At 39.5% G+C, this 55,423-nt stretch overlaps 2 protein-coding genes across 2 annotated transcripts; both read right to left on the bottom strand.

Moving 5' to 3' along the window:
• Window positions 1-9,379: 9,379 nt before the first annotated feature.
• Window positions 9,380-32,383, bottom strand: sncaip (synuclein, alpha interacting protein). The gene is made up of 12 exons (XM_087849414.1): window positions 32,244-32,383; window positions 24,703-24,790; window positions 23,287-23,359; window positions 22,655-23,208; window positions 20,693-20,861; window positions 20,339-20,610; window positions 20,058-20,237; window positions 18,761-18,874; window positions 17,271-17,396; window positions 16,414-16,583; window positions 15,707-15,796; window positions 9,380-14,988 (listed from the first exon to the last, which is right to left on the bottom strand). Exons 2-12 carry the CDS (start codon window positions 24,757-24,759, stop codon window positions 13,998-14,000), a joined length of 2,796 nt encoding a protein of 931 aa, XP_087705540.1. The 5' UTR covers window positions 24,760-24,790; window positions 32,244-32,383; the 3' UTR covers window positions 9,380-13,997.
• A 4,165-nt stretch (window positions 32,384-36,548) lies between these two features.
• Window positions 36,549-45,561, bottom strand: lox (lysyl oxidase). Its single transcript, XM_006797674.2, has 7 exons — window positions 44,990-45,561; window positions 44,274-44,382; window positions 42,031-42,162; window positions 41,730-41,886; window positions 40,714-40,809; window positions 40,439-40,554; window positions 36,549-37,604 (listed from the first exon to the last, which is right to left on the bottom strand). The coding sequence occupies exons 1-7, from the start codon at window positions 45,489-45,491 to the stop codon at window positions 37,598-37,600; spliced, it is 1,119 nt and encodes a 372-aa protein (XP_006797737.1). The 5' UTR covers window positions 45,492-45,561; the 3' UTR covers window positions 36,549-37,597.
• Window positions 45,562-55,423: the final 9,862 nt, after the last annotated feature.

Genomic DNA, 55,423 nt, shown 5'->3' with positions numbered 1-55,423 from the left:
ACATAAATAAACAGTAATAAATTAAGAAATTACTATTTTCACTAGTATCACTATTTTAAATGGTCCCTTTGTGGGTCTGCAGTTCATAGTCATAACTCCAGAGGCTCCTATTAAAGATGGGCTGTATCAGTTTAAAACTACTTTTATCTCTGCAGGCTGGTTTTAGAGTGTGCGTGTTTTTGTTTCGGTGTTATAGATCGCGCGAGTGTCTCCACGGTGCAGAGGTATTAGTGATGGTCTGCTGTGTCTCCAGTGAATCCTGTGACAACTCTAATTTTGGTGTGATTTACAGACCGCTGGACAAACAAGCATCATTACCGCAGCCTGTAAACTCGGACCCGACCGACTGCTCCCAAACTGTGGTCTGGGGACTCTCGAGGGTCCCTAAGAGGCTCCCGGAGGACCTATCAGCAAAATGAGAGAGTTTTATTTGACTATTATTTCATTCAGGAGGAGATAACGGAATGAGTGAGAATGAGCGATCAGAGGTTTGGGTCTGAGTACATGACGGACTGAAGTTTTTACAGTGTGAGAGTCCACGCTGTGATCCACGGCGAGTATTTAAAGGAAAACTGAGCCATAAAGCACACTACTAAAAACCAGCTGCTGGAGGGTTGTTTTTTTTTTTTGGATCCATTTTACAGCAAAAAAAAAAAAAAAATCATTTGTATCAAGTCAAGCTTTTCTATAATTGAGCCCTTAGAGTGTTATTTTCTTAAAAGAGGTGAACTTGTTTTGAGGAAAGCTTATTGTTGTTGACTCCAGTGTAGCTAACCAACATTATTTTATGTTACTTTTTGAAACAACTGATTTAAGTCTTGATAGAACGACATCATGATTTTTGTTGCAGCGTTGGGATGATGAAAGGTTTAGTCACATGATTCGAATCACACGAATGAACAGCAGGCTCTTGAAGTTCATGTTTTACTCTCACAACATGCCACATAAAGTAAAATAAATGATACAGACATTCGTTTTCATATCTTAGTGAGGACACCTCACTGACAATGCTTTCCCTAGCTGCTTACCCTAACCCTAACCATCAAACACGAATGCCTAATCCTAACCCTCAGCCTAAACCTAACATAACCTAATTGTAACCCTGACACTAAAACCACATTTTGAACCTCAAAAATACCTTCAAAAAAGTGGCTGTTGGTCCCCACAGGTATAGTAGCATCCCAATTCTCTTTCCTTGCAAAGACGTCTAAACATGTACACACACACACCCTGCTACTACTATTATGACTGGATCAGTTGTGGGTCAATGACACCCATGAATGTCCAAGGAGACAAACCCCCACTAGGGGTTAAACATCTGGAACTGTCCACATTCTGTTTTTAGAACCAAAGAAGCATCTCAGATGAGAGTCATGACTGTCTGAGAGGTGAAACGTCATCATGAACCTAAAGAAGAACAGTTGACTCTTTTCTGTCAAGATCTCTAGAAAACAAAGGAACTATCAATACAGCCAGCTGACCCAACATTAATAAAGCATTATACAAGCGCTTACCTCCTAGGAGTAACAGAAAACAAATGGCAGCTCGCCTCCACTTACTCTTTCTAGACCCAGATCAAAGCAAAGTTTAAAACAATCAGTTGTGTGGCTGGTTGGATAAAGAGCTACAAATAAACCTCCATAGATTGGACCCTTCTTGTCTCATTGAAGCCAATCATTTATATGCTGTAGTCCTGAAATGCCAGTGCCAGCCTGGCTCCTGCACAGTCCAGTCGGCATGCCTTCGCCCCATGCACTGCAGACGTCATCATGATAGGAAACAGCAGTTATGTAAAATGAAACAATAGGACAGCCATAACTCTTCTGTTTATGTTAATTATACGCTCTACTAGGATCCATGCAGTCAAATGCTGGAAAAATCGAATGAATGGAGGTTCACAGTGCCATTAGATAATGAGGCAAATCATACTATAAAAGCAAGCCAAGATATTCCCAAGGCAAATAAATGGCAAGAGATTTCACAGTAGAGCTTAAGTTTCAGTGACTGAAGACAAAACTGAAAGCACACATCAAATCAACCAGCTGCTGAAGGTCCTGCAGTAAAGGTAGTAAAAAATAAATAAATAAATCATTTAAAAAACAAACAAACAAAAAAAACAGAGTCATGTCCAAATACTTAGAGACTCAACTGACTGTTGAAAATGCTTGGATCATGTAAATTCATTATCCTAATCTTAATAATGAAAAATTAGTATGGAGGTTCATATTTTGAGTTTCCATCGCGTTTTTATTCTAGAAACATCAGGGAAAAGTGCATTTTTAGTAGTGCACATACAATTTTAAAGCTCTGAGATTTTTATCACACAGTTCTCGTGTGTGTGCGCGCGCGCACGCGATGCTGATGTGACATTTGAGATTCTGTCTTCAGAGAACAGAAATACTCGGATGCTCTCTCGTGTTAAAACAGATAAATGTTAACGAGATGTTCCCTCTGTGGCTATTTCACGTCTGTGTGCGGAGGGAAAAGCAGCTGTTTATTAAAGAACCTCTCAGCTGAAAGCTTCCACAACATTTTAGAAATTGGGAGGAAAATCAATCATCTCTTTGGGTGTAACACTCGCGTGTTTCTGACATTTTACAGAACATCATCAACGATCGCCTCGTCGTCTCCGGGGTCACAAACTATTTGTGCACAGGGAAGGAAACTGAGCCCACTGTCAATTATAGAGGCAAAAAAAAAAAAAGATTAAAATAAGACACCGGTTTACTGCAGGTTATTCGGGATACTTGTTCCCAGCGAGCCGGTTCTCCGGGGACAAACAGTCTGCAGGCCGAACAAACACTTTAACAAGGTGCCGCTGCTGTTTTCATGCTCAGAATCAACAAAATCGACTGCGTGAGAGAGGAGGTAAATGCCAAACGGCTGCTGAAGAGCGAAACTGCTGCTGGGGGTCAGTTTGCTTCTGCAGCGGCTTAAACTCTGCAATGCTGCCCCCAGCTGGCCTGCAGGGGGACTGCATGTCAGCTGACCCGAGCCTCGGTTCACTCGTTTTCCAGATAAAATATAAGATTAAAAAACGATGAGTAATATACAAAAGAAAAAAAATATAAATGAAATACAATCAAAGATGTGTTGGAGTTAAAAATTGAAATTGAAATTTAAATAATAACTTGCCCGCTATTTTTTCTTCCTGGTAGTTTCTTTTGTTTTATAATCACTGGAAAATATCTGAACTGGTTCAGAGGCTTTCAGCACTTCATCACATTCATCCTTAAACATTAGCCACTGACACCAGTAAACATTATTTATGTGTTGATATCAGTCAAAAAGGCTGATATCCGTGAACATCAGCAGTGATAACTACAATTAGAATTTCAAGACTGAAAAAAAAGTCATCATTTTTAAGAAAGACTTAAATATAGGAACAGAAAAAGGTCTACAACCACCTGTTTTGGTTTCCTTAACCTTTTAAACTCAGATTGTTTAATTTTTATATTAAATTGCATTAAAACAATGTAACAGATCCCATGATTAATAAAAAGCACATAAAAATGCAAACAGTGAGGCAAAAAAAATACTGATAGACCTGCAAGAATCATTTTCTCCTGTCATTTTGTGATGAAGACTTCTGTCTTTTCTTTCTTTGAGCTCTTGTAGCTTCCTCAGTTTAAAGCCTTGTTGTAATTTAGCTATAACATATGGCAGCTCTCAGCTGGGAGTCCTGTTATCTCTCTGAATGATGATGTTTTTTTTGCATCTGCCAATATCAAAGCTGAATCATAAATGCTGCGCTCACAATATAAACCCTGAACTTCACTAACAGGCTGAACTATCACACTGTAGATCACATGTCCAAAGACATAAAGGTGACAGTAAAATGATTTGAGGAACATAAATAAGTGAAACGCAATAAAACTAAGCAGGTCACTATTTACATTTTTTTAAAAGTGAATTTAATCTTTTTAATTTTTACATTAGGTACACAGATTTGTTTCTGGTTGCAGCAGCTTGTACCAAGCTGACTGATCCACCACACACCAGACCTTGTGTATGCCATCAATATTATCATATTCTAATAACACTGCTCAGATGAAACAACGTGTTATTAAAAGGCAAAATATAAGTAAAGGCTCTGTCTGTGTCCGTGCAGACCTAGAACAACGAAAGTTTGACCTGAACTAAATGCACCTGTTGTTGAACCACTTCCTGTCACACCAAGCTTCAGGCTCATCTCTGGTTTTGGTCCTGTCATTCATCTGTCTGTGCATTTCATGTGTTTCAGTGTGATGCATTAAGACTGAAACATGTTTTTCTGCCCTACATGCTAAGATTCATTTGGTTGCTCGTTCCACTTTTAGATAAAAGCCTGAAGCAACTCTAATGGGCGTCATAACAGTGTAAGATCACACTTAATACAAAACACATGGATGGAAAGCACAGAGTGCATATACAAGATAGCATTGTGAGTCATTGGTTTGGCATTTTGGACGCTTCCATGTTGGATTTTGTGCAACCATATGTGGATGAGAGTTAATCAGCTAATGCTAACAAGCTTACTTAGCAAACTGCTACCATAAACAAGTGCATTAACCACATTTCTAGTAATCAGTGAAGAAAAATAAATAAAATAGTAGCATTTACCTCACTAAAAGTAAATCATAAACTTTTTAAAATCTTTTTACTGCTTGAAAAGGCATATTTTATGTCAGCATAATGTGATTAAAATGCTTGAAAAAGCAGCAAGAGCACAAATTCTGTCTGTGTTAGATTGTTGTACCAGGAGCTAAGCACGCTTTGTAATGCTGTGCTAATGCTGTGAAGATTAACTCCCTTTTGAGGCTATTATTGGAACTCATGCTGGCTTAATCTTTCAACTCCTAAAGTTGCCAGTTGATGAAAAGGCATTTGAGTTGTTTGAGGTTGGATGGTGAATGGACGGCTATAGTCCTGACAGGGGTGAAGTGTCAACCAGCCTCTAAAAAGCCTTATAAGGACACGCAGATAAAGACAAGGGGAAAAAAAGGACCTGAGAACACCGGGGAACACTTGAGCTCCATATATTGATGGAAAACCTTTGAAGAAAAGGCAACAAACATGAGCTAAATATACACATATGAATGACTTTGTTGTGGTCATGAGAAAAGATCCAACTGCAAACAGAAAAGTAGCTCAGAATTCCTGGGAGTGTGAAAAACTAACCAAAATAAATACCACACAATAAAGGCAGAGGGAAAAAACTCAAAAATGGGAAAATATGACAAATCCAAGCGAAAAGAACCAGCTTCAGAAAACACTGCATTAAAAAAAGAATTGAGTGCATGCACAGTGACTAAATATGCACGAGGAGGGTAACACGTATGAACAGGTGAACTAAATCAGGTATAACAGAGGGTGGGAAAAGAACAAAGGGGGGGAAATCAAATCCAAGCAACAGAAAGGCACAAAAGGGTCTAGCCTTCAAAGTAAAACAGGAAGTAAACTGAAAGAAGGCCCAAGCCCAGCGAGACAGACAGCACAGTGAAAAAAAGGAAAACACAAGAAGAACCCAAGAATCAATAAATCTTCTCTCTGCCTTTTATCCACACATGTAAAATCAGCTGTCAGAAACCCTGGCGGTGATTTTGGATCCTAATCTCATCTCACCCAGCTGTGCTTCGACCACCTCATGAATATTGTAAGAATCCTTTCAAAATTAAGTTTTAATGACACTCAGGCCATCATTCATGCTTTCACGTCCTCTCATTTAGATTACTCTAATGGCTATAAATCAGAAAACATTCAATCGACTTAAGATCGTACAAAATGCTGCAGCAAGGCTTATTACAAGAGCCAAGACACCAGTTTTAATGCCTTTACACTGGCCGGTCATAATCGATTTTAAGATTTCACTTATGACTCTTAAAGCCTTTTAATAGTCTTGTCTCAGGATATATACTAGAACTGCTTCTCCTGTACCAACCAATTCACAGCCTCAGATCCTCAGGCAGAAACCTGTTAACTGGTCTCACATCACACTTAAGGACAAAAGATGATCGAGTCTGATTGTCTGATTTCCAATTTCCTCTTTTAGTCATTGTTTCTGTGAAGCACTTTGTAATGCAGGTTGTGAAATGTGCCACACAGATGGACCTTATTATTATATTATATAACACGAAGCAACGGAAAAACTAAGGCTAACAGCAACATTAGTCATATCTATAATGCAATATAAAAAACATGACAGCAGATCTCCTGCTCAGCACCTTTTGGGTTAACTGGGTCCTGTCTAGGCCACTTTCAGGCTTATGCAGAACTCTTTGTCACAAATCTGCACTTTTTGATATCAACAGTTTCACATTTGTTAAGGATTGAAGGACACTGAAAATCTGAAGACAGCTTGAGGCCAAGTTTGGCTGTTGGTGAGGCTACAAAGCGACATGATGCTCTGTTGTGTTCTCATTTAAGCTAAAATGCAAATGCTGAGTTTGATCTGCATGTAAATGACGCCTCGTGTCCGTCTGAAGGCCGCTGTGGAAGACGAATGGTGTTTATCAGCCAGTCTGGAATCAGCGCTTGGCGCCTTGCACAGGACGCCATCTAATTACCTTTTTTCTTAAAGGTTGTATTTATTAGAATCCATCATCGCTGTCGTTACATCAATTAATGCCGTTGATGGGCTGAGGAATTGTCACCCTCTGCCCTCGTCTTCCTCACCCTCACCCCCTCGCATTCCCTCCATCCTTCACAGGCAGAAGAACCTCCTCTCTTCTCTTTGGCATTAAAGGCCTGTCATCCCAGCATGCCACGGGGCCCCCGACCATAGCCCAGCGGTGTCAATTAAATTTGATTGACTGAGTAAAAGAAGCACACAAATAAGCCAAAACAACAGACACAAAAATCTATACATGACTCCTGCAGCCCCCCACCCTCTCCGGCCCTCCGCCCCGGCTGTCAAATCAAGCGCTTGTCTCGTCTGTTTTCGTGGCGTGTGCCGTGGACGTCCACCGCAAGACAACTGCTACTCTGTGTGTGTGCGTATGTGTGTGAAGGCGTCAGTGTTGGCCAAATGCACCGCCTGTCCCGCCCACCCCTTAACCCCCCCCCCCCACCCCCCTCTCACCCAAACACCCCCAGCCCCTCCCCTTCCATCCACACGGAGTGATCCAATTAGTGGTTCTGGAACCTCGTCCACACTGCACAGTGGAGGCCCCTGGGTATTGACTCAAACTGTTGTCCAATAAATGAGGTCTAATTTATCAGTTTAACTTCATCCCCCCACCCCACTCCAACCCCTCGAAGAAAAGGAGCGAAGAGAAAGAGTAGGGGGGGGAAAAAAGGAAAACAAATAGCTTTCATTTTTTGTTGCATGAACAGGCGAGGAGCGTTTGGGAAAAAAATCCCAATAAATCCTGCATTCCTCACATATCACGCCCTCTCATCTCTCCTTGTTGTTTTGCTAATTGTCAGCCGGTGAGCTCATGTTTCATATTCACTGCGATGATTGAGGGACGCTATTAGAGCAAACCCCATTAGGCTCCGTGGGGAAGCGGCTGACCCTGCGTGGGAACCATCAAAGACCAATTTGCTACCCAAACACCATAAATCCTGCCCTGTTAAGTGACTGTTTTTGATGCTGCTGAAGCGCGCAGAAATAAATATACGCTTTGTTATGTATTGTCCATTAAATTACCAGTGAGCACAATTCACACATGACATCCATCTTGGTCAGCCGTGGTCAAAAGTGGGGTCCTGGGACCTGCAGAGGACCTCTGATGGTGCTGGAGGACGGCTCAGTGACGGCTTCATTTATTGTTCGGGAAGAAGAAGAAGGCTGCAAAAGTTGGGAAGTTTTATTTGTCAGATTAACAGAGACCATCAAAATAAGGCTGAACAAAGTTTATTCTCCAGAATCTTAAAGTCAGGACTTCTCAGCAAAGCTCTGAAGTACAATCATGTCAATCGTGTCACAGAGTGTCCTCCCCTGCAGGACATACCCAAAGCATCTCAGAGTTCTACCCTGAGCCCCTTTCAAATGACCAAACTCTTCAGCCTATTTCTAAGGTTTGAGTCCAGGTTCCCCTAAATAGAATCAGAGTTCCAAAAAAGTTGGGATATAAAATGTAAAAACAGAATGCAATGATTTGCAAATCTCAAACAGGTATATTATTTTCAGAATAAAACATGGTAAACATATCAAATGCTTAAACAGAGAAAAAACAAACAGACTTGAGACAAAAAAATAAGTTCGATTTGATGGAAGTACCACATCACAAAACTCATGTTTACCAGTGCTTTCTGACTTCAACACTTTTAACAACAGTCAGTAAATGTCTGGAGCAAATATCCCTCTAAAACCTGTGTATACCTTTCAGCATTGCCTTTCAGATGTGCAAACAGCTAACTCTATAGGCACTAATGTGCCTCCATACCATCAGAGATACAGGCGTTTGAACTGAGAGTGTTGAGAACAAGCCAGATGGTCTTTCTCCTTTTTGTCTTGAGGATACGGCAACCGTGTTTTCCAAAAACAATTTCAGATTTCAATCCACCTGATCACAGAACAGTTTGCTGGTTGTTCTCACATTTTAAATGAGCTTTGGCCCAGAGTAGAAGCAGCGTTTTCACATTTTCACTGAAGGGCACAGCAAACTGTGTCCACAGACAATCATTTCTAGAAGCTTTCCTGAGCCCATGGAACGACTTCATGACAGAACCACGCTCATTTTTAATGCAGCGCCTCCAATATAGTTTTGGTCCCGTCCCTTGCACACGGTGAATTCCAGATTGGTGAAACTCTTCCTGTCTAAGACGCTCTTTTTATTCCCAATCACCTTACTAACCTGTTGCCAATTAACCTAAGTAGAAATAAAACGTTCCTTCAGCTGTTTTGTTTTAGCACCACTTACCTTTCCAGGCATTTGTTGCCCTATTTCAACTTTTTAAAGATGTGTTGCTGCCATCAAATCCAAAATGAGCTAATATTTTTCATGAAACAGTAAAATGTGTCAGTTTGAACATCTGATATGTTTTCTGTGTTCTTTTGTGAATAAAGTTTAGTTTACAAGATTTGCACATTATTACGCAGCACCCCAGCTATGTGGAACTGGGCTTCTACACTTATTAGAAAACTGAATCAGTGACATGAAAGACAGGAAGTGATTTTAGTTTTAAGTAGATCTACAGTTTAAGAGAAGCGACTAAAGGAACTGAAAAAGGTTTCTGGCATAAACGTATCCCTTTTCTTTAGTGATTTGATAAAACATGAAAAAGCCAGTTAATGACTGTTAAATGAAGCAGTAGGTTAATATCTACATAAGAGTTCAGGTATCACTATGATACAGGGAAGCTAATATTTATGAAATATTGCTCTGATAACGGGGATAAAGAAAGAGGAACATTATTCATCCCACCATTGTGAGCAATTAGACCCGACACCACCTGGAAGTCCAGAAATAAAGTTTATTTCAGTTCGTCTTCAGCCTTCACAACAATTTAAATAGCAGGACAGAAGACGTCCGTCTCTGTACACATTGGTTAGTAAAAAAAAAAATCTAAACTGATACTGATACTGCGTCTCATTTTATTGTTTTTCGTTCTTTGCATTGAGAGGAAACATCCAAGTCGATGCAGCAACAGTAACCGTGCTTTTAAAGAGTTCATTAGAAGCACAAAAGTTCAGTTTGTCTCCCTTCTCTTGTCCTGAGGGAGTGCCTACAAAGAAAATGCTCCAGATAAAAACAATCTTTAACACAGCCGGCTCCGCCAAGAGAACACTGATTGTTTGGCAACGAGCAATATTTTGAGGCAATGGAAGCTGAAACATTTCCCTGCAACCTGCTCCAGGTATAACCGTCCTAAAGGCCTGCAGCGTGTTCATATTTTCCCAGGAAATTTTTGTTAAAGGAAATTGATATTTGTTTGTAATTTTAAAAGTCTGAAATTCAAAATGATCTGAGCATTTAATCTGGTAATTCCACATTACAAATGCCAGAATCAGCTTAGTTTATATACAATAACTTTGGCATTTCACAATGAAGACATGATTCATTCACTGCGCCTTCATACTATGATTTTTGTCTCACAGACCTTCTAAGTAGACTTTACAGATGACTCTCAGGTTCAACAGCTGGCTGCACGAAATTTCAGATGAAAAATTAATTAAAATTAAAACAATTCATATCCTCACAGAAAAAAACTGACACTTCAAGTTGGTTTAAAACCGATTTAAAATTTGGTTGCACTTTTTAACAAAGTTTAAGATTGTGTTTTAGTCCTGAAAATTTCATGTGTCCATCTGCTGAACTCCTGAAGTGATGAAGGACAAATAAGGCAATTTAAAAAGCACCAACCCTGTACGCTTTAGAGGCCTGTAATTCAGAGTTTTCACAGTATTATGGTAAAATTTTGCATGACTTCAGTTATGCTAAAGTTACTGTATAAAAACAAAAGATTAAAAAATTATTTTCTTATAATTAGCATCAAATTACTAATTATAATTTGGCAGGAAAGCATGAACGTTATGTTGAATCTTTGGGAATGATTACAGACCTTTAAATACAAAAAGGCCATATTTTCCCCAGCTGCTTTAGCTCTTTTGAGGCAACTTTCTGAAAACCTGAAGGTACGATCAGCAGGTTGGTGTCGAAATGACTGAATTAGGGATCTGCTGTGTCTGACGTCCCAACAATAGGAAAAACAACCCTGTAGGACAACGGGGTGTTTAGGGGAGTTTAAAGCCTGGGCTTCAGGGATTACTTGTACATACACGGACCTAATTACTTGAAACTCTGCTTAATGTGAGCATCCACCACTGTAATAGTATGTATATGACAGAAAAGAAGTAAATGTATAACAGGTCCCAAATCTGACTTTTTTTTAAGCCGAATGACACCTTGTTTTTTGCAGTGTGCTCACTGGAAGGGGTGTGAAGCAAGCATGGGAACCTTTATGTCCTGAGTAACAGTAAAGTTTTAACCTTGTCACACCTCCTTTACACTTAACTGTCTAAATTTAGCAATTAAACAGTGAAGAGTGAGATATTTGGGAAATATCAATTCAGAGAAATATTAAATGGGGAAAAAACAAAAACATGAAGTGAAGAAACTCTGTATGCATAGTCCCCAGACTTAATCATCCAATCAGAGGCAAAGTGCACAGAGATGACAAACTAAAATGTTGGACTGTTCCTTTAACAGATCAGGACTAGATGCAGGTAAATCCTCCTGAGCCCCACTGCCTCAGATACCCACCAACTACCGCAGCCCACCACACACAGCGAGTGTGCAAAGCCAGAGAAATAGAAAACTGCAAAAAGGTGACTGTAAACCATCTGAAACTGCAGTGCAGGATGATACTGACTCAAACTGCAAAACATATACAGGAATGTGAATTTAAAAACTAGAGAATAAATCCAACCACGGTGAAACATCAGTAACAGTAATTGAATGAACATAAACATGCGTTTAAAACATAACAGACGTGATCCAGTTTTTCCCACAGCTTTTAAAAAACTGGGGCTGTAATCTGTTCTGCTTTTCATGCAATCGGACAGCAAGTATAACAAAAGCCTTTAGAGGGCGCTAGTGAGGCTCTAGAGGCTGTGTCAAACATTAAAGGTTTAGAAAATTACAAATCATTTTTGGATTACAAGAAAGCGCCACAAAACGTTCCACCACTTAGGAATGCCTCATTTACCGAGTTCATTTAGTCCTGCTTCATATTGTTATCTTTGATATATGCTGCGACTTAGAGCTGCAACATTTTTAATGCAGTAATGTTCCTGGGAGATAAACACCTTGTCAGTTATTCTACAAAATGTAGTTTCAGGGAGACCGTTTAAAACTTATAAACAAAGCTGAGGTTTCTGCAGAACACAAATGGACGTTTCTCAACTAAAGAGCACAATCTGTAATTGCATAAGGGATTAGTCATGGTAGTGCATGGTCAGTGGTTCCAGCCAGCTACATCGAACCACTGAGAATCATCTACAGTGTGTTTGTATGGCAAAGTGGAAGCAGAAGTGGGCAGGGCTTAATCTTTTAAGGTGGGGTTACAGTCCTGAGTGTTGTTGATTGTTCGATTATACGCTCACTTTTTAATCTATATATTTTTATGTTTTTGATTTTTTTTATATTAACCCGACAATGTGGGTCTGCTAATAGTAAGTCAATGATTTTATAAATGACTGGCTTGTATTTGCCAAGTATTTCCAGAGAGTGGTGGAAACTTGAAAAGTTTAGACATATAAGCAAGAGTTCTGATAAATTAAGGTGGAAATGTGGCTCGTGATAAATAAAGTCTCCCATCTTAAACACTGAACCAGAAAATGTTGCAGTATTGAAAAAAAATGGATATGAGTATCAGATTACAGCCTCAGTCTTTGTGTTTCAAGCTTTGAGAAAGTTTGTAAAACTTCAATCTCACAAAAGATGGAAAAGAAAAAGGAGGAAAAAGCTTAAACGTTTTCTTTACCCACTTCATCGTTCATATGCTCAGCCAGTTTATCAGCTGCTGTAGAAGGTGCATCTTTAAACCTCCCAGTCTCAAAAACACATCAAACTACTAATTTCTACTTCATGCCATAGACGATAAAATCAAAATTAAAAAGTTGAATATAATGTAAAAAAAACCAAACCACATAATTAAATACTAATATATACAGTGGTTTTTAAAAATTTGTTGTTGTGCTGCTGCACGTTAGAAATGTGCATGATTATAACCACATAAAAAATTCTAATCATATAACTGTGTGTAAACATAAATATTAATATTCCTAAGTTCGTCTTTAGTGTTGATCAGAGCACAGTAACAGTGGCAGAGAAACAGGAACTCCAAACCTCCATTTAGAAAATGTTGACACAACAAAATAAAACAAAACAAACAAAAAAAGGAAAAATGCATGAAAAGCTGAAATATGGAGAAGTGAGGTTTCCGTAGGACATCAGCTACCACAGCATCATCATCATCATCATCATCAGCCCATCAAATAAAACAAATCCTTCAGAGAACTTAAGACATGAAACAGTTTGTTTTAGTCAAATCAAAAGCTAAACATCTGAGACAATGAACATGAGAAACTTCAGTTACATTCTAGCTAGTTGTTGTTTTTATAAGTTGTTTATATCTTTATACAGTGTCTGTTCAAAACAACAGTCATCTAAAGGCGCTTTTATTGTAAGTTACATACTACATTATTAGAGAGAGAACTGCAACAATCACACAATCACCTATAAGGAGTACTTGGTGACAACGGGGAGAATGAACTCCTTTTTAACAGGAAGAGACCTCCAGCTGTTAGGGTTGGGCTGCATTTAGTGTGACTGGGCGGAGGGTGGAGCAAAAGAGAAGAGAGTAAAGATGGACACAGAGAGACTACAAACAACAAGAGAGCAACAGTTGCACATATAAGAATAAAAAGAAGTGAAGTAGAAGAGCTCAGTGCATCATGGGAAGTGCAGCCTGAACCTATAGCAGCATAAAAGGATGTTTCAGGGTCACCTCATCCAACCATAAGTAAAAGCTTTATTACAAAGGAAATTTTAGAAGTGGACAGTTCAGTTCAGGGTGTCTGTCTCCTGAATCCAAACTGGGAGCTAATTCTTTAGCCCGATAGCCGAATTCTCCAGCTTTCATTCTACTTTTTGAAACTTTTACTACGAGGTCTTTAAGGTATGATAGCACCTGATTATTCTGGACTTTCTATGTAAGGATGAAGATTTAAAAAATACATTCTGGATTTAACAGGGAGCCCATGAAGTTGAGCCAATTTGGGAGAAATATGCTCTCTCTTTTTAGTCGCCTTAATCCTCTTACTGTTGCGTGGTGATCACTTGGGATCAACTGAAGGCTTTTCAGGGACCTCTTAAGACATTACCACTGGAACATGTAATCAAGAAGCATTTTTATGTCCCGTGTCACTATTTGTGGTCAGTTTTCTGTAATGTCTCACACAAACTATGTAAATTAATTTACGTTTCTCATGTTCTGCCTCGTACTGTTTGCTCTTGATTGCTTTCTGTTCATTATGCGCTTTCTGCCCTTCAGTAGGAACTAGCTGGTTAAACGTTACTGGTTTTGCTCTTGCCCTTGGCTCCGCCTCCTGGGCTGCTTTTACTCTCCGACTTCCTGCCAGATGAGTTCTGCATGGTGGACACTTTAACCGCAGAACCCGACTGACCACCACTGTTGTTGTTATTATGGTTTGAGTTTCCGCTCAGTGTCTCCATGATGGAGCGGAACGTCCCGAAAGGCCGCTTGCTTTCAGAACTTCCTGTTGGAGTCCTCTCCTTCCCTTGATGCACTTTTGTTGGCTCTGCCTCCTGACTGGAGCTCTTGTGCACCTGCTCATCGAATGTAACCCTCAGTTTGAGGTTCTGGGATGTCTTCCTGCGAGATGAGGGAGACTTCAGGGCACTCTTGGGGCTGGTTGCGACTTTCTGGCCATTGGTGGCATCCTGGTCCCCTGGACCGTCTGGGGTTTTGCCATCTGTGGCTTCAGGGTCACTGGAGGTGGGGGACGGGTTGTAGCCAATGCTATCTACTGACTTTGATCCACTGAGAGAAAATGCCAGCTTCCTCTCAACGGTGGAAGATGATGATGAGGGGAGGTGCTTTTTCATCATTAGTTGGAGGTGGTTTGACACCGGCTCCTCCTCTGTGATTGGCAAGTGGGATGGCCTATCAGGTCGTAGTGTGTTTGAGGGTGGAGCTCCCTGATTCTTGCCCTCTTCTGGTGGATAACCATCTGAATCAGATTCGCTTAAGGAACGCTGCATGATCTGTTTGAGTCTTGCTAGTTTGAGCTCTCTCCTCTCCACCAGCCCAATTCTGCGGCCCCCAGGAGCCCCAGGGCCTTCTCTGCTCATACCACCTGCAGGAGGCGGTCTCTCTCTAGGACAGAGTGTCTCCGACATGTCCTTCCCCAGGAGCTGCCGCAGCACAGAGTCTGGACCCACCCCTCCCTGACGAACCAACCAGTGACCGTCACCAGGAGTCCCCTCAGCAGTCAACATCATCTCTTGCCACGCCTCCACAGAGGGTTGATGGGAGCTGCAGTGCAGACAGGGAGACAGAGATCATGCTCCATGTTCATATTTTCCCCCCACGTGGACTTATTATTTCTACTACCACCATTTCCTTTAATAAACAGTAATCAATACATTTTGCTACAAAAGTAACAGATAAACTTTAACACTGTCTGTACAAATACTGATGTGTATTTAAGACCCATTTGAAATTGTAAAACACATTTTTGAAAAGCTGAGACACTGCATTGCATTTTTTATACAATACATACATAATGTCAGAATAGTTTGCCAAGTGCGGCCAAACATGCACATGAAAAATAATATTACTGTTTAGTAATAGTATTTCTGCCTTTGGTTAGCGATGAAAGCAGTGTTAAACTGGCTAGTCAACTACTTATTCACATCCCTAGTACATACACACCACTCAACAGTAAAACACAGCCTTTTTATTTAAGCAGTGTGTTGCTCAGCTGTTACCTGCTAGATCTGTTGGAATCATTAGCAACGATTTCTGTTTGTTTGGCATGACCTAAGGCACACGTCTATGTTTTTCAAGTTATTGTGGTCCCTCACTAAGCTCTACTGAGAAAACTGCTGCTTTGTCAGTTTACCAGCTCTGACTCATTAAGCAGATCTTAGCTTCCACATCTTGACTTCTTTTATTAGATGATTAACTTTCATCTGTATGGCTTTTACACACCGAGCGTGTTTGTGTGTGTGTGTTAGGATATGCCTGTTACCTGGGTGATCTGGACGGTGTCCCCTCTGCCTTGTTGGGCTCCATCAGTCTCTGCAGCTGCTTCTGTAAGGCCATTCTCTCTGACGCCTGTCTACATGACAAACACGCAACACATATGACAGATCTAACACTGAGACAGCTCCTGTGTTTTTCCAAGAACACTGAAGTCTGAATGCTGTCTGTTTCAAAACAAATACACAAACAGATTTCATGATGCAAATAACTAATAAAAGATATCCCACAAAGACTCAAATAGCTCTTTTCTACTAGTACCCACTCATCTTGGCTCAGCTTGACTTGGCTCTGTTTTTAGGGTTCATTAGATAGCAGTACCTGGTATCAGATACTTTTTTAGTACTTGCTCAGCTGGGGTTCGATGTGAGCTGAGTCTATGTGAAAATGTGACGTCGACAGGCAGCATGCCACCGATTAACCAGTCAATGATGAGTCATGAGAGAAAAATCCAAACCGCCATTTTTAAAAATGGCCCTGGATAGTTTCCAGCAACCGTGAAGTGAATAAGAAGTTTAAAAAAAAATGGACGGCTGGATCTTTTCCAAAGAATTATTATTAATGACCACCAGTGGTGATGATGTTCTTATCTCATAATATGATAAGCTGAACATTTGGGGTTATGACATATTTGAGACTCAGATAACAGGATGATAACACTACAATTCTAAACTATGCAAAAACACATCAACTTACTCATTGAGCTGCTTGGTGAGCTTAACAACCTGCGAGGCCAGCGACATGCAGGTTTCCACTACAACCAGGTAGCGGGCGCAAGTGGTGTGTCCCTGCCGCTCGGCACTCTGGGAAGGCCGCTCCCCCTGCTGGTTCTGGAATGTCACATTGGAGCCGTACTCCACCAGAGTCTGGATAAACAAACACAAACCTTTCACAGTTCTGAGCTCTAGCCCTCAAGTTTCAGACGTTTCAAAGAAGCAGCTCTCTCATTTAAACCATATCATTAGTTATCAGTATTTTGATTGTCAGCCTGGGCTAGCCAGCAGGAAGCAGACAAGACTAATAATATCCGCCCTTCCTTCAGCAGGGTGTGCCACCTACAGAGAAAATACCCCTCAGCCTCTATTGTAGGAAAATAAGCAAAAAGTGTAAAACCTAACACTTGTAATAAATCAGTGTTGTGTCAGGTTAAGTAAGAGAAAAAGGAACTAACCAGAATGTTGCAGCGAGCATTTAACCTTTTACTCTACAGAAGCGTGATGGATGGTGATAAAGTGATAAATCTCCGAGCAAAGAAACAATATTTAGGAACAGGAAAAAAAAGGTTAAAGAAGTTGAACTTTTTAAAAACACCATGAAGGACACATCACCAGAGAAACAGATGAATAAAGACAAAGCATTAGCTGCTCTGAGACAATAAACAATATGACCAACTCTCCACCTGCCGCAGGTCGAGGTTAGAGCTCAAGTCACTCAGTCCACACAGATTCTGACAGCAGGCGGACTAACAGCAGAACCTGCTGTATATTTATGGGAGCAAAACATCCAGTGATGTAAATCTTGAAGGTATATCACAGACTTAAACATCAGGTTACCTGTATACAGCTGAGGTGACCATACTGAGCTGCTATGTGGACTGCAGTGTTTCCGTTCTGGTCGACTTCATCCAGAGAGATAGCCTGTTCCTGCATGAACTGAAGCAACCACAGCAACACCTTCTCCTGAAGGGAGAGATGGCATATCCATTAAAACAATATAACTGAATGCTCATCGTCTTATTGGATCAGTGAAATGAGTTAGAGTAACCATGATAATGTGTTATTATTTGTTAATGATAGTTAAAAGCAGCAATAAATTCTCATAATAAAGTTTAACAGTTCATGTGATTCAAGCATTTCATTTTAGCTTTTACACTAAACCTCGGTGTCGTATTTGACAGCTCGATGTCGCTCGAGCAGCACTCTAAGCAGCTGGTCCGAAACGGTTTTTATCATTTACGGAATATTTCTAAACTCAGACTAATGGTATCAAAGCTTGAACTTGAGATGATTATTCATGCTTTTATTTCTTCTCGTTTAGACTACTGTAACGGCCTTTTTACTTGTTTTAACAAATCAGCCTTAAATCGTCTTCAGACTGTGCAGAATGCTGCAGCACGTCTCTTAACAGGCACCAAGAGAAGATCACATATCACTCCAGTCTTGGCCTCCCTTCACTGGTTGCCTGTAAATTTTAGGTTTCATTTTAAAATTTTAGTTCTAACCTTTAGGGCCCTACATGGTCAAGCTCCTCAATATTTATCTGACCTGCTGAAACCACATACATCTTCTCGGGCTTTAAGGTCATTTGATCAGAGACTGCTGGTGGTACCGCGCACTCGTTTTAAAACTCGTGGTGATCGGGCCTTTCAGACGGTGGCACCGCGGTTGTGGAATTCTCTCCCACTGTCTCTTCGCTGCACGGACTCCATTGATTCTTTTAAGAAACAGCTGAAGACATTTTTATTTGGAAAAGCATTTGATTAATTTCTTCTTATGCTGTTTTTATAGTTTTATTGTTTTACATTGTTTTATTTACTTTTATGTTGTTTTTATATTCCCATTTCCTGTGTTGTAAAGCACTTTGTGATTTTTATCTGTGAAAAGCGCTATATAAATAAATTTTACTTTACTATTTTACTAGAATATCAACACCAAAAATATGCCAGGTTAAGTTATTAAGATGCACAGTTATCCCTTATGTTATGTGCAAGTTATCCCTTGCACAGCGGCTTTACGCTACTCCTATTTCATAGGATGGGTTAAATAAAGTGAATGAATTTTCCTAATGGTAATAATAAAAGATAACTTAAAAATAACACAAATTAAACTTACGCTAAGTAAACAGACAAACAATCTGATTTGTTTACTGACTGCTGTGCCACACACTTGGAAATCACAGATGTCACGAGCAAATTATAAATTACCGATATATCCACCTACTGACTTGTAGGGAATGAAAACACTCAATGCGTAATGTGGAAAAAATAAAATCGGCTGCTCTCATCACCTGCATGTGTGTGTTTATGTGCACGTGTGTGTATTACCTGTCCGTATCGGGCCGCGTAGTGGATCAAACTGGGATGTTCTCTGGTGCAGCTCAGCTCGGCAATGGCTTCTGTCTCACTTACCATCCACCTCACGCACTCCAGATGACCATTCTACAACAAACACGCACTCATGTTTCAATCACTTCGAGCCATATCAGCCGGTGCATGTCCAAACTGCAATGTGACCATGTGCTTCTTTGAAAAAAAGCTAACGAATGTTCTTCATGCGGGCAACAACTTCACCTAAAATAAGCAGAGTTTTTCTAGGAGTAAGAACGGGGCTGGCACAATTTATTTCTTATAGAGTGTTACAGTGAGAAAAGACAGCTTCCTAAAATGTCACAACATGATTCTTGTGATATTTTCCAGAGAGGAACCATTGCTATGAACTTATTTGGGTCTTTAGATCCAAACTGTTATGTACTACTGATATGTGGCCTAAAAAGTAGCCAAGTTCCCACAATGAGTCAGTGAAAAGGTTTATGTCCGTGCAACGTGAGTAATACGACTACATTCATTTAACATACTTCAGCCTGGACCAGGTGGCTGGAAATCTGTCGTCCTGTTAATCTAAGTGTATAAACAACAGTCTTGTTAATAACAACCAATCAGGAATCAGCAAACAGCTGCAGAGCTTGTCTCCAGATAACACACTTCCCTTCTGGCAGCCAATCAAGAGCCTAGTTTCCACTACAGGGCTGCCAAAGCAGGACCTGCTCATATTTGCGGCATTTAACTTCTTTCTTTCCAACATCCTGCGGCTGCCAATAGAGCTGGAGTAAATGTTTACCTAATTTTATCAAAAACCTCCATCTTATTATTACAGTATGACCTCACTGACCAGCTGTCAGTTACCAATCAAATGTCTGCATACCCTTGTTAGCTTACAGATGTTTTTTTCTACTTTCAGGAGGACTAATATTTTGACCTGTAGGTACGAACAGTGGGAAATTGAAGACTTAAAGGGTAGAGAGGCACATTACATTCACATCAAGCGGGGTAGATACATAGCTAAAATAAGGCTGAAGTTGCATAAACACATTTTTTACACTTTTGTTGGGCTTTACCTGACAAACAAGATACTGCAGTTAATGTGTGTAACATGCATGATGACACCGCTGAATGCCAACACTGCTGGGTGACCCTGAACACACCACACAGTGGGGTGCCAGTACTCTAGCTTGATGTAATTCAAAGTTGTCTTCTCAATGTCATTAAAGCAGAATCTCTGGCAGCACTTGAATACAAACATGTTACTTTGGAGACATACACCCAGTCTAACACTGAAGTTCACCTTGACCCCCAGACCAGCGGGGGTGAGCTGCTGGTTGTTGCGCTCATTGAGACAATCCTCCCCCATCAAAGATGTGAGATGCTGCAGACAGTCAGCGTGGCCCTGAGAGGCCGAGATGTGGAGCAGGTTGTTTCCATCCTCGTCTCTGATCAGCTCCAGATTATCAGCTGCCAGGTGAGGCTGCACAAGGAGGACAAAGAGGAGAAAACACAGAGGTTGTGAAGTGTAAAGGACGACGGGGCGATGAGGAGAAGGATGACAAAATATGATGAAATACGCACCAGCAATGAGATCTGTCCTTCTCTAACGATGTTAATGATGTTCTGGTTCTTCTTGGATTCCTCGTCTACTTCCCCTCCTGCTCCACCACTCCCTCCAAACCCCCTTGACCCACCTCCCACTCCTCCTGATGCAGAAGCCCGGGATTTGGAGCTGTCCTGCCTGCTCACGCTGCCCCCTGGCAGAGGGAAAATTAGTCCCGGGCCCCCTGGAGGGTCCACACTTGGTCTCTGGCTCTGAGAGTCTGGATAGACCCGTGCAGACAGCAGTTTGTCTGAAAATCATGTCATGTCTTTATATGTATATATATGTTAGCACAGAAGAACTGAACAGAGGACAGTACATTTATTTAATACCTGCATCAGAGAAAGAAGAGAGGGAGGAGGAGCAGCTAAGGAGGCCAGAAGACATCTCTGGCTGGTAACCTCCTCCTCCACCTGGGGATCGGTGGAGGTGGTGGAGGTCTGGATCCATTGATTTGGACTTCCTCAGGTCAGACCACTTCACTGGTGACAGAACGCAATACTGCAGAAAAGTGAGCTTTTAGTTTAAGTGAGAAAATTACAGTCAGTTATATTGGAGTCTGCAGAGGGTCCCAGTGCGGTGGAAGACATCATGCCTCGTCCCTGTACCAAAGACGCCACATGCCAGTGGCCCCCAGGATTACAGGCCTGTGGCACTGACCTCCCATATCATGAAGACCCTGGAAAGACTCATCTTGGACCAGCTCCAACCCATAGTCAGACCACATCAGGATCCCCTTCAGTTGGCTTACCAGCCCTGACTCGGAACTGAGGACGCCATCATCTACCTGCTCAATCGTGTCTACACCCATCTGGACCAGCAGGAGAGCACTGTGAGGTGCATTCAACACCACCAGGCTGACTCTCCTGGGTGATAAGCTAACAGCGATGCAGGTGGATGCTTCTCTGTGTCCTGTTGATTACCTGACAGGAAGACCACGATACATGTGTCTTCCACATTGTGATGGTAATTAGCAACACAGGGGCACCACAAGGGACCATCCTCTCCCCCTTCCTCTTCACCCTCTACACCACAGACTTCAGCCACTGCACAGAGACCTGCCATATTCAGAGGTTTTCTGATGGCTCTGTGGTGGTTGGATCAGCGGGGGTGATGAGTCAGAGTACCGGGCTGTGGTTGACTCCTTTGTCACGTGGTGCGAGCAGAATCATCTGCAGCTCAACATGGCAAAGATCAAAGAATTGATTGTGGATTATAGGAAGACCAGGAAATCCACGGGGTCAGCGTGGACATTGTAACATTGACTATAGATACCTTGGAGTACACATAGACAATAAACTGGACTGGGTCAAAAACACCACTGCACTTTACAGGAAGGGCCAGTGTCGTCTCTATTTTCTGAGGCAGCTGAGGTCCTTCAACATGTGTCGGGCAATGCTCAAGATTTTCTAAGGGTCTGTTGTGGCCAGAGCAATCCTCCATGCTGTTGCATGCTGGGGCAGCAGGTTGAGCATTGCTGATGCCAACAGACTCAATAAACTGATCCACAAGGCCAGTAATGTTGTTGTTATGGAGTTGGACTCTCTTAAGGCGGTGTCAGAGAGGTGAATGTTGTCCAAAATAAAGACAATGTTGGACAATACCTCCCACCCGCTCCATGACATACTGGCTAGCCACAGGAGCACGTTCAGTGAGAGACTGAGATTACCTAAAAGCGCCACTGAACAACACAGGAAATCATTCCTGCCTGTGACCATCTCCCTGTACAACTCCTCCATCTAACACACTGTAAACACTGCAATAGTTACATCTTTTGCACACACTCTTTTCTTACTCAGCACTGTTGCTGTCAATTTTCTTGATATTTATTTATATTCACATCTGTCAACCCCGGATATTTATTATTTGGTGATTTGTATATATTGTGCTATTCCTTATATCTTAACATACTGTATTGTTGAATAGTCTAGTCTATTTCTGTTAATGTTACTGTACCCACATAATTTCCCTAGGGATTAATAACACATGCTGATTTTGATTATACTTATATACATTTCTCTGCTACTGATAAACATCAGTGGTTCAAATATTGTGCCCTTTTCTGCATATGATTACTTCACTGTGTACTTCAAATATTAAACAAGATGGTTATTGAAAATGAAAACAGGCACAAAAACATTTTACATTAAAAGATAACTTTAGCTTCATCCACATTAGCTTCACTTTACAAAGTGGTAGCTATATTTATTTGTTTATGTATATGTTTAAGTCTGCACAGAGGCACTGTAAATACAAACAGAAATATGAAGCATAAAAGATGCTGGCTGACTCACCTGAGTTTGTGAGCTACTACTGCTGCCCAGGCTCAGAGGCTCATTGTGAGTTAAAGTGGAGTTCTTCAGCCCTCCTCCCCGATTCCTCTCCAGTGTGCCTCCACCTATGTTGCTCCCCGTCACTGACCGCTTGTCGTGGGGAACACGGGGCAGCGTGGACATCTGCTGAGTGGACTTGATATAAGGCACATCCAGGATCTCATCCATGTCCAGGTCATAGTGCTCCAGTTCCCCAAACAAAGCCTGGGGGTTGTTGCTCCCTCCAACAACACCAACACTGCTGCCCAGGCTCTTAGCCTTCCCCCCTTGCCCGTCAGAGGAGGCATTAGTCTGTTTGTCAGGGTCATCCTTACTACTCTCAACTGGCTCCCCCAGAACCAGCCCCTGACCTTGGACTTTACCATCGGTCTCTGCGTCAGTGGTTTCTGGTTGGTGCTTAAGAGGTGAGACCCTCTTCACCGGCCGGAACTTACTGTGAACCTCAGCAATGCCTGTGGGTTTGATTCCCCCGCCGCTGTGGGAGGACACACTGCGGCTCCAATTGATGGCTGGAGCTGCAGGAGGACAGGATGATCAGAGATCTGATCTAAACTGTTTCAAGCCAAACTGTAATTATATTATTGTTAAGTTACCTTGCCTCTCCTCTGCCTGACCATCGCTTCTCCTGGACAGCTCAGGGATGCTCTTCAGAGACGTGACAGAATACTGTAGGAGGATGAGGAAAGATAAAAAAAAAAAAGAAAAGACAGAAAATTGTACGCAGCAGTCCAGCAGCTGTGCAAGGAAGTTATATTTAGATATTAGCCAATTACTTTAAGTACTGACAGATTGTGACTTGAAGCAGTTACAGCTGTGTAATTTCAAACTCCTTCCTACACAGACCCAAAGCCAAGAAAATCTGTCCAAATCCTTCCGTCATGAAAGTTAACGGAATAAAAAAAATGCACTGACTAAATGCGACCAAGAACAGAGCAGTTCGAGGCCACCTTGACTGCACGATGCTACAGTCAAGGCCACCTGTATCATCCCAGCCATCAAAATTGATACAATGCTATGGGCTGGCTAATTTATTTTATTTTCCTATTTATCAGATAGATAAAACAGGTCCTGCCACTTAGCCTTAGGGTTAGTGTGTATGGCTGATTTATACTGTAACTTAGAGGAAAGTGCATCCCTGATCCATGCCTTTGCCACTACCCTAAAGGCCTACATCCTGTGGAACCTGTGCAATGATCACTAACAGCTGTCTGCAGCTGGCTTTGTCTGAGCATCTCTGACTTTAACCTGATCTGTTTTCTGTGGTGTGTCAGTTGGTTATCAGCTTCAGCTCTTCATCACTTTTTATCTGAGGTTACTGCCTGAGTCTGCTGCTGGCACCATCTGCACAGACATGGTCTGGTTATATGTGGACAATCCAGGCCCAAGTGAACCTCTAATGTATTTACTAGCACATCATATGTCAATTGACACTCACTGGTAGTCTCTTGAGTTGCTCACCTGAAAATCTATCGTTTTCTTGCCCATTTCATGTTGTCATTAGTCATTTCACCCGCAGCTGTTTGAAGTTGCCAAATATCATTCACTTTTTACAGTCTCTCAATGCCACGTCCCTGCAAATTGCTTCCAGTGTGCAAGTAACTTAACTCTCTACTGTTGAACTCCAGCACTGCCAACATTTTTTAATCTATTTGCCTTTCATTTAAAGTGTTGTTTTTTTAAGTTCCTGCAAAAGTACACATTTTTTATAAAGTTCACCAAATGCGGATGATTTTAAGTGAATCAATACTCATGCTAACCATTGATCAAAATAATATTTTTTTAAGCACTGAGCAACCATAAATATGCTTATTGCAAAGCTAGCATTATTTACATAGCTGTGTGTAAACTGAAGGGTGGTAGTGAATAGCATCTTCTTGAGCTCCAGAGATACGCAAAGACTGAAGTGCTTTATATTCTGTTAGCTGCGTACAACCCCATCAAACTTTACTGGTGATGAAGATGCAGCTGGTAGCTGCGCCCCCGTGGGCAGCTTGTCATATCATACTGACCACTGAATCATCAGAGAAGTCGATCTCATCCAGGTCGAGGTATTCAGGAGCCTCCATCTTCACACCACATCATCAGCCTCACAACCAGCTGCAGACAAAAAGGCAAGATGTCAATGTGTGACTATAAAAGCACTAACAAAGCAACAGGATATCACTAATGGTTTCCCTCTGCTCATCAGCATTCAAAGTCAATAGACAGTTTTGTGTTTCTGTGTTTGATGAATGTTTGACCTGATGTTTGACTCATTGTTTTTGGTTTAGCTGAGCCAATTAAAAAAGTCCAGTTTTTAAATTTATGGGAACAATTTGTAAAGAAAAAAAAAAAAGTAGACTTGGGTTTGACTGGTAATTATTCCTCACGCTTATCTTTTTTTTGGGGGGTTGCATTACATATAAATCAGGACAATAAAAGCCACAACCTTCTTTGCCTAGCTTTTTTATTTAGCAGCATTAAAATCATGAAAATGAAAAAAAAAAAAAACCTCTGGGAATTACTGCTGCAGTGATATGATCAGCAGGGATAAAACACAGGAAGTAGCTGCAGGAAACAGTTTGGCTGAAAATGTGCATTGAAGTGCTTTTTGATTATCTTTTTCTAACTGATATGACAAATTTCTGCACCGGGAACAAAGTCACAGAACAAATAACAAAGTCACTTCTATTTTAAGGAGAATTTTCTCTTTCACCCACCAAGAAAGGGCTAAAAGGGATTATTTGAAGCAAATCAAATCCTCTTCTACTGGGTAATGCCGCACATTTAAAACTGTCTAAAGCCCTAACTGTCAACTGCACAATCTGACTGAGCAGTTGTGATCAAAGGCAACAAACAGCAGGATAATCAGGACTAATCACAGAGCAGCGTGACTCGTACCATGAGCACGCAACCTCAACAAACACAAGAGCAAGAAACTCCCTGGCAACAAAAGCCAAACTCTGAAACAAGAAACAGAAAAAAACAAATCTGTCAAATCTGAAAGTTTTCACTATTTTTTTGTACAATAACTAAAGGCTATCTAATGAAGCTATGCAAAATTTTACTGCCGCATTAGGAAACTTTTCTGCCTTACATGGCCTCTGAGTACGTAGGAATTCATTTTTAAAATGCCTAAAATTTCCAACATTTTTGTGTCCTCTTAACATCATAGGTAGAGGATAACCACATGACAATTTCAGGGATGATAAACACAAGCTGCATGCCTTCATTCATTGCTTTGTAAAGTGTGAGACGAACTGCAAATGAGACTATTCGCATTCAAAACAAAAGTTGGACTTTCATGCAGACGTAAAAAAAATACGTGTGAAACTCTGCTTTGTAACTATCCCCACTAGTGAAGACTGTCATTTCCAAAACCCTGCCCCCCCACCCCCCGCTCGCGGTCCGCAGCGCTGTTGAAAAGGCTGTGGAAGTCCCTGTATTAAGCACGTAAACCTGTGGCACAAAAATCACCAAACTGGGACCACCACAGACTGTTTTCCTTCGTGGTGATGCTGGCATGTAAAAGGGCATTTATTCCCTTCAAGGACCTGAAGCTCCATAAAGCACCCCTCCAACAGCCAAACCCATCTGTTCTCTGATTGGATAGTTAAATTTGTGATTGACATGACATTGGCCAATCAGATGAAAGGAAGAAAAGTAGGGTCAAAATGTGTACTTTTTGCACACATACAAATTCTTTTTACACATACAAATCTTTTTTACAAGTACAAAATATTTATGACCACAATTTGAGCCCATAAATATCACCTGACTACATGAAACCTCCAATAACCACTCACAACCTGTGGTTACCAGGGGATCACTGACTAATCATTGGGCCTGCATGAATGTGGCTGATTGGGGGCAAGTATAGTTTTCACAGCAACTTTTAGCAACCACTCTGGAACTGGTCATAGGGTTGTCAACTGGTCTCTAGGCTGGTGTGACTAAGGCCTAAGATGGCTAATAAGGTTTCCAACTATTACTTTTGTTCATTAATCAATTTACATACTAACTCTATAAAAGTCTCCAGAGCCCACAGGGATGTTTCCAAATTACTTCTTTTGTCAGAGGGAGAGAGAATGTGAAAACACATATTGAACAGATTCCATTTACATGACAGCACAGAAAAACTCAACAATCACATCCGCACTGTTTCTAGTTAAGATCCTGCAAGGAAAGAGAAGACATGTCATCAGCTCGTGTCATTCATCAGTGTCATTCTCTTTCTTTGAAAATCCGGCTGTTTTTTGAGTTCAGAGCTCATAACAACGATCAGATCAAAGATGAAACTGGCGTTGAAAGCTCTTCATAGAAACCAAACTCACACAGACTAGTTTCTGGTATTTAGTAAATTACTTTAAAGCTCTATTTGTCACGACTGGGGCAGCAGCCGTGTGATGAGTGGAAAGGAGGACTCAAATGCAGCATTTACTAAGATGTGAGGGTGGTTTATTAAGAATACAGAACACAAAGAGGGGGAGGGCAAAACAGAACTAAGGAGAAACTAAACTGGGAGAAACTAAACCATAGAATAGCAAACCTGAACACGAAGGGAGGAGAGCACGCAGAGGATTCACGGAGTAATACAGACGACGCGACGAGGAACAGAGGCAGACACACACTATAAATACACAGAGGGACACTGGGAAATCACACACAGGTGGGAGTCACAGCTGGACCTGATTATGCTAATGAGACAGGGAACACTAACACCAGGGACCAACAGGGGGAGCACCAACCCAGAAACCCAGTATCCAAAACCCCAAAACACAAACCATCCCAAAACAGCCCACAAATAATAATAATAATAATAACAACAACAATAAATACACCAAACACAAAATCACTGATTCACGGACTCAGGACCACGACACTATTAGCATATTTTTATAATAACACTTGAGGCCATTTTAATTCTATGTTTCCCACTTACAAAATAACTACCAAAAACTGCCAAAAAGTGAAGAATATATTTCTTAGAATTGAAAATAAGATGTGCTGAAGAAAAGATGAGACATCAAAAGATAGACACATTATACAGAGAAGGAGATTTCACTAAACACCCAGTGGCCCACTCCTTCACACAAATAGCCAAACAGCAATAGAAAGTCGATGTTGCCATGTTGTGTGGCACATGTATACTGTTGAGGTTCAGTTTCAGCTGAATGGGAGTGGGTGTATCTGTAGGTAAATACACTTCTTGAAATGTTCCTTGGCTTATTATTGAGTTCCTGCCCCTTTATATCCCATGGTTCATGTTCACCTGAACCTCATATAGATTTTCTTAAAAAGTAAAATTTGAAGAATAATTTTAAAGTAAAAAAAAAGACTGTTTTATTTAGCTGATAATATTTAGCAATATTGCATGGAGGAAAGATGCCAGTCCTATATACGATTTCAGTATGCAAGTTAAAGAACATACGCATGGTCAAAAATGACTCACATTACAACAGGAGGACACAATAATGCCACCCAGAGTATCAGGTTAGACACAGGCTTTCTGAATTTTTTAGGGCCAAATAGAGTGACCTCGGTTTTGTTCAAGTTTTGAAGTTGAAAATTACAAGTCAGACTGCCCTTTATGTCTCCAAGACATGCCTGTAGCTTCAGTAATTGATTTTTCCCCCCTGACTTAATAGTTAAAGAAAATCAGGTATTATCTATATAGTAACAGAAATGTATCCATGTGTAACTGCATTGCTCTCTGCACTACATGAAACCCTATAGAACTCATGACTCCATCTTTTGTATGAGAGGAAAAAAACCTCCAAGTTTACATAAAGAAACTGGAACTGGACAAATATGATTTAAAGCAGCACAGCAGATTTCTAGCTTTATCCTTCTCATCTGAAGCAGCGTGCCATTCGTTCAGTGCTTTATTACTTGCAAGTGGGACGGGTAGCTATTTTTTCTCAAACAAAGTAAACATTTTCTGTGTTTGTTTATTTAACATCTTATTTGGCTATAAGTGGAATTTTATACACACAAGACTGACGAAATGTATGCACATTTAGAAAGAGGCTTCAAAACAGCTACAATAAATCCCAAATTGTTACAAAGGTGGCTTTAAAAAAAGCGGCAAGATTTCTTAAGACTAAATTTGTGCTGATGTTAAAAAATATCTATACACACAAATTAGAAATAAAAAATGAAAATGAAAAAAACTGATTGCTCATTATCCCCATTATTTGCAAGAAATCTGCAGCTTAATCAGTGATGGAAGTATTAGTCACGAGAGGATCACAAGAACCTAAAATAACACCATGGCCACAGTGGAGTCAGACTATGAGACCTCTCACGTCATCAGGTGGTGTACCTACAATAAGATCCAGATGTTCTGAGGGAACATTTCATTTCTTTGGCCCTTTCTTTCGGGATCATGGTGCCTGTTGATGTGAGATCACTTACAGCTATCTACATTTAGAACCAAACTGAAAAATCGTCAATTTTCTCACATATATAATAAGTTACTGTGTGCCGCTGTGCCATACCTCGCCTTAAAGAAGCTTTAACCCCTACTCTACCACCTAACTTTCTCATCTTTGATTACTAACATTTTTTTCCTTGTACACTGCTTTCAGAGAAAAATAAAGCAAGAAGTAATTTAAAATTCATATGGTCATTTTCAAGGCAATAATAGAAATGTGTCTGTTTTTCTGGCCACACATTAAGACTACGCTTAGAGATTTCTTTATGTTTTGAGAGGAACAAACGTCCCGTCATGGAAGTCCAAGATGTTCAGAAAGCAACAAACTGGTGCGTCCGTGTAAGACTGGAGCTGTTTTCAGACTGCGTGGGAGTCAACGGGTCAAAATAAAAAACCCTCTGATTGCAGCTTTGAGAAAGAGTCGAGCCTGCATATCCTTGATAACAACAGTTTAGGCTTCGAAACCCGACATCAAAAATGACATAGAACTTTTAAAGAAAAGAAAAGGAAGGAGGACAAGGTCTGCTCACTCTGTTTATGTGAACAGCTGACGAGTCCAAATCCTTCCAGGCAGCAAGACACAAAAATAATCAGAGATGAAGCGTTGTTTTGGAGGAAAGACAAGAAACAAGGATGGGAGTTTATTCTTGCTACTTGCTACTTGCACTTCGCATTTCCCATGGAAATCAGTGAAACTAAAATCCACCTTCCATCATCTCAAAGTCTCCCTTATTTACATGCTTTGACTTGTTTGTTGAACTGGTGTAAAAATAGAAATGGAAGCAGTGATCTAACGACCACTGGGAGGAGGGAATGCACACAGCACCTCTAAAACCCTGAACTCCTCGTGAGGTTAGTTGGGTTCAAGCTGAGCCCTGCCAAACACAGGTTGCAAGATAAAGCTGTAAATCAGACAGAATCGAGACCTGGAGTTTCTTCAGAGCTCACCAAGTTAAATCTACATGTGTAACCGGTGTGATTCTCCGTTGTGTCTGATAAAAAAGGTAAAAGAAAGAAAGACCTCCAAGTAAATAATTTGCCCACTCCAGCTCCTCTCCCACAGGGGAATTGTAGAAAAGGCTGGCATTTATTTTTACATTAAACATAAAGTACGCATTTACACATAACATATTTGACATAAGATAAAACAAAAACAAAAACATGAAATCCGACATACCTGATAAAAAAAGGTAAAAGAAAGAAAGACCTCCAAGTAAATAATTTGCCCACTCCAGCTCCTACGACCAAATACAAACAGTGGGGAAGAGGGTTAGCTCAACCCACCACAACTTCCAAGCTAGCAATGAATATATATTCATGCTAGCATTTATGGCGCCTAAAACACATTTATGATACACACATACTACACACTTATAACATCTAACAAAAACAGGCTTAATAATGACAATAATTGAACTAAAATCGCAATCAGAAACATCCAGGTGGCTAAATATGCATTATATGTGTGTTTTAAAGTGTTGGAAAGAAATGACACCCACCTCTCCCACAGGGGAATTGTAGAAAAGGGGAGAGGCAAAAGGGGTACACTGTATTTATAGGATTGCACCGAAGAAAAGAATGAGGAGGGGCTCTAACTGATAATGAACATAACTACAGGCTTGGAGGTCCTAAAAGTCAGGTATAAAAGGAACGGTTTTTGGGTTTAGAACACATTTTGGGTAATTACAGTAGAAAACCCACACTGACAAAAGAAACTGCAATGATAGCCACAGCATATAACAATAACTCCCATGACACAACTGACTAAATGGATGCTACCCGGGGAGACAATGAGCAGTAGAAAATAGAAAATAGATGATAGATTACCCAATTAAAGAGGAACAGCTAATATCAGCACCCTATTTTTATTCTTGGACTTGGCATCATTCACAGTTCATTATTTATCTTTATCAGGGCATCCAGTTCATCTTCTCTCACTCAAACAAGCTGCTTAAAATCCTCCACTTTTAAGCTAACTTTCTTCTGATTGTCTGCCTGTCACCAGCAGAAACAGTCGCTAAGTGAGGCTTCTGTACTTAGAACCCTCATTGCCATTATGTGCCAGTTTTCAACCAGTGCTCCCCTGGGACTGCTGTGGTTACAGGAGCCATTCAGCTCCTCAACCAGTGTTTGCACCAGAGAAATAAACGCTACTTTCAAGTAGCCTCGCATGTTTGATTTGACAGGTGGTTACTTTACCTATTCTGGCCTTAATATTAGTTGGAAGCAGTCTGATAGATAACAGTTATGTTTTCCAGTAAAAACTGAGGAAATTTATCAAAGATCTGCAGAATTCAACACCTCAGAAAAGAAGATTGTCTGCACACTTTAAGTGTAACAAACCAAGACTTCTGCTCAACAACTGTATTACACGTTGTACAGAAACGGCATTAAATAAGAAATCAGATCAATGAAATCAGCAGGTTGCATTCCAACACAAAAGCTTTAAAATATGCCAATATTGAGAAAGATTCATTTGAAATACAGATTAACTCAAAATGTGCATGTAATTAGCGAAAAATCACTACCGTGAGGTTTTTGTTTTGATGAATATCATTATAGAATTTATGTTGCAAAGACAAAAATGAGACAAAACTCAAATTAACATCTGAGATCAGTGTTTTTGTGATTCCTGCTTCATTTTCCTTTATACCCAAAAGGAATACTTCGCACTAGACAAGATTTAAACCAATCAGAAAGCACTACTTGCGTACTTTAAATGACTAAAAGTACTGTACATGTAGTATGGCAACACTTTAAAAGCAGATAAAAGTAAAATACGAGAAATATTTGACTTTATTTAAAAGGACAGTTAGTATGAAGCAGACTTAAAGAGGCCAACAGAGCCCTATGCTTTCTGCTTTATAAATGACAACAAAGGATGGGATGCGAGTGTGCTCCTATGATTCTCGCTGACAGCTTGTTTAATCCTCGGATACCTGCTCAAGCAGCAGGAGGCTAATCAGTTAAGCTAGCTAGCTAATCAGCATCTAAAGAGGCTAATGTGGAAGCTAACAGGCTAGCCAGGCTGGCAGTTGGAAAATTGGGTCAAAGAGAAAGCTCAGGTAAAAGATAAGGCGGTCGGAATAAGGAGCCGTTAGCTCTCGGTTAACGGACAGTTTTCAGACACGGTACCTTTCGGAAGTCAGGCAGCCGAGGGGGGTTAGCCGGTTTGAGGAGCTGGTTGCTGCTAGTGGTAACGCTAGCTGGATGGTTGTTGGATCCAGCTGTTTTTTTCCCTTCTGTCGCCTCTCTGTCTTGAAAAGCACAAAGACTTTGACATATGGGCAGCACAAAGCGCCGGAAACGGGGTGAGCGCTCACTCTGAGGAAATTTCCCAAGACCACGTAGTGTGGAGAATAGAAAAACTTCACTTTCTTTTTGATTTTTTTAGGCTAAATAAAGCAAAATAAATAATAAAAAATTAAATAAATAAATAAATAATTTGTGTTTGTTTTCTTTTACTATTGTTGTGCAGCGGGGTAGCTTATTCACTAAGGTGCAAAGCAAGAATAATACACATTTTCAAAAGAATTTGAAATAATATCTAAGAAATTTCATAGCATTGAAAATAATGTCAAACATTTTTTTATTTATAAACAAGAGTTTACAAAAAAGTGTTTTCTAGTAAACGTAGAGTAGGTAGTAAAGCAGGTAAACGTAGTAAGATCCCAAGTCCCCCCAAAAACACAAGAACAAAAGACAAACCCCACATAAACAGCATGACTAAAATGAAAAGCACAGCGAAATTACCATAATAATAATGTTATCAATAAACAAAATAATAAGTGAAATAAGTGGGGAACAATCCTAGGATGACTGGGCTAGGTCAGGGTTTGAACAGAGAAGTTTGCCTTTGAGTTTTAAGCAAAAGGGACTGAGTGACAGAAACTGCTAAAAGCTGGAGACAAAATATAGACTTAAAAGACTGATATATAATATATTATGGGGTTGATCGTCAGAGGCTTTAATTCAGTGTTTCACATGTAGAAACAAAGAAATTGAAATTGAAGAAGGGGGGATGTGTTGTTGTTGACCATTTTGAGGTCCAACAAGTGCTATTTGAACAATCAAAGCTATGCCTATGTATCTATGTAACTGAGAAAGAGTGGAGCTGGACAAGCCTATATTGAGTTACATTAGCCGCACTGAGAGGCTTTGATAAATGTTTATAAAAGTCCTTTATAGAAATGCGAAGATAAAATTGTAGATAGTACATCAAAAAATATTATTAATTGTTCTAATAATGGTAATAATGAATCTTCAACTTTGTTACAAGAATTGAATTAATAAAAGTGGAGACGAATAATGTGCACAAATGTGACCTTTATTTGATTTTTTGACCAGATGTGTCCACTTCTTATATATATATAGTATTATATAGAAATTTATTTTACAACAAGAAAAATAAGAAAGAAAGAAAAGGACAATGATGAGTTAAAGTTAGCATTTACAGAAATGCAGAAACATCACGTTCACACAACATACACGCTCTTAAAATAACCATATTTTTCTTACCTTTCAAACCTGCCTATGTAAACACCGCTTTTATTTTTTTAAATTTCTGACTATTAATATCTAGTATCCTAATAATGAACTTATTTTAATAACCGGGGCTATTATTAAAAAAGTGGAGCACCGAGTCTGTCTTATGCTCAGTCTCTCGGTGTCTTTTTCCTGCTGGTAACTGAGGCGTTGTTTCAATAGACGATCTTCGATGAGGGCAGCAGCGCAGACGAAGGAAATGAAGTCCGTTATATGGATCCGTTATCCTTAGAATAAAGACCACACTGAAATCCTGAATGGGGTTTTCATTATAAACGTAATTATATGATTATATAGAATCACAAGGGCAGTTCTTATTGTTATGTTTCATTTCAAGTTAAACTAATATTCTTAAATCTATATTTTAATTATTTTAAACGTCTCCCTTTTCATGAATCTTAACGTTTGGCTGAAACAATGAAGATAAAAAAAAATAGCCTAAATATTTCAATTTTGCATAAACATTTTAAAGTGTTCTTCACCCTCTCCCAGCCTGAACAAGACCCTTTTTCTGTTGTCATTTTGAGCACAAATATTAATGCAACTTCACAAATGGTCTGTCTGGCACGAAAAAATAGATATACTAAAGAAAAATGTCCTTTTTACGCTAAATAGTGAGCGAAAGATAATTTATTTACCCGACCGCAATGATTTAAAACAAACTTCCAAATTTAGTGGTTTCTTTGTCAGCATCCTGGATCTGTCTTCTAAAATGAGCCATTTGACATCATATACACAGTTACATAACTTTTAGTCGCAGAAGCTACTCCACAGATGGGATATAAATGTTAGGTTGTGTTTCCGTGTTTCCATAATAACAGCCTGTAAACCTCTGCTTTACTATACGAGGCATCAGCAGCTCATTTTAACCCCAACACTGACATCTAGTGTCGCAGGAAAGAAAGAATGAACTGCAGTTTGAGTGCTGATAGCTGAACGTTTTGAGCTGAAATGAAATAATTGCTGAATGTTAAGTTAAAAATGTTGAATGAGCTGAAAAAGGCGGAATCATTCACCTGAAGGCTAGAGTGCAGAACTGTTAAAAATCTAAAGTGCACATGCAATTTTCCAAGTTTGGAAAGTAGCTAAACATCCTTAAAATCTAAAAAAGCTGAGTAATGACAAATAAATAAATAAATAAATAAAATAAATAAATTAAATAAATAAATAAATAAATAAATAAGTCAACATTCACACTAAATAGTACCATAATATATATAAAAAATGAGTGATTATATTGTTTATTATTTGCTAAAATGTCTAATAAAGAAATAATCAATAGATTCTTTGTTTTTGTTTTCATTTAACAATAAAAAACATTAATCATTAAAAATGACGACAATCTACCCAGATAAATAAATAAATATTTGAAACAATCTAAATACCGGACAGGTTGTTTTGGGTGTCAATGACATAATTTTAAGCACAAAAGGTTTTCCTCAGGTAAAGGCTCGGTGTGACAAGAGTACCAAGTAGAAGATAATACTCAGATTACACTTTTATTACTCTTTATACCTGCTTCTTTCCAGTACGTGGCAGTAATACTGTGCCACATAGTTTGTATTTCATCCTCGTCTCTTTAAGCTTTCTTTTTTCTCATTTCTGTCCCTTCATCTGTTAAACGAGAGTTCTTCCTTCCTCACAGAGGACCATCTGAATGTTAAACTTATTCTCAATATTGTAGGTCTTTTTATTGTAATATAAATAATAATAATAATAATGTGACTGATCTTGTGAATTGTTGCTATATATGTCACCCAATGGTTAGCAAGTTGCATCAATGTACTGTATAGATTTATCACACTTACACAAACATGTGCTTAATGGAACCAAGCTGCAATCATGGGGCTGAAAAGTGAAGGCAACAGAGAACTGTTAAAAGCTGCAGTCCCTGTAATACCTACTAATGATTGTACAAAAGTAAATCAACCATCAGAAACTATTTTGTTAAAATGCTCAGTTTTACAGGGTGTGTACACGTGTCCTATCACTGGCAGCTGTAGCAATGTTTGGATTTTTAAAGTAACTGACTAACATGAATGGCTTTTTATTTAAGGAGTTTGTGCTTCAGTTTTGGTGCATGAAATTTCTGTATTTTATTCCTTTTGCTTAGCACAAGTTAGTGGGTATCTGTGTGTTTGTAGATCACCTGTGCAGTTTTTGGGTGCAGATTACTAAGCAAGCTTGCTAGTTGCTAACGTTGCATTCCACTGTGTTGTTAAAATATGGTTGCTTTTGATAAAAAAAACAACAACACACAAAACCAAAAAAACAACAACATTGTGGCGGTAAAAATAGTCATGCTAAAGCTTCAAAATGTGGATAATATGGCATCTTTAATATGCAGCCTAATATTAATACTTGGCAACCTAAGGAATACTGTTATTTTACACTCGTAGCTGGAGCATGTACCTGGATTGTACCTTAGTGCTTATGGAAGAAACTATCCATGACCAAAAGAGACTGATAACATTATTTTTTATCCTGTATTGCTGGCCTGGGGATTTATTAGCAGTCACTCACTTTTGGAGTCAGCCTCAAATGGACATTTGCTTCGTTTTCCAGCCCCAGAGGCTACTGCTTGAACAGTAAATGACTGGTATGTAGGACCTTTCTACCTAATTTTGCATTTTGCACTACAAGTCTCATTCACACAGTGCTTTTATCTATACTTAAGGACATTTATCTAACGTTGACATACACACTGTGATGGATGTATCAGGGGCAACCTGCCCAAGGAAGATCCATCGACCTTCTGATTGGTTGACAGCCTGCTCTATCAGCTGAGCCACAGCTGCCGGTGGACACGGTGAAAACTCACATTAAAACAGACAAATGTTAACACGAATGACTTCACATTCAAGCAAACTTTATTAGTGTGATATGAAGCAGAAATGTAGGATGATAGCATGAGACATGAGCTTGGCCTATACACAGCTCTGCAGGTATGTGTGGTTACAGGTCATCAGGCACACACACTGTGTACTGTGTTTACACAGTTAACACACACAAACACACACACACACTTACTCACTTGTAAAGGATTTACAGGCAGGATTTTTTTGTTCGTTTTTTAAATTCGTAAACACAAAGTGCAAACTTTATATATTTTAGCACCAAAACTCAAAAATCTAGTCTATAGCACCAAAAAAGCATATTAAATCGTACAGGATACTTTAAAAATGAAATGTCAATTATATTTAAAAATGCCAAGAAACTGTCATCAAAATGTGTTTAAAGTTTTAAACATTAAATTAATACTAATGATAAAAATCTTATTGAGAAGCAGTCTATAGAAGCGCAGAGAGAGCATGCGTGTCTGTGTGCAGTCACAAAATAAATTCTTTTGCCCCACTCACATGAAATCGTTTTTTGCAGTTTAAAATAGAAAAAGCTCACTAGGTCATGAGAAAACTAAATTAAAAAAGAAAAAACATGATATAAAGGCAAATAAATTCCTACTCAATCCTGCCCTGAAATTATTTAGGCTAAAAAAGTGTATCTAATGGCCTTTGGGTAAAAATTAGCTTCTTTAAACAAACTTTTATGTTGGATATAAAAACTAAATGTGCAAAGTAAGAAAAAAAATAAGAAACCAGTAACTCCAACTGTCAGATACATGTAGTAGTATGGAAGCAAAAAGTACAACGTCTCTCTCAATATAGAAATACCGGACACATGTAATGAATCAGAACTGCTGTGAATTATTTTCCATCTCTTGTTTGGATCCATCATAAATCGATCATCTACCCCAGTAACTCAAAAATACTTAAATATTAATCAGCATATCGTCCCTATTTCAGGTATTTCTATGTCCTGAGTATTTTTTATTGTGTATATTTGAATCATCTGACTCACATGTGAACAAACTGTAAGTTTAACTCCTGTGCAGCTCTGTATGCGTCTTCTATGTTCGTCTTCAGGCTCATATCCGGGGATTCACCTCAATAGCTGCAAAAAGCAAAGCAAAAGTACTGATGATTGATAGGTAGTTGGTCCCAGTTATTCTGAATTCATAAATTAGATAAAAGCTAAAGAAACATCCTGTATTTTCACTCAGAGAAGTAAAATGAAGTTTACTTTTCTGTCAGCAAAATGCAGAATTTGTGGGTAGGAAGTGGATGTGTTCCCCAGAACAAAGTCAGGAAATAAGGTGGAACTCCACAGGTTGAAACAACATAAAGAATCACAACAAATGTTGATCTTTTTTACTACTTAGACAAATCAGCTGATTAATAAATCTGCAGTTGCACCTTTTACATGTGATCATCAATCACAGGACACAGTTACACCTTTATACCTGAAAGGAAGTCTTCACTTTCTAGTTTTGGAAAATCTATAACAAAAAATCAGTAATCAGTACAGAATTTATGTCTGTAACTGAATCTTTTCTCAGGTGTAGAAGGAGCTGTTTCACAAAGCAGCACAGATTAGTGAGTTACCCACTCTCTGTCTGGGCTTTACCAGGATATAATGCAATGATGTAATGGTTAGGACTATCGCTTCAAAGGGAGAGGGTTCTTGGTTTCAACATGCTGGTCAGCTGGAGTCTTTCTGTAAGAAGCTTGCATGTTCTCTCTGTGCCTGCATGGGTTCTCTCCAGGTATTTTTGGTTGCCTCCCACAGTCCAAAGATATTCAAGTTAATGTGTCACCACAGAAAAATCTTCATCTCATCCTCTTCCTAGCGCCCCCCTCTGCCACACTGCTCTTCTACATATCCTCCTTCACTACAATTATGAATCTTCTTAGTGGTCTTCCACTTTTCCTCCTCCCTGACAGCTCCATATTTAGCTCCTCTCTCCAGTACAGTGGGGCAAAAAAGTATTTAGTCAGCCACCGATTGTGCAAGTTCCCCCACTTAAAATGATGACAGAGGTCAGTAATTTGCACCAGAGGTAGACTTCAACTGTGAGAGACAGAATGTGAAAAAAAAATCCATGAATTCACATGGTAGGATTTGTAAAGAATTTATTCGTAAATCAGGGTGGAAAATAAGTATTTGGTCACCTCAAACAAGGAAAATCCCTGGCTCTCACAGACCTGTAACGTCTTCTGTAAGAAGCTTTTCTGTCCCCCACTCGTTACCTGTATGAATGGCACCTGTTTGACCTCATCATCTGTATAAAAGACACCTGTCCACAGCCTCAACCAGTCAGACTCCAAACTCCGCCATGGCCAAGACCAAAGAGCTTTCGAAGGACACCAGGAAAAGAATTGTAGACCTGCACCAGACTGGGAAGAGTGAATCTACAATAGGCAAGCAGCTTGGTGTGAAAAAATCAACTGTGGGAGCAATCATCAGAAAATGGAAGACATATAAGACCACTGATAATCTCCCTCGATCTGGGGCTCCACGCAAGATCTCATCCCGTGGGGTCAAAATGATCATGAGAACGGTGAGCAAAGATCCCAGAACCACACGGGGGGACCTGGTGAATGACCTGCAGAGAGCTGGGACCAAAGTAACAAAGGTCACCATCAGTAACACACTACAACGGCAGGGAATCAAATCCCGCAGTGCCAGACGTGTTCCGCTGCTGAAGCCAGTGCATGTCCAGGCCCGTCTGAAGTTTGCCAGAGAGCACATGGATGATACAGCAGAGGATTGGGAGAATGTCATGTGGTCAGATGAAACCCAAGTAGAACTTTTTGGTATAAACTCAACTCGTCGTGTTTGGAGGAAGAAGAATACTGAGTTGCATCCCAAGAACACCATACCTACTGTGAAGCATGGGGGTGGAAACATCATGCTATGGGGCTGTTTTTCTGCCAAGGGGACAGGACGACTGATCCGTGTTAAGGACAGAATGAATGGGGCCAAGTATCGTGAGATTTTGAGCCAAAACCTCCTTCCATCAGTGAGAACTTTGAAGATGAAACGAGGCTGGGTCTTCCAACATGACAATGATCCAAAACACACCGCCCGGGCAACAAAGGAGTGGCTCCGTAAGAAGCATTTGAAAGTCCTGGAGTGGCCTAGCCAGTCTCCAGACCTCAACCCCATAGAAAATCTGTGGCGGGAGTTGAAAGTCCGTGTTGCTCGGCGACAGCCCCAAAACATCACTGCTCTTGAGAAGATCTGCATGGAGGAATGGGCCAAAATACCAGCTACTGTGTGTGCAAACCTGGTAAAGACCTATAGTAAACGTTTGACCTCTGTTATTGGCAACAAAGGTTATGTTACAAAGTATTGAGTTGTATTTTTGTTATTGACCAAATACTTATTTTCCACCCTGATTTACGAATAAATTCTTTACAAATCCTACCATGTGAATTCATGGATTTTTTTTTTCACATTCTGTCTCTCACAGTTGAAGTGTACCTCTGGTGCAAATTACTGACCTCTGTCATCATTTTAAGTGGGGGAACTTGCACAATCGGTGGCTGACTAAATACTTTTTTTCCCCACTGTATATCAGCTATCCCTCTTCTGCACATGTCCACATCATCTTAGCCTTGCCTCTCTAACGTTGTGTCCAAATTGCTCAACCTGCTCTATCCCTCTGATATACTCATTCCTAATCCCGTCCATCCAGCTGTCTCCCAGTGAAGCATCTTCATGTCTGCCACCTCCACCTCGGCCTCCTGTCTTTTTGTTAGTGCCACCATCTCCAGACAGAATATCACAGCAGGTCTCGCTAACACCTAATGACGTCCTTATGTTAAAATGCATCAGCTGATTTCTTGTGACGGTAATCACATGGTTCTATGGCTGTTCTTCTATTTCACAGCTTCACCAAATCAGCCTGAATTAACAGTAAAGGAAACGTAGAGGTTTCTCACGCTGTCACGGTGCATCCGGAGACGTGTGCAGAGGTGCCGGTGTACTGAACATCACATCGAGCGACGTTGTTGTTGAAGTTGGACTCTGGAACTTGCTGTCTGGGGTTTACTGTCACCTGACAGGAAAAGACAGTGTAAACAGGTGAAAAATATATGACCAAATCAACAACATTTGGCAAAACTTTACTATTTTCAATCTTTAACAACTCAATAATATATTGTTTTGTAATTTAAAAAGGCACAGAACGGTCAAAACCATGACATGTGAATCAGACCTTCAGGATGTACTTCCCAGGAGAGACGTCAGTGATGTCAATCCACTGACAGTCGATGTCAGCATTGTAGGTGTCATAGCAACCTGGACTCAAACCCTATTAGAAAAACAAAGGGGAAAAAAAACTCCACATTAACACAGTCCTGTGAACTTAATATAAACATTCACAACACAATTTTAAGACATTTTGTTGAGGTTTATGAGTAACTTCAATAAGAGATAGATGTATTCATTCATCTGGCTGCATTTGTGGGTGTTTGGACTGCTAATCTATTCTTTGCATCACTTCTGCTTTTAAACGCTGTCAAACTTAATTCTTTCATCATCACCAGTTATTATCCTGCCTCCCCATGTGAGCCGATCAGCCCTGGATGTGCTACAAATCTCAGTCTTCTTCCATCATTCTGCCTTTCAAACTCCACCTGCTTCAGCCACCACCAGGCGGTCCTGCCCTACGTCTCACTGTTGCCGGAGTCTGTTTTGCAATGTAGCTTAATTGCAGTCAAGCTGTCAAATAGTTTATTAGTCAGACCGAATGAAAATTAATCTGCTAAATAATGAATTGCTAAATATATATCATTAATGGTTGTAAGAGACATGGCTCTTATAGAATAAAAACCTGTGCTGTCTACAGTCTGTGAGCTCAGAAATCATCTAGTTTCAGGCCCTAAACTAGGCTACATATTGTTAAGCAAGAGTACTTTTTCTTTGTTCCTTTTAATATTAAGATTTTTAAAATATTGATTTCTTCTTTTTTTTTTTTTTTGTAAAAAAAATGGCATCAATGAGTTTTCAGCTTTCAGGAACCAGGAAAAAAGTTGCTTTAGCTGAAACTAAGAACTGCTTCATAAGATAGTATCCCACCAAAAGTACTCATTATACAGTACTCTGTCATATTTATAAAAGATATGACGTCTACAAGTCAGGTTATTGTGTTTTTCTCTTCAATAGTAGTATAGAAGTAATCCAATATAGAAATGAATTTACTTCAGTATTGTCCCCAATATGTTTTTGTACCTGAGTGTGTGAGGTGCAGGCGAAGCGGCGATAGTATCCTGGATCACAGGAGGTGTCCTCCAGACAGAAGCTGGCCTTGTGACCCTCAGCCACTTGACTATAAGTTCGGAAATCCAGCAGCTCGTACAGGCTGAACTCGTCCATGCTGTGGAAGTGACTGAATAACACCACAATAAAGTCACGGTGTGGCAGTAAACTACCAAATAACTGGGAAAGTAAGTCCAGGAACAATACTGGGGTAATAAATGTATACCAGCGTGAATCTCTAAGCCACGTTAAACCCTTTCATCTGGCAACCTACTTATGACAGCTGTGCCACTCCCAGGCATATCGAGGTTTGCTGGGCAGGAAGTCGGCCGTTCCCTGGTTCTTCACCCTCTGAGGAAACCTCAGTAAAACTCTGGTGTCATAATCCTGAGAATAACGAGAAGACCTAGAGGAGGAGAGATGGTGGCGAGAGACGAGCTCAAAGTCAAGTCTTCAGTTTGAATGAATAAAAGAGGGAATTTGAGAGATTTGGAATTTCAGTAGATGAGGTATGTTCCATGTAAAGTATCTTATTAAATCTTCTAAATTATATAATATTCTTTTGGGACACAGGTAGATGGTTACCCAAATACAGCACTTCATCAGAATCAGAATCATGTTAGATACATACAAGGAATTTGGTTCTGGTAGATGGTGACTCTAAAGCACAGCATCAGTTGATATCTATCTATCTATCTATCTATCTATCTATCTATCTATCTATCTATCTATCTATCTATCTATCTATCTATCTATCTTCAATCTATCTATCTATCTATCTATCTATCTATCTATCTATCTATCTTCAATCTATCTATCTATCTATCTATCTATCTATCTATCTATCTATCTATCTATCTATCTATCTATCTATCTATCTATCTATCTTCAATCTATCTATCTATCTATCTATCTACAATCTATCTATCTATCTATCTATCTATCTATCTATCTATCTATCTATCTATCTATCTATCTATCTATCTATCTATCTATAATCTATCTTCAATCTATCTATCTATCTATCTATCTTCAATCTATCTATCTATCTATCTATCTATCTATCTATCTATCTATCTATCTATCTATCTATCTATCTATCTATCTTCAATCTATCTATCTATCTATCTATCTATCTATCTATCTATCTATCTATCTATCTATCTATCTATCTACCTTCAATCTATCTATCTATCTATCTATCTATCTATCTATCTATCTATCTATCTATCTATCTATCTATCTATCTATAATCTATCTTCAATCTATCTATCTATCTATCTATCTTCAATCTATCTATCTATCTATCTATCTATCTATCTATCTATCTATCTATCTATCTATCTTCAATCTATCTATCTATCTATCTATCTATCTATCTATCTACCTTCAATCTATCTATCTATCTATCTATCTATCTATCTATCTATCTATCTATCTATCTATCTATCTATCTACCTTCAATCTATCTATCTATCTATCTATCTATCTATCTATCTATCTATCTATCTATCTATCTATCTATCTATCTATCTATCTATCTATCTACCTTCAATCTATCTATCTATCTATCTATCTATCTATCTACCTTCAATCTATCTATCTATCTATCTATCTATCTATCTATCTATCTATCTATCTATCTATCTATCTATCTATCTATCTTCAATCTATCTATCTATCTATCTATCTATCTATCTATCTTCAATCTATCTATCTATCTATCTATCTATCTATCTATCTATCTATCTATCTATCTATCTATCTATCTACCTTCAATCTATCTATCTATCTATCTATCTATCTATCTACAATCTATCTATCTATCTATCTATCTATCTATCTATCTATCTATCTATCTATCTACCTTCAATCTATCTATCTATCTATCTACAATCTATCTATCTATCTATCTATAATATATATATATATATATATATATATATATATATCTGCTTAACACTTTTTATATTTATTTAAGTATGTGTCTTATAGTATGTTTTGCACTAAATACCGCAGCAATTTCCTAATGTTGTAAATCTGCTCAACATTTAGCAATAAATTCTGACTCTGATTCTGATACTATGTAAAAAACAAACTTGTGTGTATATGCTGACTTCTGCACACACAGGGGGCGCTGCTGAACGAACCTGCAGTAAGTTGTCAGCTTCCTTCACTGAGCTCCTGAGTTTTGGTCAGTCCTAGCTTCACATTTTTATGTCATACATAGAAATGATCTCAATGGGAGTAAAAAAGGACACCAGCATTTGTCTGACTGTGCAGCTAGTTATTAGTGAAGACATCTGTCCCTCTCCTTTTATACTGTTTCACATCTGAAACTAAAAAAGCTATTTTGTCCATTCACACATTAGTTTTTCGTTCAATCAGTCACTCATACTCACATCAAAGTGAAGTTACAGCTGATTGGTGAATTTTAAAACACACAGTGTGAAAATAAAATATATCTGATAACAGGCAGCAGAACCGAGGCCTGCAGTCAGCTGTGTGTTATCTTACGTGGCAAGGCAGTTCTCCTCTGCAGCACAGCGCAGGTTGTACATGGGCACTCTCTGGACGTAGGTAGCGAGCTGGATGTAGTATGGATCAGGAACCAGATCAGGGAGTCCTGCAAACAAGACACAGCAGATTTATACTGTTTTCTTCCCTTTTCACTTTCACTCATCAGACATCAGAAAGTAAAACCTTTAAACTAAACTTTAAAAGTGACTCCTTGGCTCAGTATACTACAGAGATACCGTGTAGTTTAACATGTAGGTCTAAGGTGAAAGCCAGCAACATTTAGCTTTAAGATCAGCCCCTTAAGGCATATTATAAATGTCCTTAGGAAAAACTTATAAACTGGTCGTGCCAAATAGTCAAAGCTGAAATAGGCTGTTACAGGATCTTTACACTGAAACACCTGCAGGCATTGTGTACATGGAGGAAGGCTGTAGAAACTGCAAATCTACCTTATTTCAAGTCAACATTTAAAGGGATATTGGTTGAGCATGAACACTGAGCCTATAAAAAGCTGCATGTAGACAAAATAACATGAGGTTATGAACTTAACACAAGCGATATGAGGTGTTTAAATATATGGTAATCTCACAGTCTTATGAAACAAAAAAAACCTTCAGAGCTTTTGTGTAATTTTACTGATTTTAATCATGCCAGCTTGTTTTGTGATGGTTTGTCAGTGACGTCCTAATGAATAAACAAGCTAGTTTTCTTACCATTCTGGTGGTAGCTGGTGCCATAACCGGGTCGGGGTTGAACCCGAGGTCTAGGTCTGTAGTACGAGTTGTAGTAGTTATAGTAAGGGTCATAGTTGGAAGGCTTGTACGGGTTGTAGGGATCATCTCCCACCATCACGTCCTCCCGTCCGACCGCGCCGGAGTCAGGTCGCTGCCGCCGCTGGTGCGTCATGGCGCGTAATTGCGCCGAGCTGCTGGCAGCAGGGACCCTCGGGGAGCCCCGGGCTGTATCGTTAGCACTGCTGAGGACAACCACGGGGTTCCCCTGGCCGGGTGATCCGCTTTGCCTCCTTGCGGAGGGCCTGTACTGAGAGCCACGGCTCAGGATGCTGAAAACCTGCCCGTTATGTTGCCATGTCAACCCCCGACGAAGTGCATCAGCAGCAGGACCTTCCTGGGCGCGAGCTCCATCCAGAAAAGCACAGAGGAAACAAATGTGTGCAAAAGAAATCAGCAAAACGATGGGGGAGAGCTCCTTCATTATTAATAGTAAATCTCTTGAGTTTTTAATGAGAGTTGCTCTTTTTCCAGCCACACAGCTGCTGATTCAAGGACTTCCTCTCAAATGTTTGAGCGCAACTTCTCCTGAGAGAGAGGGAGAGGGAGGGAGAGAGAGAGAGGGAGAGGTGGTTTAAGTTTAAGTATCAGATGTGGCTTCAGACTCTCATTTGGTGTAATTGTAACTTCTTTACTCTCTCTTCAACTCAAAAAATAAAAAAGCATACAGTTGAAACTGAGTTTTGTAGATGTCCAATAAGTTTCCCAGCAGTCTCCAACTGTGTGCTATCAAATGGGAATTATTTTTTATTTAATTCTTTTAAAGTCAGTCCCTTCCACTGCAAGTACAAGCTCACAAAAGTACCCTGGGAGCCAGTTACTGGACCTCACCGTAACTACATGTACCTTTTTGCAAGTTTATGTTTTAAAGTAGCCAAAGTTGCATATTGACACCATGTCTGATAGAGTTTAAGGTGTGATAACAGCTTAGCTAAGTATAAAAAGAAATCAGGTGAAATATGCATTTTTCTCTAAAATATTAAGCTTTTACTGTATTTTCTTGTAAGTTGACTAAATGTATGGTTTATGTTATGTTTATGTTTCTTTCCTAATTGCAGTATGAGAAAGAATTTAGCACTGACATTTCACAGCAAGAAGGTTTTGGGTTTGACAGTATGAGGCCTCAGTTCTCCTTGTTGTAGCAACTGTTTAGTCTCTCAGTCTAAACATATGCATATTACATTAATTGGTGCTTCTAAAACTGGTCATAAGTGCAGAAATAATGAAGCTTTGAGTGTTTATTAAGGTCAGAGGACTACCATACAATAAATTATTAATAGTTCTTAAGTTTGATGACTTTTTAAAATGTCCAGTTTGGTGCTATTGCATCAAGATGAAAAAATGTTAGTAGAGGTTCACGAACAGTCTATGTAAGGCACAAACTACAAGGGTACAGAGGCAGTACCTTAGAGGTTATGATACCAATGACAAGCCTTTGTGCTGCTGAAAGTACAGTACTGCATTTAGAGACTTTACAAAAAAATACAGATGCTCTCTGTCTCTTTCACACACACACAATGTGAAGTTTATTGTCTTGGTTTACATGTTTGAAAGAGGCTCCTGATCTTTACACTAAACATGTGGAAGGCTCGACCAGCAGTTTCACACATTGTCCTATTTGTTTTCATTGAGGCTTTTTCTCCAGGCCTCACAGTTATAGTTCATATCCCAGCCAAACCCAAACTGCAGATGCAGCGCAGGAGCACCAGATATCACGAAACTGCAGCTTTACCCAAATGTAGCAAATGGAAAATATCATCAGGGGAGATTTGTGATTTAAAATGGATCATGACAGCAATGCATGAAAACCTTTAAATTCCAGATTTCAATGCTGTGGATGGATTTCTCCATGAACCATGGTAAAGTAATTTGGACCGTGATTCAGAAAGTGTGATGTTTATGCACAAGAAAACAAGAAAGCAAACCACTGCATGTCAGAAGGAGTTGGTTTGAGACATTTCGAAACTAAAATCTTATCAAGCCTTACTAGAAAAGACGGCACCAAAAACAGCTCCTTCTTTTTCACTTTTAAATTCCAGGCTATTGTCTCCTCTTCACAGGATGAGGCGTAATTAGGGTGATGCTTTGCCTTCATAGCAGTCCTGTCTCAGTCGAATTATGTCTGTGGCCAGAGCTGCTCAACTTTACTCAGAGATCTAAAGATACTGATTTCTGACTCACTATTGCTTTAGCGTGTCCACCCTTCATTTAAAAAGAAGAAAAAAGACCTCTCAGGGTAAAAAAGGAGTCCAGTATGCTCCAGTTTTCCAGTTATTTGTGGCCCAAAACTCGAGGCTTATATTTTGTGGGTATTTATGGTATTAAAAATACATATATCATATTTTTTTAACATATTTTTAATCATAATAAGGTGTGCTCCAGTGACTCGACACCTACAGGTTTTGTCTGGCTTTATTGGAAAATAATAAGCTCCTCTCATGCTGAGTGCTCAGGATGCTTTAAAAAAAAAGCTGAAATTGAAGCACTTACCAACTGAGAAGTTTCCTCCTCTGAGTGCACAGTAAAACACAACCTGCCACCCACAGAGCCACAGCTCCTTCCCTTTAAACCAATCCAGATAAATCACTTCAAATGCTTTAGGTTACACTATACATTTTCTGTTTAACATGTCAGTGAGTTAAGTTTCCAGCCGGAGATAGCGTCTTTCACAGTAACACCAGGAGAACCTAACCTGCATCCTTACCTTAGTCCTTGTATATTTCCTCTAATGAGATGGTAAAAAATCTGCTTGCTCTTGTCTGAGACCTTGAAAATGTTGTTTACAGTTTGTTGTCCTTGTTTTCATGTCGCTTAATGTGCAAAGTACTTATTTTGGTGTCCACAGTTTGATAATGAACCTGTTCATTGTTCCCTGGAGGAACAGTGGAGCATCTGCAAATGATCAGCTGCTTCATCTACTGTAATGACAGCTCTGCAGTCATTGTTTGGAAGAAGCTCAGAGAAGGAAAATAGATTTGAATTATGTTGGTACCCAGAAACTGTCTCAAGACTAATCAGCAGTGTTGGTCAAGTTACTTGAAAAAAGTAATCAGTAACTAATTACTGATTACTTCCCCCAAAAAGCAATCCCGTTACTTTACTGATTACTTATTTTCAAAAGTAATTAATTACTTAGTTACTTAGTTACTTTTTAAAAACACGATTTACAACCTGAATAGGTGATAAAGCGATAGATCTTTCAGCCCAATTCTACTTTTTCTACATAATCCATCATACAAAATGTAATCAAATGAAAAAGTCTCTTTTTAAAACTTGTTTTATTAGTTTTAACCTTTTAACTTTATGCATCAAGCAAAAATTTAATTATATGCAACATTCTCTGACTGGAAGAAATTAGTTTAATATTTAAACCTATTTTCTGCATATTCCAGCACATAAAATATATGTGCGTTACGCGTTACTGCCCATCTCTGGTAATCAGTGCTCAAAATGTTAAGTATATTTCTCTCTCAGTTCCTATTTTATTCCTTTTAACTGATTAATTCCTGTTAATACTGATACCTGAAACTGGCACTGAAATTGTCCAATCAACATGTTTGTTTGTTTGTGAAGAAAACCCTGTTCAGCAATGTTAATTCAGGGCTTCAGATGGTAAAGCTTGGGGATTTGCCATATGCATTTAAACGAATAAGCAATGAAATGATGATCTATTCATAAAGAAATAAATGGGGGAAAGATACAAAGAACTGAACTGAACATTGAGTGCAATCCTTATGTAATGTGTGACACACTCATGGTAGAAGAAGTGGGGTAAAGTAAAGAGAAAAAAATCTAAACAAGCTCATTATCAAGCACTATGAATTTCACATTGTTGATGGGGTTGATGGGGTTCATCTACTTTCTACAAAGGTTTGCTCCAAGCCCCGCCCATATTACAAGGCAGGTACTTTTTGCTCATTACCTCAGGACATGTATAAAGTTGCAGGCAGCACAAATGCAGCACTCCAAGCTTGTGCAACTAAAATCAACCCATTCAGCTCTTGCGGTTGCCACCTTTTTTTCTTTCTGGCTTCAAATATCAGACACAGTAGACTAGAAGGTGAAAACATAACTGTATAACTACCTGCTGCCTGTAGGTTCTTTTACTTCTCAATGAAATGCTTCATGGCCTTGCAGCAGCCTGCTTGTCTGACGGTCGTAGACTTTGTTTGATTTATCTGTAGTTTGTAACAGAAATATGATGCAATGTAAATACTGCTGTTATATTGTTGTAATTATGCATTTTTGACTACATGTGAAATGTGTTCTTGTCTTGTCTGCTGCAGAGTTTATCTGCACAGGAAAACAAATATTTCTCTAAGAAGTCATCAATCTAAATCATACTGATTCCTTTTGTCTTAAAGTCAAAGAAGCACACCAGGTTGAGTTGGGGGTTGTGTTGGAGCAGAAATGCTTTTGCATGGTGTTTTGGTGAGTAGCTGCAGGTAGCCGCTTCAGCCACAAACACGTGTACAAATTTTAACTGATTCCTTCACTGCTAAAGGAAAAAGTGAACTGCCTGAACAAGAGCCGCTTTTTACAACATTTGTGTGAAGATCAAAGGAGGACGGATTTTATCACAGCTCACTGCACTTCCCTTTCAGCAATACAAGGCTGTTCCCAATGAGAAGCAGGTGTCGGCCTGATCTGAGCACTTTAAACAGCTTCATAATGAGGGCTGGCTACCTGGAGGGTGCCTACTGCACACGGGACACGTAACAACCCATGGAAACCAGGCACAATAGCAGTGCCTTCATCATTACAAACATCATCATCACCTTTGGTATGTGTAGAAAACAGTGGATGAAACAAGAGATCCGTAACAAAGCCACAAAATTGACAAAAACAACAACATATGAATGATTGTGTTGTCAGCTCCCCGTCTTAAACCACGTTTGAGGTTTGATGTTAGTCAGTGGCACACCTGCATTCAACAACGTAGACATGTGAGGCACGTGACAGCACTTCATTCTAACCATGTGTTAAACTACAGTAGAGGGTCTCAAATGTCTTTTGGCACCCACTTCAGAAGTAAGGTCACGCCTAGCACCCCATGGTAGATTTCTTTAAAGAATCAATTTAAGATGAAGTACAAAAGCATTAGCAATCCCTCGTTTGTGTATTTTTTCTAATAGAAACCATATTCATGAGACTTTGGGTGGCAGTAAGCTGCAGTGTGCATGGCTGAATGGGTTAAAACATTCTTATTTACCTGGTCAGTACAAAGCTGCAGTTACATCCCTCCATCAATTTAGTGTGAAAACACTGATTATATCACAACAGATACATTCACAAGCTTGTGTCACAATTTAACATGTGATATTTAAACAACCAAAAAAGAGACTTTCTGAAAAATCACTCTTAATCATCAGAATAAAATTAAAAAAAAAATGTTATAATGATTCATTAAAAGAAAAAGTGTTTTTTTCACCCTGAAAGGGAGGCTTCAGCTGCTAATGTGTTAGTATGACTTTCTGCGAGTTGAGCTGGTTGAGTCAGTGGCTTATGCTGCTGTTCCAAAAGTGTCATCAAATAATTGGTGACAAATTAAACTTGGACGAATTTAAAAAAAAAAAAGTGGTTGTCTAATTGCAGCTTTGTGGGTTTTATTTCCAGCCCCAGCACATGCCATCCATCCATAGGTCAAGAAACCAAACAGCAGGTTTCCCCTGGTGTGTGTGTGTGTGTGTGTGTGTGTGTGTGTGTGTGTGTGTGTGTGTGTGTGTGTGTGTGTGTGTGTGTGTCTACTGATTATGGTTAAAAGGCAACAAGTCAACAAGTGAAGCTGTAAATCAGTCAGGCCTTCAGACACTCTTTCACTGTGATCTTTATTGTATTTGTCTGTAGTTATTTCCATCTTTGTCCTCTAAATTTTATTTAATTTAAACTAATCCATACAAATTTTTGAGGGTAAATAATGGAAATTTGAAAAAGCTACCATGCTACCAAAACCAAAAACTGTTATATAAAAGGTGAAAAATTTGGAATTAAAATATAGGCAGTTAACTAGTCTTCCCATCCATCCATCCATCCATCCATCCATCCATCCAGAGCATTGCTTTCACTTCATTGCTGCTGATCTGCTTGTAAAGTTGCTGAGAAACTCATGAAAAACACATCAACTAGCTGGCCCCTTCCTCTACCCTGAGGTCAAACAGCTGGGGGACAGATAGCACCCATAAACAGCAGAGCGTGGGGGTTGTCATTTCTGTGCAGTTACTTTGACGAGAGAACCTGTCAATCAACCTGTATAGGCAGGTTGTTGGCACTGGTACTTTCATCTGGTGGTCTCTGCTCTCATGTACAGTTCAGTATCTGTCACCTGCTCGCTTGTAGTAATCTGAAAGCTCCATTTTACAGTTGACTGATGTAAAACATTGACAAATAAAACAAATCAAAGCAAAAGGCTTTTGTAAAATTCCTCAGCGCACTAACTGTGTCAAAACCCCTGAGAGCAGTTCTAGAGGTGGAAACATCAATTAACACTCCCAAAGTAACAAACATTTTAAAATATAAATCATTCAAATTTAAATAATATTAATAATACACCAAGACCTTAATCTTATGCGTGATTTGGCCCATTTAGGACCAATTTGCTGGTTCCTTCTTTCCATCCTTTTTATTCTGTGGTCTTTCCTATTATAACTCCTGCAGGGACCCCGTTTCCTGACATGAACCATTAAATCTTTAATCGACACAAACTAATGAGGCTTTATTCAGCCAGATGTTTGAACTCGAAAACAATTATTATTTTCCGGATTCTTAGGGTCTCAAGATATATTTATTTTTGGCAAAATGAGATTTAAAACAGAGTTCTTAAAATGGCACATGGGCACTTACCTGCATCAAAATACAACAGTGGCATTATTTAATGAATGACCCAAATCCTTTATCTATGCACACAAGGCTTAACATTCCTCTGTGCATCATATTTTATTCAGTTACAGATTAAAGATTGTGCTGTTGCTTCGATTCATTCATGACTGGATCATAGCATCCTGCTGTTTGCCCCGTAGGAGCTGTGAGAGTTTATACATCCAGATTCTTCCACGAGTGAACATACTGCAAAAACCAGAGTTAGAAGAGTTCTGGTTTAATGACTATTTATGTTTAACTGATGTAGATTACATCAATTTACCTGCAGATTTAAATATAAAGGTTTTTGGATGGGACTGATGGCTGGCAGTAAATATGAAAGGATCTATTTATTTAGAAGCAAATCAAAATTTGGGAGCCAGAAAAATGGAAAACTGAGAAACAGAAGGGAGATTAAATGACAACCTAACAAAGACTGAGGGTTCAGTGGAAAAGCTTTCTTCACCACAGTAGAAAACTTTATGAGGTGAAGAAAGGTGGGAAGAAGTAGTCAGTAAGGAGAAGCAAGAGACTCCATAGTGTAGTGGTTTACACATTCACCTTAAAACTGTAAGGTTTGGTTTGGTCCGATTATAGATGGAGACCCAAATCCCATTTGGGGTTTTGTCAGGAAGTTTATCTGGTGTAAATCTGTGCCGAGGTGCTTGCTGTGTGAGCTCTTGGGATTAAGGGAGCAGCTGAAAGTAGCAGAGTCATGGAAATGCACGGGTAACATAAGGTCCCAATCATACAGGCCTAGAGACCATCTGGTAACCACAGATCACTATGGAAAAATGTGGATTTCTCAGCCAGTCTGCAAAATGTTGGTGGCAGTCTCAAGGTGAAATAGGTACACAGTGCTGCACCTGTCAAGGTTTGTACTGTGGCAGGATACGGACCCAAACGCAGGACTTGGACATAGAATGAAACTTAAAGGCATTTCCCTCGTCACTGGGGAGTGACGAGGGAATGGAAAACAGGAGGGAAGCACAGCTGGGGCTAATCTGACATAATGAGACAAGGAAACAAAGCAGAATACACTGATAATAGGACACAGACTGTCAAAGTAAAACAGGAAGCACAAAGCATTCATAAAGACAGAGACGTGGAAACATGACAGACTCTGGAACAGAAGGAACATGAATCAACAAGACGTGGGACACATGCAACCCACAGAGACAGAAAAGAATGAACATCCAACATACGGAGAACAGAATTAAACCTTCACCAAGAACAGATGAGGCACAGAAACCTAGAAACCAGGAACTATAAATATAATACAAATAGAAAACCACAATTTAAAGAGTATAACTTAACCAAAAACACAAACACTGGGTCAGAGAGTTCGGTGTTCGGTGCCGTGACAGCATCAAAAATTGTCACTGGCAGATTGCTGCAGTTGCCCATAGTTTGTATTAAATACTAACATCGTTTGCCGTTACACTTAGACAGGTGGAACATATGGAAATGGAACATATAAGAATGAAGGATGACAACTATAAATCATGAATAAATACAACTACTTCAAATGCTGTTGTGTTTAAATATTTCTTTAAATTCAACCAGGTTAATAATTTACTGTGCAGATTCTTGTTGACACATTTTGTGTTGTGTTTTTTATCTCTATGGTTACGAGAAGACACAACACATGTTCACACAGTACTTTACTCTATTTTACTCCGTTTTCTATTCTACTTAATCTATTCACTTTAAATGTTTTATCTACAACTCATATTCATTAATCCATATTTTCTTCACAACTGAAAAAGTGAATCAAATTTGAGTTCAAGTGAGAAAATGTAGAATTTTAAAGTTTGGGGCAGCAAAACATCTCAAAAAGTTGGATGTAGGTCAACAAAATGCTGGAAAAATTAATGATACTTGGTAAGTTTTTCTTTTCAGCAGAATCCAGAATTTAGAACTAAGTTAATAAAAAAAACTTTGTGGAGAGCCACTAAATTATCTTTATAGCTTAGATAGAGATTATTAATGTTGCACAATTAGGCTTTACATCTTGATTGGGCAAAAACAGACATTGTGTCATGTTCCTGGGTCTGTTGACCCAGCGTTTTAAGTTTTAGTTTATTTGGATGTTGTTTATGTTTAAGTTCATTCGATTTGCGAAGTTCATTTGGTTATTAGACTCCTTGTGTTTTCTTCCCCTGTATTTAAGTTTCCCTCACCCTTTGTGTTTCATGCTGCGTGTCTTATGTTATCAAGTTTGTATTATCATGTCTGTCTCGTGTTTCCTGTTTTATTTTGAAGGAGTCGTGTGTTCTTTGTTCATTGTATTTAGTTTCACTTCCCTTGTCCTGTCATTAGGCTCATGTCAGTCAGCTGTTCCTCCATGTGTTCCCACTTCCCCTAATCACCTCCTGTGTATTTAAGTCCTCTGTTTTCAGTGTGTTATTGTCAGGTCGTCTGTTGTCCATGCCATGCTTCCTATGCTTCGCTTCCTATGCTTCGCTTCCTATGCTTCGCTTCCTATGCTTCGCTTCCTATGCTTCGCTTCCTATGCTTCCAAGTTTCTTGTCTAGGTTTTTCTTATTGTTTGTTTAGATTTCCCAGTTTAGGTTTGTGTTAATTTTGCTTCAGTTTGCCTTGCCCTTTGTTTGTACCTTTTTTACCAGCCATATTAAACGGCTCGCTTTTTGTTAACATTTCAAGTTCTGTTCCCTTGGAGTATGCGTTTTGGGTCCTTTTGTCTACCCCTACAGTCTGTCCTCGCCAGACTGTGACACATTGTTCATGGATTTGATCGGTTGATTGTTTTTTGTTTTTTGTTAATGAAGACAAATTCTTAAGCAGCCTTTAAACTAAGTCAAAACCATAGTCATTCAGCAGTAACGACTGTGGTTATAATTTTGCTCTAACTTCCTTTGTAAACCTTTTCTGAACTTCCAAATTGTCGCGTACTCCATTTGCTAATTGTCATTCTGTCACTGACGGCCTTTAAAGTGAAAGGAAAGTAAATGTTTAAAAATGAAATGGTTGAAGCTGTTCTCAGTCCTTCATGAAGCATTTGGTGTACGTGACAGCTCTCACACTAAAGAGACAAAAATAGTCCCTACTGTGACCAGACCTACTCGCACATTTGGAAGGACAGCAGGGAGCAGAGCACCAACAATTACAGCCAGGTTGGGTTTGGCTGGATCTACTCTAGCATCATACCACTTGTATAAAAGCTGTTGTCACCTTGCCCAGTGTTGTGTAAACCTTCACATGTGTGGAAGGTTTTTAGTGCTTTCTCAAACTCTCAGCACATTTTTAGACTGTCAATTTATCAACCAAGAGACATTTACACTTCATACCTACAGAGAGACATGGCAACTTTAAACAAACTTCCATCAAAGTAAAACCTGCGCCGTGCTTTTTGGCCGTGAACCACCGTTATGAAATCTGCCGGCACTGAGCCCACACATGCAGGCAAACCTCTGCCTTTGGCTTCTTTGCCAAATTTAGGACAGTTACAAAATCTGTGATTGTCAGGATTCCTGCAGA

The sequence above is a fragment of the Neolamprologus brichardi genome, chromosome 12, assembly GCF_056152115.1.
Source record: "Neolamprologus brichardi isolate AB-2024 chromosome 12, ASM5615211v1, whole genome shotgun sequence".
In the NCBI taxonomy this organism is placed as follows: domain Eukaryota; kingdom Metazoa; phylum Chordata; class Actinopteri; order Cichliformes; family Cichlidae; genus Neolamprologus; species Neolamprologus brichardi.
The sequence above is the reverse complement of the archived record's forward strand: the minus strand, read 5'-3'. Positions and strand labels throughout refer to the sequence as shown.

Bases quoted from the DNA above. Each gene is read 5' to 3' on its own strand.
- sncaip (XM_087849414.1), bottom strand. From the start codon at position 24,759: ATGGAGGCTCCTGAATACCTCGACCTGGATGAGATCGACTTCTCTGAT. The intron at 23,360-24,702 runs GTCAGTATGATA...ATCCTCCTACAG, and splicing joins ACTTCTCTGATGATTCAGTG to TATTCTGTCACGTCTCTGAA. The intron at 14,989-15,706 runs GTAACAGGCATA...TCTGCACTGCAG, and splicing joins ACACCGTCCAGATCACCCAG to CTCCCATCAACCCTCTGTGG.
- lox (XM_006797674.2), bottom strand. From the start codon at position 45,491: ATGAAGGAGCTCTCCCCCATCGTTTTGCTGATTTCTTTTGCACACATT. The intron at 44,383-44,989 runs GTAAGAAAACTA...TCTTGTTTGCAG, and splicing joins CACCAGCTACCACCAGAATG to GACTCCCTGATCTGGTTCCT. The intron at 41,887-42,030 runs GTAGGTTGCCAG...GGTGTTATTCAG, and splicing joins GAGTGGCACAGCTGTCATAA to TCACTTCCACAGCATGGACG.